Genomic DNA, 72,089 nt, shown 5'->3' with positions numbered 1-72,089 from the left:
AGAGTGAGAGAGAGAGAGCGAGAAAGAGAGAAAAGAGAGCGAAAGAGAGACAGAGTCAGTGAGAGAGAGAGAGAGAGAGAGAGAGAGAGAGAGAGAGAGAGAGAGAGAGAGAGAGAGACAGAGAGACAGAAAGAAAGGGAGAGAGAAAGTCAAAGACAGAGCGAGAGAGATAGAGTGGCTAGGCTGAGAAACTCTTTCTTGCGTTGACTCCCTCTCTCCTCACCCTCACGCTCTCCCTCTGCCCTATGGTTATTACTACAACACAGAGCTAGGTTGGGGTTTCCAGCTGCAGTCTTTGGCTGTGTAATTATCCCAGCCAGTCACTTAGTAGTCTCAAAACCCCGCCCTAGGCAACAGTGACTAGGGTCTACTTTCAATGACTCTTTTGGCAACTTTGATGAAGGAAAAAACATTTTTGGGCTTGGGCAACTCTCCCAACAAATCACGAGGCAAACATCGTAATTTGAAATCAACATTTTCTGGCAAAAACTTTTGCAGGGGTTTTAGTTGAGGTAGTTGATGCAAACTAGTCACTTATGTAATGCACTCATTAAAAAGAACCTCTCTGATCTCCTTCTTGCTAGCTACTATTTTGTATTTTATTTAAGCAGATAAGGTAGTGACGTACACTACCGTTCAAAAGTTTGAGGTCACTTAGAAATGTCCTTGTTTTTGAAAGAAAAGCACATTTTCTGTAGATTAAAATAACATCAAATTTATCAAAAATACAGTGTAGACATTTTTAACGTTCTAAATTACTATTATAGCTGGAAACGGATGATTTTTAATGGAATATCTACATAGGCGTACAGAGGCCCATTATCAGCAACCATCACTCCTGTGTTCCAATGACACGTTGTGTTAGCTAATCCAAGATCAACAGTGAAGAGGCGACTCCGGGATGCTGGCCTTCTAGGCAGAGTTCCTCTGTCCAGTGTCTGTGTTCTTTTGCCCATCTTAATCTTTTGTTTTTATTGGCCAGTCTGAGAAATTGCTTTTTCTTTGCAACTCTGCCTAGAAGGCCAGCATCCCGGAGTCGCCTCTTCACTGTTGACGTTGAGACTGGTGTTTAGCGGGTACTATTTAATGAAACTGCCAGTTGAGGACTTGTGAGGAGTCTGTTTCTCAAACTAGACACTTTAATGTACTTGTCCTCTTGCTAGGTTGTGCACCGGGGCCTCCCACTCCTCTTTCTATTCTGGTTGGAGCCAGTTTGCGCTGTTCTGTGAAGGGAGTAGTACACAGTCGTTGTACGGAATCTTCAGTTTCTTGGCAAATTCTCGCATGGAATAGCCTTCATTTCTCAGAACAAGAATAGACTGACGAGTTTCAGAAGAAAGTATTTTGCTGTTGGCCATTTTGAGCCTGTAATCGAACCCACAAATTCTGATGTTCCAGATACTCATCTACTCTAAAGAAGGCCAGTTTTATTGCTTCTTTAATCAGGACAACAGTTTTCAGCTGTGCTAACATAATTGCAAAATGATTTTCTAATGATCAATTAGCCTTTTAAAACGATGAACTTGGATTAGCTAAAACAACGGGCCATTGGAACACAGGAGTGATGGTTGCTGATAATGGGCGTCTACGCCTATGTAGATATTCCATTAAAGAAAATCAGCCGTTTCCAGCTACAATAGTCATTTACAACATTAACAATATCTACACTCTATTTCTGATCAATTTTATGTTATTTTAATGGACAAGAAATGTGCTTTTCTTTCAAAAACAAGGACATTTCTAAGTGACCCCAAACTTTTGAACGGTAGCGTAGGTAGTGACATAGTTCCTCTACGCTTAAAGAGTTCGTCATTGTAACATTAGGTTACCCCTAAAAATTGTCAAAGACTTCAGCCACCCCAGTCATAGACTCTTCTCTCTGCTACCGCACGGCAAGCGGTACCGGAGCGCCATGTCTAGGTCCAAGAGGCTTCTAAACAGCTTCTACCCCCAAGCCATATGACTCCTGAACAGCTAATCAAATGGCTACCCAGACTATTTGCATTGCCCCCCTCTTCTAAGCTACTTCTACTCTCTGTTATTATTTATGCATAGCCACTTTAATAACTCTACCTACATGTACATATTACCTCAATTACCTCGACACCGGTGCGTCCGCACATTGACTCTGTACCGGTACCCCCTGTATATAGCCCCGCTATTGTTATTTACTGCTGCTCTTTAATTATTTGTTATTCTTATCTCTTACTTTTTTTAGGTATTTTCTTAAAACTGCATTGTTGGTTAAGGACTTGTAAGGAAGCATTTCACTGTAAGGTTGTATTCGGTGCATGTGACAAACACAATTTGGTTTGATTTGAGGTTAGATTATATGAGTTTATTAGTCACATGCACAGGGTCGCAGATGTAATCGCAGGGTACACTGAAATTCGAATGCTCCGAGCTCCAACAGTGCAGGTCAAAAAAAGAAAAGTGAATGAGACAATAATAAGAAGAAGAATATACACATTTACAACTCTAGCAATGATAAATATTCATTGAGGGGTGGGGGCAGGGTAAGTGTCCGTTGTGGGTGTAGATAGTCCGGGGGGCAGACGGGGAACAGGAGAGCAGGAGAACAGGTAGCTAGCTGTCTAGTCGTGGATATACAGGGAGTACAGGAGGGGACTGAGGACGCACCTTTGTGGGACCCTCGTGTTGAGGATCAGTGTGGAGGAGGAAATGTTGCCTACCTTCACCACCTAGGGGCGTCCAGTCAGGAAGTCCATGACCCAGTTGCATAGGGAGGAGTTCAGTCCCAGGGTCGTGAGCTTTGTGATGAGTTTAGAGGGCACTATGGTATTGAAGGCCGAGCTGTAGTCAAACAGCATCCTCACATACTGTACGCATTTATTTTGTCCAAGTGGGTGAGGGCAGAGTGCAGTGCAACTGTTGCCTAGGGTCGGGTTTTCGAGACTAGCCAATTAGTGAGTGAATCAGAGATGTGGCAATGTAACGTTTACTCCGTTCGCAGGCAGACAACAGCCACTCTCACTACCCTTGTCTCCTCTCTCCGTAGATCTGCATTCCAATTTAAATGAGCACCTTCCCTTTTTCCCTTCACTTGGAGTGAGTCCTCCAGTGAGTCCTCAGTGCTAGAGGCGTCACTACAGACACCCTTCTTCGAATCCAGGCTGTATAACAACCGGCCGTGATCAGGAGTCCCATAGGGCGGAGCACAATTGGCCCAGCGTTGTCCGGGTTTGGCCGGTGTAGGCCGTCGTTGTAAATAAGAATTTGTTCTTAACTGACTTGCCTACTTAAATAAAGGTGAAATAAAACAATTATAGTGACGCATCTATGACGTTTCCCAGAGGGAGCCTTTCCCAAGCGAGGGGAGGGGAGAGGAGGTAAGAGGTTGCAAGTACAGTAGATTGGGGCACGCCTTAGCTCCACTTCTATTTAAATCAAATCAAATTTATTTATAAAGCCCTTCTTACATCAGCTGATATCTCAGTGCTGTACAGAAACCCAGACTAAAACCCCAAACAGCAAGCAATGCAGGGGTAGAAGCACGGTGGCTAGGAAAAACTCCCTAGAAAGGCCAAAACCTAGGAAGAAACCTAGAGAGGAACCAGGCTATGAGGGGTGGCCAGTTCTCTTCTGACTGTGCCGGGTGGAGATTATAACAGAACGTGGCCAAGATGTTCAAATGTTCATAAATGACCAGCATGGTCAAATAATAATAATCACAGTAGTTGTCGAGGGTGCAACAAGTCAGCACCTCAGGAGTAAATGTCAGTTGGCTTTTCATAGCCGATCATTGAGAGTATCTCTACCGCTCCTGCTGTCTCTAGAGAGTTGAAAACAGCAGGTCTGGGACAGGTAGCACGTCCGGTGAACAGGTCAGGGTTCCATAGCCGCAGGCAGAACAGTTGAAACTGGAGCAGCAGCACGGCCAGGTGGACTGGTGACAGCAAGGAGTCATCATGCCGGGTAGTCCTGAGGCATGGTCCTAGGGCTCAGGTCCTCCGAGAGAGAGAAAGAAAGAAAGAGAGAAAGAGAGAATTAGAGAGAGCATACTTAAATTCACACAGGACACCGGATAAGACAGGAGAAGTACTCCAGATATAACAGACTGACCCTAGCCCCCCGACACATAAACTACTGCAGCATAAATACTGGAGGCTGAGACAGGAGGGGTCAGGAGACACTGTGGCCCCATCCGATGATACCCCCGGACAGGGCCAAACAGGCAGGATATAACCCCACCCACTTTGCCAAAGCACAGCGCCCACACCACTAAAGGGATACCTTCAACCACCAACTTACCATCCTGAGACAAGGCCGAGTATAGCCCACAAAGATCTCCGCCACGGCACAACCCCAAGGGGGGGCGCCAACTCAGACAGGAAGATCACGTCAGTGACTCAACCCACTCAAGTGACGCACCCCTCCTAGGGACGGCATGGAAGAGCACCAGTAAGCCAGTGACTCAGCCCCTGTAATAGGGTTAGAGGCAGAGAATCCCAGTGGAGAGAGGGGAACAGGCCAGGCAGAGACAGCAATGTATTATTGAGGTATTACTACCCTCTGCCTGTGCTCCTCAGTTCCTACAGAGGTGTGATGCAGGCCTCCGCTCTTGGCTCCGGGCATCCTACCAGGGACGTATAAGAAACTTATGAAAGGCATGGTGTTTAAGGGGGATTTTTACTACAAATGCCATTAGTGATACTGATTAATAAGGAGATTATGAAGAGTCTGAAACTTTGTCCCAAATGGCACCCTATTCCCTAGTATACTGTATATTGCACTACCTTTAACCAGAGCCCTATGGGGAATAGGCTGCCATTTGGGACACACTTGAGGATTTAAGACTTCCACTTGGAAAGAACATAGGAACTTTGGGCTCGATTCAATCCGTACACTCTTAGAAAAAAAGATGCTATCTAGAACTTAAGGGTTCTTCGGCTGTCCCTATAGGAGAACCCTTTGAAGAACCCCTTTTGGTACCAGGTAGAACCCTTTACACAGAGGGTTCTAAACTCAGCAAAAAAAGAAATGTCCCTTTTTAAGAACCCTGTCTTTCAAAGATAATTCGTAAAAATCCAAATAACTTCACAGATCTTCATTGTAAAGGGTTTAAACACTGTTTCCCATGCTTGTTCAAGGAACCATAAACAATTAATAAACATGCACCTGTGGAACGGTCGTTAAGACACTAACAGCTTACAGACGGTAGGCAATTAAGGTCACAGTTATGAAAACTTAGGACACTAAAGAGGCCTTTCTACTGACTCTGAAAAACACCAAAAGAAAGATGCCCAGGGTCCCTGCTCAACTGCGAAATTGAATAATGTGTCCCTGAACAAAGGGGGGGTCAAAATCAAAAGTAACAGTCAGTATCAGTATCGCAGTATCTCAACTGCGTTAGGCATGCTGCAAAGAGGCATGAGTACTGCAGATGTGGCCAGGGCAATAAATGGCAATGTCCGTACTGTGAGACACCTAAGACAGCGCTACAGGGAGACAGGATGGACAGCTGATCATCCTCGCAGTGGCAGACCACGTGTAACAACACCTGCACAGGAACGGTACATCCGAACATCACACCTGCGGGACAGGTACAGGATGGCAACAACAACTGCCCGAGTACACCAGGAACGCACAATCCCTCCATCAGTGCTCAGACTGTCCACAATAGGCGGAGTGAGGCTGGACTGAGGGCTTGTAGGCCTGTTGTAAGGCAGGTCCTCACCAGACATCACCAGCAACAACGTCGCCTATGGGCACAAACCGACCGTCGCTGTACCAGACAGGACTGGCAAAAAGTGCTCTTCACTGATGAGTCGCGGTTTTGTCTCACCAGGGGTGATGGTTGGATTCGAGTCTATCGTCGAAGGAATGAGCGTTACACCAAGGCCTGTACTCTGGAGCGGGATCGATTTGGAGGTGGAGGGTCCGTCATGGTCTGGGGCGGTGTGTCACAGCATCATCGGACTGAGCTTGTTGTAATTGCAGGCAATCTCAACACTGTGCGTTACAGGGAAGACATCCTCCTCCCTCATGTGGTACCCTTCCTGCAGGCTCATCCTGACATGACCCTCCAGCATGACAATGCCACCAGCCATACTGCTCGTTCTATGTGATTTCCTGCAAGACAGGAATGTCAGTGTTCTGCCATGGCCACCGAAGAGCCCGGATCTCAATTCCATTGAGCACGTCTGGGACCTGTTGGATCGGAGGGTGAGGGCTAGGGCCATTCCCCCCAGAAATGTCAGGGAACTTGCAGGTGCCTTGGTTGAAGAGTGGGGTAACATCTCACAGCAAGAACTGGCAATTCTGGTGCAGTTCATGAGGGGGAGATGCAGTGCAGTACTTAATGCAGCTGGTAGCCACACCAGATACTGACTGTTACTTTAGATTTTGACCCCCCCTTTGTTCAGGGACACATTATTCAATTTCTGTTAGTCACATGTCTGTGGACCTTGTTCAGTTTATGTCTCAGTTGTTGAATCGTATGTTCATACAAATATTAACACGTTAAGTTTGCTGATAATAAACGCAGTTGACAGTGAGAGGGCGTTTCTTTTTTTGCTGACTTTACATGGAACCCAAAAATGGTTCTCCTATGTGGACAGCCGAGGAACCTTTATGGAACCCTTTTTCTAAGAGCATAGCACTGAAGATCGATCTGCATTGTTGATAACATATACCTATAGGGATTCAGTTGTGGTTCAATGCTAAGTTTGGATGTATTAACTAGAGGTATTGTATATTTAACCGGCAGAAAGTGAATGGCGGCAGGTGTTAACGTTTATGCCTTTGCCTTAAACTTAATCTGACCCTTGTTCTTAAACCTAACCATAAACCCTATGCTTAAACTTCAGTTTTTATTCTGCCGGTCGAATACAGAATTTCTTAACTATAATCCTTCAGAAAATACATTTTAATTTACAGTGTTTGCATTTAACTCTTACATTCCATAAGGATGCATTAAGAATTGTGATAAAAACATTCAAGATTTATTGTGAAGAGAAAAAGTGATGACAGAAAAAGTGTCTGTAGGGTGTTTCCAGCTGCTAAGAGTCTGTTGCTGCCTTATATGACCTGCGGTCACCATGGAAACACGTGAAGAGAGAGAGAGAGAGAGAGAGAGAGAGAGAAAGCTGTCACCAGTGGTGTAAATTACTTAAGTAGTACATTCAACTATTTTTATATTTTATATTCATTTTTTGTACTTTACTTTTTTATATTTGACAAAATTTTACTTCACTACATTCCTAAAGGAAATGTCCTTATTAGTCCATACATTTTCCCTGACTCCCAAATGTACTCTACATTTTGAATGCTTAGCAGGACAGGAAAATGGTCTAATTCACACAAACTTATCAAGAGAACATCCCTGGTCATCGCTACTACCTCTGATCTGCTTGACTCACGAAACACATGCTTCATTTGTAAATTATGTCTGAGTGTTGGAGCGTGACCCTGGCTAGCCGTAATGATTTATTTCTGTATTTATTTTTTTAAGAAGAAAATGGTGCCGTCTGGTTTGCTTAAAATAAGGAATTTGAAATGATTTATACTTTTGATACTTAAGTATATTTTACTTTTACTCAAGTAGTATTTTACTGGGTGACTTTCACTTTTACTTGAGTAATTTCCTATTAAGGTATCTTTAATTTTACTCAAGTATGACAATTGAGCAATTTTCCCACCACCCTAATGCTAACCCTAACCGTATTTAAGCTTTTTGGTTTTAATTTAAGACAAAAGCAAAATGTTTGTTTTCATACATTTTTACAATATAGACAATTTTGACTTTGCAGCTGGCTCATCTAGCGCAAAATAGCTCAGCTCTGCCTCCTGGACCAGACTCATCCGAATAAACGCCAGCCTGCCCATTCACAGCTAAAATCTTCCATCTTGATTTCTATTGGGAAAGTACACAGCACAACACCGCCACCATGTGATCAAAATATGAATACCATTAAAATAGGTTACATTACTTGACTTCGGTCATGTTGTTTTATTATTACAATTCAGTTTTTCTCTTTTTTTTCCCAAGACAAGACTTAAGAGGTATATATATACATAGCCCGTGTATATTTCATTTGTTTGGGTTATCATGAGCAATAACTTCCACTTCATGTACACTGTTAGTCCACCTCCCAAATGGCACCCTATTCTCTATATAGTGCAATATTTTTGACCAGAACCCGATGGGGCCCTGGTCAACAGGCCCTGGTCAACGGGTCCTGGTCAAAAGGAGTGCACTAATAAGGGAATGGGGTGCCAGTTTGAGACAAAGCTATAGTAATTTGTCTTATCTTCAGAAATGAACATGTTCACTTGTTAGGCACGTTTGTATAATAATCCTCTCAAAGATGCTGGGTGTAGATACAGACATAAAGAGCACATGGTGGAATGTGTTGTCTCAGTTATAAATCATCATCATACAAACAAAACTATGAAGATGATGTGTAACTATGATAACAAAATCATCATGTTACACAAAATAAGAAAAATACTTCATTGGGTGCATTTCAGATTTGTGGGCAATGAAGTTCTAAACGTGTTCCCAAAATATAGCAGTCCTAGAGATATGTATTGTAACCATTCTGATATACTTCTCCATAACATATACAATAGTCTTCATCATAGAATTCATAATACTAATAATGCCTTTTTACTCTTACAGGTGGGTACGATATAACACTGGAGGAAATTCAACAACAGTCACTGACTGAAAGTAGCTGTTGACCTTCTGACATCAATTTATGGATTCTTGGTCAAAATACTTCACAACAGGATTGGGGTTGGAGGTGACAGATAGGAAGCTTTACCTTCTCCTGCTCACTTCAATAATTTCCCTCGCTGATAGGAACCTGTGTACATGTACCTTAGAGAACAAGGAAATGACTGGCAAACCATCAGGGGAAAGCAGAAGCACCCACAATCTCTGTCTGAGCACAACCAATAACCAATCAACTGTATACCTAATATATTGTTTATCGTTTCATTTCAGAGGCAGACAGGAAGACATGTGTAGCTGTGTCTTTCTGTCCCCATAGCCACGTTTTGGGGAATATAAATACTTTTAAAAGTTCACATTCAGGTACAACACATTTTGTGAGCTTTCTAATACTATACTCTTAAAAAGATCCATGGACAGCTAGTCACTATTCATGCATTATGCATACAAACAGGAATCTCCTTCAGTACATACTCAACTTGACACAGGTATTGAGTGCCTTTACATACAGCTCTAGGTAGGTCTAGACAAACTACTTCCTCATTCACATTAGGGAAAACAACTTGGCGTTGTTGTTCATTGGGGTTAAATATTAGTTTTAAAAGCCTAACCTGTAGGTATACAGGCTAATACCTTTAATTCAATACAGTATGTACATATAAAATATGAACATTTACACATTGTGACAACCTCACAGAAAATAATCATTATGTACAATAAAAATGTGCCCCTAATGGATTTGATCAGGTCAAATTGCTTTCTCTTAATTTATATTTTATAAACCCCGGGTTAGTGAAGTTTGACTCTTGAGGGGTGAAAACTATTTGAGCTAACGATGGTTTTGCGTTAAAATCAGAATAAAATCAAATTCAAAATAAGTAATTTTTAAAGCTGAGGTAGCTTGCAACACTGGGACATATTTAGTGAAAGAAAAAAAACTATGGGCTAACCCTAACCCTCCCCAAAAAAAAAAAAAAATATCCACTCCCATCATATATTCCAGGGTAAGGTTATACTTTAAAAAAAAGATTTAAAAAAATTATCCCAAAAATTACAAAAAGAAAACCAGTAAAAACGTGTTCCTCTAAGTTAAATACATTATTATTACTACCAGAGTAGCCTAGACATTCCTGTCAATATGTTGCAGAACGTTAGCAATATCATTTTTACAGTATGGATAATATAAATAAAATACATCATATATTTTAAGATAAAAACCCTTTTTAGTACAGTAGCAATCAAGATTTCACAGACTGAACAGAAACTGCAGAGCACTGCATAAAACCATGACAACCATAACCTAATGGCATCATCCACACCTCAGCACTGCCTCCTACTGACAGGAGGCCACATCCAGTGAATATCTTAAATAGTTCCATGTTCTCACTATACAGGAACACTTTTAGCAGTTACTCTAGGACCAGTGGTTCAAGTACCAAAACTCTGCACAATAAAGTGAGAAGTTGAGATCTTGGGAGTAAAAATTACACCAAGATCTAATCTTCCTATGTCAAATATCCTATCATCCTAATCTCCCATGTTTCCCCACCAGTTATAAGACAATGATATGATAACTGCTCTCTGAATGATATGAGTTGTTGTAAGGCTTGTGAACAGAAGCTCCCATGAAATATCGGACTTACAGTATATATCTCATCCATTTTATAATGTCGTAATCTTATGGCTGCTCGTAGTGAACAAGTCTTCTAAGTAAATATTTTAAGTGTTGTTGACTGACTACTGGCACATATCTCCTTGCATTTCACAGATTCGGTTCAAGCCTCCTTGTATTGAGGTACCATTAGGTGTGGACTACAGTAAATTCTGAGCTTGAAGATGCGTTAAAGCAATTAAATGCCGGGCACAGCAAGCTCTTTCCCTTCTACCTCTACTGAACAACTCAATCTCCCCAGCGGGCAAATCTGGTTGAAATGGCACCAGATACCAACCAGTAACCAGTTTTGCACGCTGGGTCCGCCATCTTCACTATCACTCCCTTCAGAATTAAAACTTAAGAGTCCTAGAGGTGAAAACCAAAAAAACATCCCCTGTAAGATCACAACATCATAAACATCAAATCCAATCCTCCTAAAAAAAAAATGTAAATACTAGTTCCTATGGGACAGGGGCGGGGACTGGTTGGTTGTGCAGTGCAGAGTTGCACACAATATTGAGGTTTGTTAGCTAGGCCTCTCTCCCTCTCCTCCGTTGGGGATACGTAGGCTACATGGGGGGCGTGGTACCCGTAGCTGGGTGTAATAATACCAAAGCCACCTGCTGCCCTCCATCCTCCCTCAGTCACACGATGCTGTTCTGCAGGAGCCACCTGCTGCCCTCCCTCAGTCACACAACACTGTCCTGCAGGAGGGGCTCAAAGTCCTCGTCGCTGGTCGGCGCTGGCGTGTCCTCGTCACTGCCCGGTAACGGGGTGTTGATGTGGACGCCGGCTAGCATGGAGGTATCCTTGGCGTCAGCGCAGGTCACCACAGGAGGTTCGGTGTTCTCAGGGAGAAACAAGGCTACCAGGAAGGCCACCACCACCGTGCATGAGCCCAGCAGGAAGGGAGGGCCGGGGATCAAGGATTTCTGTATGGAGAGAGACACGCTATTATAGATACAGAACTTCATTTGACATTCATACAACACAAAGAATATAACCCATCTCTGAATAAAGAAACAGAAAGATAAAGGAATATGGCAACGGGAAGATTGCAAGTGCCTACTTAGGAAGAAACATGTTTTAAAGCTAGATGAGACAGAAATGTATACAGCTATATAAAGTCTGCCTATACTAGAGCCACAATGAAGATGTTATTGGTGATCGTGATGAATTTACCTCAGTCGGGGGGTTAATAGGTAAAGGGTCGATGGGGTACTCTCCTTGGATGGGATCGATTGTGTTCAGCTCTACGTTAAACATGAAGAAGATAAGTCCGTACAGCGCCGGGCCCAGACCGTTACACAGGCCTCGGATACCAGTGATCATCCCCTGAACCAGACCTGAGGAGAGACAGGTTATACATTTATTTGTCAGGGACCATGAGTACCTGTGGTCCCTGGGCAGAACAACATGACATCACAGAGGATACATCCATGAGACTTTGTTTCTGATCAAGGCCTATAAATGATAACCACAGGATATTTTTATTTAACTAGGCAAGACAGTTAAGAACAAATTCTTATTTTACAATAACAGCATACCCCTCCCCTAAACCGGACAACGATGGGCCAAATGTGCACCGTCCTATTATGGGACTCCCGATCACAGCCCAGTTGTAATACAGCCCGGGATAGAACCAGGGTCTTTAGTGACGCCACTAGCACTGCGATGCAGTGCCTTAGACTGCTGCGCCACTCGGGTGCCTTAAATTTCTGCTATACGTCTGCTATGAAATAAATAGTCAAAGTTAAAAACATCCATGCCTTTATATACTGTGGTGTGTCTTAATAGAAAATGTCAGTAAACATATTTTTCATATTGATTCACTTTCAAAATGACAAAGGAGGGGGCAAAGGAAGAAAGGTGGTACCGAAGAGAGCAGGACAAACAGACAGGTTACATGAAGGGGAAAAGGGGAATATTTTAGAGCAGGACAAACGGACAGGTTACATGAAGGGAAAAAGGGGAATATTTTAGAGCAGGACAAACGGATGAAGTACATACAGAAAAGAGAAATAAAGGGAATGTCTTACCTTGCTTATCTGGGTCTGCACAGCGAGACACCAGGGCGCTCACTGCAGGAAAGGTGATACTAGACATGGCTGCTACTGCACCTGCAGCCCACATCATCCTACACAGAGAGGAGACAGTGGTTAGCTATAGACACATACAGTATGAGACATCACTTAGCTATAGGAACTAGTAACCACACCCTCAGGACCAGCCCTTCTGAGCACGCTCAGTGACCTCTGACAAAACTGATCACGATTCCCCTTCGCTTTTGCTTCTTTTTTTTGTGTGATCGTTTTTCATTTGAACAAGAGAGAGATAATTGCATTAAGGGTTTTTTTAACAATAAAGTGGACAGTCAAGGACTTGTAATATTCTGTATTTATAAAAAAAAAAAAAAAAAAGTGTGAGTTCTAACTGTTGTCTAACTGTACTTAACTGTCAACACAGGCCAGCCCTGTTGATACTACTCAGGTAACCACACTACAGGCCAGCCCTGTTGATATTACTCAGGTAGCCACAGTACAGGCCAGCCCTGTTGATACTACTCAGGTAGCCACAGTACAGGCCAGCCCTGTTGATAATACTCAGGTAACCACAGTACAGCAGACAGAGTTGAAGGTGACCCACCATGGTTCTGACCCGAAGCCGTACCAGGCCAGCTGTAGAATCTGGAAGCCCAGGCCCAGAAGGACCGTGTTCTTGTTTCCAATAGTTCTCATCAAGACTGTCAGAATAAGTGTCTGCAACAAGAGGCAAACAATTAATACATTAAAAAAAATATCAAATCTTTTTATAAAGCCCAATTTACATCAGAAGTCATCAAAGTTCTTTACAAAGTGCTAATTTATTTAATATTTATTGTAGGCACACTCAATAAATATTGTATTCATAGGAATTACACAATTTGCTACATTACATTATAATGCCTTTTTAGAGCGGGCATGCGTCGGACTAATAACCGAAAGGTTGCAAGATCGAATCCCCGAGCTGACAAGGTAAAAATATGTCGTTCTGCCCCTGAACAAGGCAGTTAACCCACTGTTCCTAGGCCGTCATTGAAAATAAGAATTTGTTCTTAACTGACTTGCCTAGTTAAATAATGAAAATAAAAAAATGTCAGCATTCTTTACATCTAAACGTGGAACTTGATTCAATTCCAAAGGACAATAACTCATTTGAACTGACACATGTTGTTAACCTAAGACTTGATTAGAACTGATTGTTCAGTAACACATTGCAGTCTCCCACAGACAGTTAAATGGAGGAGTATTGCGCCAGATACATACCTGGGCTATGATGGAGAGGATCCCAACCACCCCGATGAACACTGCGATTGTTGCCGATGAAAAGTTAATGACCTGAGAGAGAGAGATTGAGAAATAAAAATAAATGGAGAGCGAGACAGAGAGAGAAAGGGAGAAAGACAGAAAGAGAGAGAGCCATAGACAGAGGGAGAAAGCCATAAAACAGCATTAGTCTCCCTCTTTACTCCAAAGCAAATTAATGCCACTATGTTAAATGACAAGCACTTGACTGTGCTCAACGGAGAGTGAGCTGTTCAAGTAGAAGAGAAAGGAACGGCGAAAGAACGAAATCTCTATGATTACAGTCACCCAGCTATAAGGAACTGAACCTGTGGTAAACGACACCTTGTACAGAAATAACTCAACTGTTCTTCATCTCTTGTTGAGATGATTTGATGTGTTGAATTTTATGTGGATGTTTTCATTAGCAATCTGCACACAATATTGAGGTTAGTTTGCTAGATCTCACTCACACAGATAGTCTACATGGGGCTGGGTACTCGTAGCTGGGTATAATAATACCAAAATCTCATGATAAATGAAAGGGAAGTTTTTATCAGTCTCGGGTAAATGAAGAGCAGGTGTTTAATTGTCTAAGGTAGAGGAACAACTAGGCTTTGGCAGTATACCATATATACCAGGTCATTTGGAAATAGTATTGAAAAACCATCCTGTGGCTGTCAAAACTATTTACCACAATCTTTTTCTTTTTTTTTTGTAGCTACTTTAAGTAAATACCTGTAGTCAACTGGTGCAATTTGTTAGGAGATAAAGCAGATTCTGTTCTTCATTTCACCTGTCACATTATTTTACATTATGAAGTTTACCATGGTTCCCCAGCACAGTTGAGCCAGTCCCGTGTTTGTTTGTAAATGGCACAACGGGAGAAAGCACGAGCAGATGAGTCCAGCTGTGTATTGACAGGGATCACGTTTTATATTGAAAGTCAGTGTTTTTTTGCTTCAAGAGTGATCAGGGACGTGTAACTATTGTTTTCCTTCACCGAAAATACATTAGTGCAACATATTCGGCAGAAAATAGCTTCATTGTCATCAGATGACAACAGAAGTGCAATGCACCTACCTATATATGTATGCTCCTACCTGTATGTATAACTTTATGAGCTGGATTTCCTAATGTTTTGCAATTAGTTTATTTACATTTGCACTCGTTAGCATATTTAGCTAGCAGCCTCCATGGAAATCCTCTATTACTTGTGCTAATTTTGTTAGCATTCTGGTAATAGACGCACAATGGTTTTTTAACGGTTTTTTGGAGCCCCCTTTTGTACTAAGCCAGTAATACTGTAAATCCTGGTGTGAGAGAAGAACGGTATGAGGATTTGAAAATCTGGATACAGCCCGACCCTAGGAACAAGTTGGATATTTACCTGTCTAAGATATAGGAAGAAGCTGGAGTATTGACCAGCCTCAGGTAGGTAGGACAGGAACACGGTTATACAGATGAGAAGAACTGTGGGGTCCTTTCCCACTTTCCTCATTGACTGCAAACAAGAGAGACACCAAAGGCTTTAAACTAAAAGAGACACCAAAGGCTTTAAACTAACAGAGACACCAAAGGCTTTAAACTAACATAGACACCAAAGGCTTTTCAAAATGGCCACAGACACTGATGAAGCTAGGTAGCCTACTAACGTGTCTGTACGTATAGTATATCCCAGCCAGATCTCATTGACTCATAGCATGGTATAGCATACTGTAGCACTCACCTGGAAGGGGTCTGCCTGCTCCCAGGTGATAGGTGCTCCCCAGGTGTTGAGTCTCATCTTCTCTGGTAGGGACTCAGGCACGGCCAGCAGGATGAAGCAGATGTCTGCCAGAGCCACCAACGTAGCCACCAACACCACCAGGTTGTCACCGTAACACGCGGACAGGTACGCCCCGATGGCCGGACTTGTCACCAGGCTGGCTGCAAACGTAGCCGACACCTAGAGGAAAACACACAGAGGACAAGGTGTGTTTTAAACTAGTCTTTTTTTAGGTCCATTTATATTTAATCACGATAGTCCACTCAGCAACAATTGTCACAGTTTTCCATTAAGTCCTGTAGTGTATTTAACGTTATTATTTTTTAATGGTATTGGAGCCAATAGCTGTCAATGACCCAATGTATGCAGCTATTTTTCGCATTTCACAAGTGGTTAAGCTATACAAAGGAAACGTAATTCATGTTAATGAATGCTATTCTTCATTCAACGCCAGGGCTCAAAATACAAAGTGAAAAGGATGGGAGAATTCAATGGGATACGACACACTGCATGCTGTGACCTCAAGGGACTGCATGAGATCTGAAATCACTGTGTGAAGGATTGTAAAAACATGACACAACCAACATCTAATCAACACAACAGAACACATTGCATAACCCATATAGAAGTACATAACTTGATCTTCACCCACATAACTGTCAAATAGAATTGGAAAGATGACCAGATAGAATTATCCACTACCCTCTACCCCAATCAACTGAGGAAAACACTGTACATCAGGGATGGGCAACTGGCGGCCCAACTTACTGTTGAGAGTTAGAATAGTAGAATAGACCAGGTAGAATTTCACTATGTGGTTGTGCATCAGCAGTTTTTCTCTTGTTATGTCAGTCACTGACAGTCACTCAATTAGCCCATGTCAGCTAAATATTTTGTTGATTGGTAAGTTATTAAGAATTACCAGCCTGTGGGGCCCCATTGATTTTGTTAGTCACACACACAGATATCACATTCAAAACCGCAAACATTTCTATCCACACTATTGCAAAATGCGTAGAATTGCATGAAATGAGTTATAAAATTGCTCAATCTTCTCTCCGCCCCATAGCAAAATGTGTAGAATTGCAGCAAACTTGTTTTAAAACTAACATTTTATCTACGCCCCGCTTTCAAGAGGGGGAGCTGCTAAAATATTTTGCTCGCAAGGTGGGGGCCCACCAAAAAAAGAAAAACACGTTGCTTATGGCCCTCAAAAGGCTAGGGCCGGCTCTGACTGCATATGTAGGTATGGATGTGGGTACGCAGAACAATTAACCACTACGGCCCCTCATGATGAGTTCAGATGTTTTGTGGCCCCCACTCCCATCAGTTCCCATCCCTGCTGAAGTCATAATAAAAATGTAACTAGCTCTTTACCAGTCCGTATGCTGTGCTTCTTTCATGCTCCTCAGTGACATCAGAGACATAAGCAAAGATGACAGAGAAGGTGACAGAGAAAGCCCCTGACATGGAAATCGCTGCAAAGTACCACCTGAGGGAGGAAACATTATGTCAGTCACATCCAAGGCAGTGCATTCCACACCACATACTTGACAAGTAAGATCAACAAACACTCCTACAGACTCTAAAGCTAAAGATCTATTGACAGGCATCAAAATGTTTACCAATTTGAAAGGCTGACTAAAATTGTTAAAACAGACAGCTATATGGTGGTGTGTGCATAGGTGGGATAATATGGTATTTTCATCTAAACCAGCACTGTTACAACAGCACTACACAAGATTCCCTGTTTACATGTACTTATTGTTTAATTCAAATCAAAAGACACAATGAATACTGAACCAAATCACAGCAGTGTTTTTTCTTGGTCAGAAGAGAGGTGCAGGACTTACCAGGGACTGAGTCTCATGAGTGGGATGGGGGCGCAGGTGAAGAACACAGTGACCAATAGGAAGGACCGCCTGCCCCACACATCTGACAGGGCACCAATCAGAGGGGCGCTCATGAAGGACAGGAGACCCTGTGGCAGAGGAGGGTGAAGAGGGGGAGGAGCCTCTGTTAAGAACGTCATGTTACCGGGAACCCGTAATGAGAAGCCTCATTGATCTTTAGTGTAAATGAGAGTGAGCTGAATTATAATCAAGTAGCAGCAAGAAAATGGCTGCCCTTTGCTCTCCTGAAATGACATATGATAAACCTACATTAAACTTAAACATCCACTAGTTATGAAATAATAAGATACTAGAATTTCTTTTTTAATAGAGTACCAGAATACATTATAGAGTGATGCTTTTGTTCAATCGCTCAGGGATGCAACTCTACGGGGGTCCTCATAGCAGTGATCAATAAATTACATAATTGGTTAATTATTTGGGAGATATACTGTTCGTAGTCTGCCAAACAACATTTTTGTATTTAAGTTATTTCTATGCCTGATATCTTACCTTCACACCTTGAATAAGGCCATTCATCAGAAATGTGTGCTGTGGAAACGTTTCATGTAAAACCTGCAAAAATAAACCACAGAGAAACCACAAACATCTTTAAAAAGGGGCTCTTGCACAGATAGGGTGCCAACTGCCAAGAAACCATAGTCACACACACAGACAGCTGTGTGCTTAACAAGCGGTTTTACAAGCCAAGAAACCTACCCTACAGAGAGAAGACTAGAAGAGACAGATGGGGATGAAAATAAGAGACAGACTGGCAGTGAGAGAGAGAAAGAGAGCGAGAGAGAGTTGATAGCTGTGCTAGAGATATACTGAACAAAAATATAAAACGTAACAATTTCAAAGATTTTACTGAGGTACAGTTCATATAAGGAAATCAGTCAATTGAAATAAATGCATTTGGCACTAATCTATGGATTTCACATAACTGGGCAGGGGCGCAGCCATGGGTAGGCTTTGGAGGGCATAGGTCCACCCTCTAGGGAGCCAGACCCAGCCGAACATAATTAGTTTTCCCCCACAAAAGTGCTTTATTACAGATGGAAATATTCCTCAGCACCCCCCTTAGACAATCCCACTGGTGAAGAAGCCGTATGAGGAGGTCCTGAGCTGGCGTGGTTACACGTGGTCTGCCGTTGTGAGGCCGGTTGGAAGTACTGCCAAATTCTCTACAATAACGGAGCTGGCTTATGGTAAAGAAATTAACATTAAAATTCTCTGGCAACTGCTCTGTTGAACATTCCTGCAGTCAGCATGCCAATTGCACACTCCCTCAACTTGAGTCATAGGTGGTATTGTGTGACAAAACTGCACATTTTAGAGTGGCATTTTATTGTCCCCAGCAAAAGGTTCACCTATGTAATGATCATGCTGTTTAAACAGTTTCTTGATATGCCACACCTGTCAGGTGGATGGATTATCTTGGCAAAGGAGAAATGCTCACTAACAGGGACGTAAACACATTTGTGCACAACATTTGAGAGAAATAAGCTTTTTGTGCATATGGAACATTTCTGGGATCTTTTATTTCAGCTCATGACACTTGGGACCAACACTTTACATGTTGCATAGATAGATAAAATAGATAGATACAATAAAATAGGTAAGATAGATAAGATAGATAATCCTGCAGCAACAGAACATTTGAATTATGTGAATTATAATTAATGGTCATTTTGTAGAGGTTGATACATTTTTCATAAAGAGAAAGTCAAGTCTAATTTCTAAATGGAATTTACAAACTTCAGAAGCCATTTAAACCTCAAATACACTAAACGTTTTAAATGTCCTGCTTCAGGGTGATCAAATTAAGATCCTACATCTGTAAACAGACAGGCCAGCTGGAGATGGTACTCACTGTCAGCATGGGAGTGGTGAGGAGACCCCAGGCAAAGAACTCCAGGAAGATGACCACGACAGCATGGGAGACACTGGGTCTGCCAATGCCATGGCCCGGCTGCAACACAGAGGAAAGAAAGGTGGCCATTTTAGACTGTGTTCGATCCAATTTTAAAACATCCACCAAATTAACAGCTCTCACAGTGTGATCATTTTTTCAACAGCATTTCAAAAAGGCTACCATTTACTGAGTCTAATGTCTAATGATGCTGTCTGAATGGGATTATCAAGATTAAATCAGTCTGAATCTAAATCAATAAGAGAAAGAAATCCCACTGCTCCACTTCTCTTTCAAGGTGAATCAGTCACTTTCTTTGCTATTTGAAGACATCCACGTAGGGACCTCTGAAGGAGTCCGTCAGTGGTATTTGAGGAAGGCAGAGATAGGGGAGCACAGGCCCCTAGCTACTTCACAGCACAGTGATGCAGACTTTAGTCTTGGGAAGATTGGGACATGGCCGTTAAATGACAGTAGAGATTGAAGGTGGGCCTTCTATTACTATCCCTCGTGTTGACAGTGAGTGCACTGAGTTTGTCTGTGTATATGTAATATGTATGCATGAGTGAGAACTGGGGGAGAGTGGGATGTGGTTGTGATCTCAGCTCGCTGTCATGCAAGGTGGAAATCACGTCATGATCACCAAGCCTAATCTGTGGAATTAGACATACAGTAGCCAGGCCTAATGGCGATTCAATCACTGCTGGCTTTTCAATGTTGTGAAAAATAGAGTCAGGCCTAAGCATTTAGTTGTGTTAATTACAAATAAAACGACTAATATAAAATTAATGTCTCAATCCACTTTGATGCATAGCTCAGACTAATAACAGAAGCCTTGTTAAACCTCAAATACACTACACTTTTGCATTTCCTGCTATGCAGGGTAATTCACCAAAAATAGTTATTAAATTAAGATCCTACATTTGGATAGTACAAAATGTAATGTTTTCCTTTTTTTTATTATGCCATCTGTGATTGTGTTTTTGGTCCAGGTCATCCTTCCTTTCCAATGTAACACCTTCCATGGCCCTGACAGCTGGCTATTGGCTAGAGCACAGCCAGCATCATCAACAACAACAATTATCCAAATATTAATTTGAAAACAATACATTATCATGATAATGCATTCTGTCTATGAATACATGATTATGGAATTATCATGCAAACAGCTTGCGTTGGGGGGAAGCCGGGGGATGTTATGTAATGGCAGCGGCATAACAATATTATACAGGCTTCAATAAGCTCCTCCGCAGCTATAGGCCTTAAGGCGCTACCCCGAGATATTACCGGCCGCGTCCTTCCAATAGGCGTTCCAACGTAACCATCTATCATTATCGATAATCTAATAACACATTGATCCACATTTCAAAACGGATTGGTAATAGCTTTAGCGCAAGAATGTGTCGCACTTTAGGCTGACAGAGCCGTTTCATTTTCACAAGGTATGTCGAGTACACAATGTCCGCTTATGTCATACCCTGCCGCTACCGCAGGCGCGCTCACAGCTGATACTCCATCGTTTGCAGTTTATGTGAAATCGATTACATTGTTACATTACACAAATACTATAGGCTACATTCCCGGCTGCAATAGGCTACCGAAATAAAGACGATTAATTCACATACCGTGGGCCCATCTTTCATGATAATTTTCTTGACCAACACAATACGGTTGGTACCCTGTTGATCTTTCTCTCCCGGAGTCATCTCCTCATTACATTTTGCCGGAGTTACATAGAATCCATGCTGCGTAGGGATCTTCGGTTCACCCGCTTCTTCCAGGATGCCTTCTTATTTAGCCTTGGAAGGCTAACTGTAAAAAAAAATACGTGTTTATAACCCAGTAGTCCGACCGAATCGACAACACCTGCGAATAATGTACAAAATGGATATTGCACACGTCATCAACACGTCCTCTCGATTCCCTCTGTACAGAGGACAGCGCACTCCAGCGATGGAAGATTAGAGATGGTGCTAAAGGTACTGACTGCGGATCAGTGTGTAGTTTTATGGCACCGTTTTACGCATCAGCTTGATGTGATGGTAAAGGTTGAAAAAACTGGTCTGAGACCAGATTTAGGGATAAACACCGTTCCTTGCAGCCACGAAAGAAGGACGCGCAGTACCCGGAAACAACGAATCAATTGTGGTTAATTCTCTGATCCAAATAAAACATTTAGTTGTGGTTAACTGTATTGAATTGAAATAGCGAGCATAACTCAGCTTACTCTGAGAAACATGAGCTGTTTTCAAATATTCAAAATAATATATTTGGGAGGCCAAATGAGGAAACATATGCTGCATTGCATTCTAGGTGTTTTACTCAGAAATACCATGTCAAAAAAACGATTAACCCATTGATTTTATCACTGCTCCGATGCTTTTAGGATCACCCTCCATATAGTAGAAAATGATGCATTGCCTGTTTTTCTTGCAGGTGTAATTGAATGAAGCGCCCCCTACCAAGGTCCTTTTTTGTTCATGGTAAATTTCTATTGCATGCTCAAAGGTGTATACCAGGTGGGTAAGTCATGTGACACGTATTGCTTTACTGGTAGTTTGTGCTCCATGAGGTCTGTTTGTGGTCATCACTAGGCAACGAGAGTGTTCAGTTTACAGTACCTGCACGGCAAAGGTGTGTCTGTAAGAGGACACGGTGCTTAACCAGCAAACTATTCTAGGATCACCTGGGGCAGATTCCTTCTCCACCAAAATATTTATGGTACATTATTTAACACCAGGATTACTTCAGGTTGGCACTTTTGTCAGTAAAAATTATTGATCATCTTTAGAGCTTTTTATGCCTGTTTCTGTAGACAGAATGGCCTTAGCAAGTGGACACTGGGTTGCCAAGGAAACTAACGGTAAACCGCCAAGCCCCAGGTAAGTGTGTGTGTGTGTGTGTGTGCTTGTGTGTGTGTGTGTGTGTGTGTGTGTGTGTGTGTGTGTGTGTGTGTGTGTGTGCGTGTGCGTGTGCGTTCAGCTTTTCCCCGTCATCACCTCAGGTATGCCCCCAGTATTTTCTTAACTTGGCTGAACATGGCTTTCTAGAAGCAGATGGAAAAACAACATAGTTGTTTCCATGTTTAATTTCTCCATTTCCACATATCTCCACCTTCCCAGGCACGGCCATGCGCTAGCTGTGGCTGGGAATATAGCTTTCCTGTTTGGAGGGGTGTCCACCATATCCCATGAGGTAAATCTCACTACCTTATGCTACTAATTGGTAAGCCTATCTAAAACATTGCAATGAACCTAACAATGTATTTCCCCTTGTTCTGTAGGAGGAGCAGCCAGTATATTTGAATGACTTCTACATGCTCACAGGTACAGTATAATTATACTCAATGAGCTCAACCCAACACATGTAGGCTACAACTAAATACCCCTATTGACAGTCAAGATTAATCATAATACAAGCCTTCTTAAACATGCAATATAATGTCATTACTCACATATGATTACTCACTTCACTCTACAAACTTGTATTGTGTTTCTAGTTTCAGCCACTCACATCACATGGGAGGTGATGCCACAGAATGGGGTTGTACCCTCAGCAAGAGAAGGACACACACTTTGGTAATTGATATACTGTATACAGCATCTTAACAATTAGGATATCTCAATTACCATTTGAATCTCAGACCATACTAATACGGTATGCTATTTGTCTACAAATCAACCATGGAGACATTAATTGAGACATCTGTTAAGTCTACTGCTTTGACATAGGTAAGATTACAGGGCAGGAAGTCCCTTGGGGCGGCAGGTAGCCTAGTGGTTAGAGTGTTGGGCCAGAAAGGTTGCTAGATTGAATCCCGAGCTGACAATGTATAAATCTGTCGTTCTGCCCCTGAACAAGGCAGTTAATGTTATGCTGGTGAATGAGGACCCAAAAGCGACGTAATAGTAACAGAGTCTTTATTCCAGTAATAAACAAATAATGATTCTCTTGGTAAATCCAAAAACAGGAAACTGAAATCCTCTCGTCAATAGAGAGGAACGACTGGAGACGCGACCACAGACTGCAGGTCGCTTCAGGAAGGCACTGGCCGTAGCAGACCTAGACACCTGCTCACACGCAGCATCTGAAGAAGGCAAAAACACGACAGGGCGGAACAAGGACACAGGAACAGCAAACATCAAACAAGAATCCGACAAGGACAGAAGCGGAAAACAGAGGGAGAAATAGGGACTCTAATCAGAGGGCAAAATAGGGGACAGGTGTGAAAGAGTAAATGAGGTCGTTAGGAGAATGAGAAACAGCTGGGAGCAGGAACGGAACGATAGAGAGAGAGAGCGGGAGAGGGAGAGAGGGAGGAGGAGAGAGAGAGAGAGAAAGAGGGAAAGAACCTAATAAGACCAGCAGAGGGAAGCACAGGGACAAGACATGATGAAAGACAAAACATGACAGTACCCCCCCACTCACCGAGCGCCTCCTGGCGCACTCGAGGAGGAACCCTGGCGGCAACGAAGGAAATCATCAATCAACGAACGGTCCAGCACGTCCCGAGATGGAACCCAACTCCTCTCCTCAGGACCGTAACCCTCCCAATCCACTAAGTACTGGTGACCACGTCCCCGAGAACGCATGTCCATGATCTTCCGTACCTTGTAAATAGGAGCGCCCTCGACAAGGACGGGGGGGGGGGGGGGAAGACGAATGGGAGTGCGAAGAAAAGGCTTGACACAAGAGACATGGAAGACAGGGTGGACGCGACGAAGATGTCGCGGAAGAAGCAGTCGCACAGCGACAGGATTGACGACCTGAGAGACACGGAACGGACCAATGAACCGCGGAGTCAACTTGCGAGAAGCTGTCGTAAGGGGAAGGTTACGAGTGGAAAGCCACACTCTCTGACCGCGACAATACCTAGGACTCTTAATCCTACGTTTATTGGCGGCTCTCACAGTCTGCGCCCTGTAACGGCAAAGTGCAGACCTGACCCTCCTCCAGGTGCGCTCACAACGTTGGACAAAAGCCTGAGCGGAGGGAACGCTGGACTCGGCGAGCTGGGACGAGAACAGAGGAGGCTGGTACCCAAGACTACTCTGAAACGGAGATAGCCCGGTAGCAGACGAAGGAAGCGAGTTGTGAGCGTACTCAGCCCAGGGGAGCTGTTCTGCCCAAGACGCAGGGTTTCGAAACGAAAGGCTGCGTAATATGCGACCAATCGACTGATTGGCCCTTTCTGCTTGACCGTTAGACTGGGGATGAAACCCGGAAGAGAGACTGACGGAAGCACCAATCAAACGACAGAACTCCCTCCAAAACTGTGACGTGAATTGCGGACCTCTGTCTGAAACGGCGTCTAACGGGAGGCCATGAATTCTGAACACATTCTCAATGATGATTTGTGCCGTCTCCTTAGCGGAAGGAAGCTTAGCGAGAGGAATGAAATGTGCCGCCTTAGAGAACCTATCGATAACCGTAAGAATCACAGTCTTCCCCGCAGACGAAGGCAGACCGGTAATAAAGTCTAAGGCGATGTGAGACCATGGTCGAGAAGGAATGGGAAGCGGTCTGAGACGACCGGCAGGAGGAGAGTTACCTGACTTAGTCTGCGCGCAGTCCGAACAAGCAGCCACGAAACGACGCGTGTCCCGCTCCTGAGTAGGCCACCAAAACCGCTGGCGAATAGAAGCAAGCGTACCCCGAACGCCGGGGTGGCCAGCTAACTTGGCAGAGTGAGCCCACTGAAGAACAGCCAGACGAGTAGAGACAGGAACGAACAGAAGGTTACTAGGACAAGCGCGCGGCGACGCAGTGTGAGTGAGTGCTTGCTTCACCTGTCTCTCAATTCCCCAGACAGTCAACCCGACAACACGCCCTTCAGGGAGAATCCCCTCGGGGTCGGTAGAAGCCACAGAAGAACTAAAGAGACGGGATAAGGCATCAGGCTTGGTGTTCTTATTTCCCGGGCGATAGGAAATCACGAACTCGAAACGAGCGAAAAACAACGCCCAACGAGCTTGACGTGCATTAAGTCGTTTGGCAGAACGGATGTACTCAAGGTTCTTATGGTCAGTCCAAACGACAAAAGGGACGGTCGCCCCCTCCAACCACTGTCGCCATTCGCCTATGGCTAAGCGGATGGCGAGCAGTTCGCGGTTACCCACATCATAGTTGCGCTCCGATGGCGACAGGCGATGAGAAAAGTAAGCGCAAGGATGAACCTTATCGTCAGAATGGAAGCGCTGAGACAGAATGGCTCCCACGCCCACCTCTGACGCGTCAACCTCGACAATGAATTGTTTAGTGACGTCAGGAGTAACAAGGATAGGGGCGGATGTAAAACGCTTCTTGAGGAGATCAAAAGCTCCCTGGGCGGAACCGGACCACTTAAAGCAAGTCTTGACAGAAGTCAGAGCTGTGAGAGGGGCAGCCACTTGACCGAAATTACGAATGAAACGCCGATAGAAATTAGCGAAACCGAGAAAGCGCTGCAACTCGACACGTGACTTAGGGACGGGCCAATCGCTGACAGCCTGGACCTTAGCGGGATCCATCTGAATGCCTTCAGCGGAAATAACAGAACCGAGAAATGTGACAGAGGAGACATGAAAGGCGCACTTCTCAGCCTTCACGTAGAGACAATTCTCTAAAAGACGCTGGAGTACACGTCGAACGTGCTGAACATGAATCTCGAGTGACGGTGAAAAAATCAGGATATCGTCAAGGTAAACGAAAACAAAAATGTTCAGCATGTCTCTCAGTACATCATTAACTAATGCCTGAAAGACAGCTGGAGCATTAGCGAGACCGAACGGCAGAACCCGGTATTCAAAATGCCCTAACGGAGTGTTAAACGCCGTTTTCCACTCGTCCCCCTCTCTGATGCGTACGAGATGGTAAGCGTTACGAAGGTCCAACTTAGTAAAGCACCTGGCTCCCTGCAAAATCTCGAAGGCTGACGACATAAGGGGAAGCGGATAACGATTCTTAACCGTTATGTCATTCAGCCCTCGATAATCCACGCAGGGGCGCAGAGTACCGTCCTTCTTCTTAACAAAGAAAAATCCCGCTCCGGCGGGAGAGGAAGAAGGCACCACGGTACCGGCGTCGAGAGAAACAGACAGATAATCCTCGAGAGCCTTACGTTCGGGAGCCGACAGAGAGTATAGTCTACCCCGAGGGGGAGTGGTCCCCGGAAGGAGATCAATACAACAATCATACGACCGGTGAGGAGGAAGGGAGCTGGCTCTGGACCGACTGAAGACCGTGCGCAGATCATGATATTCCTCCGGCACTCCTGTCAAATCACCAGGTTCCTCCTGAGTAGAGGGGACAGAAGACACAGGAGGGATAGCAGACATTAAACACTTCACATGACAAGAAACGTTCCAGGATAGGATAGAATTACTAGACCAATTAATAGAAGGATTATGACATACTAGCCAGGGATGACCCAAAACAACAGGTGTAAAAGGTGAACGAAAAATCAAAAAGGAAATGGTCTCACTGTGGTTACCAGATACTGTGAGGGTTAAAGGTAGTGTCTCACATCTGATACTGGGGAGAAGACTACCATCTAAGGCGAACATGGGCGTGGGCTTCCCTAACTGTCTGAGAGGAATGTCATGTTTCCGAGCCCATGCTTCGTCCATAAAACAACCCTCAGCCCCAGAGTCTATCAAGGCACTGCAGGAAGCAGCCGAACCGGTCCAGCGTAGATGGACCGACAAGGTAGTACAGGATCTTGATGGAGAGACCTGAGTAGTAGCGCTCACCAGTAGCCCTCCGCTTACTGATGAGCTCTGGCCTTTTACTGGACATGACATGACAAAATGTCCAGCAGAACCGCAATAGAGGCAAAGGCGGTTGGTGATTCTCCGTTCCCTCTCCTTAGTCGAGATGCGAATACCTCCCAGCTGCATGGGCTCAGTCTCTGAGCCGGTGGGAGGAGATGGTTGAGATGCGGAGAGGGGAAACACCGTTAACGCGAGCTCTCTTCCACGAGCTCGGTGACGAAGATCTACCCGTCGTTCTATGCGGATGGCGAGTGCAATCAAAGAGTCCACGCTGGAAGGAACCTCCCGGGAGAGAATCTCATCCTTAACCTCAGCGTGGAGTCCCTCCAGAAAACGAGCGAGCAACGCCGGCTCGTTCCAGTCACTGGATGCAGCAAGAGTGCGAAACTCTATAGAGTAATCCGTTATGGATCGATCACCTTGACATAGGGAAGCCAGGGCCCTGGAAGCCTCCTTCCCAAAAACTGAACGATCAAAAACCCGTATCATCTCCTCTTTAAAGTTCTGATAATCGTTAGAACACTCAGCCCTTGCCTCCCAGATAGCTGTGCCCCACTCCCGAGCCCGACCAGTAAGGAGTGATATGACGTAAGCGATCCGAGCTCTCTCACTAGAGTACGTGTTGGGCTGGAGAGAGAACACAATATCACACTGGGTGAGAAAAGAGCGACACTCAGTGGGCTGCCCAGAGTAACATGGTGGGTTATTAACCCTAGGTTCCGGAGACTCGGAAGACCAGGAAGTAGCAGGTGGCACGAGACGAAGACTCTGAAACTGTCCAGAGAGATCGGAGACCTGAGCGGCCAGGGTCTCAACGGCATGACGAGCAGCAAACAATTCCTGCTCGTGTCTGCCGAGCATTGCTCCCTGGAACTCGACGGCAGTGTTGAGAGAATCCATAGTCGCTGGGTCCATCTTGGTCGGATTCTTCTGTTATGCTGGTGAATGAGGACCCAAAAGCGACGTAATAGTAACAGAGTCTTTATTCCAGTAATAAACAAATAATGATTCTCTTGGTAAATCCAAAAACAGGAAACTGAAATCCTCTCGTCAATAGAGAGGAACGACTGGAGACGCGACCACAGACTGCAGGTCGCTTCAGGAAGGCACTGGCCGTAGCAGACCTAGACACCTGCTCACACGCAGCATCTGAAGAAGGCAAAAACACGACAGGGCGGAACAAGGACACAGGAACAGCAAACATCAAACAAGAATCCGACAAGGACAGAAGCGGAAAACAGAGGGAGAAATAGGGACTCTAATCAGAGGGCAAAATAGGGGACAGGTGTGAAAGAGTAAATGAGGTCGTTAGGAGAATGAGAAACAGCTGGGAGCAGGAACGGAACGATAGAGAGAGAGAGCGGGAGAGGGAGAGAGGGAGGAGGAGAGAGAGAGAGAGAAAGAGGGAAAGAACCTAATAAGACCAGCAGAGGGAAGCACAGGGACAAGACATGATGAAAGACAAAACATGACAGTTAACCCACTGCTCCTAGGCTGTCATTGATAATGAGAATTTGTTCTTAACTGTCTTACCGAGTTAAACAAAGGTTAAATAACATTTTTTTTTTAAATTACATATATACTGTAGATATATTCTCCCTGCCTCCGCAGTGTGGTTAAAGGCAAGCTCTACCTGTTTGGAGGAGTGGCCAGTCCGCAGGCTGGAGAATGTCTTCCTGGAGTCTACTGCTTTGACATAGGTAGGATTACAGGGCAGGGGGTCCCTGGGTTATTACAGAGAAGCAGTGTAGATGATAAGAAGGAACCCAGCCCCGACTCAAAGATGAAGGCTAACATAATTGGTTAAAACTCCAGATTCTTTGCCACTTCCAGTGTCAATGGATGAGATGAAAGAGCTTAACTCCCCCAAACTAACATTGCCATAACAACAACAACTTTGAAAGAGTAGTAGCTGTAGCGTTTATTATTTTCACGACCCATGCCATGCTTAGGGTGAGATTATTCATTACTGAGTTTGCTGTACAGTTTATTGTAACTAGAACTACACAGTTTAACACTGAGTAAAGCATGCCCTCTGGTCTCATTGGCTATAGTGTCATTGACGTGGGAGCGGCTTGCCACAGGGGGTGTGTCTCTTAGAACCATCAGACACAGTTCCGTCTCCGTGGGAGACAATATTTATGTCTACGGTGGGCTCCTAGACGGTGTCCCCACTGATGACCTCATGATGTTCAACACAGGTCAGTGTGGGCCAGGGTGGAGCCATGGTCACCACAGGTCAGTATGGGCCAGGTTGGAGCCATGGTCACCACAGGTCAGTATGGGCCAGGGTGGAGCCATGGTCACCACAGGTCAGTATGGGCCAGGGTTGAATAATGCTGCCGTGGAGGTTAACTTTGGTCAGAGGAAATATTTATGCATGTAGAGTAATGCATCTCTTCAGTCTCTTTGGTTCAGAGTGTGACTACTTGTATTTCAGTCTCTCTGAACTGGACCCCAGTCAAGACCACTGGCACTCTGCCATCTGCAAGGTAATTTACACCAACGTAAACATAAGAAGCCTAACTAGTGGTCTCAAATGACAGAAATTAGCTAAAGATTCTCCTGTTGAAAGGATGCATCATTACATTTGCTGGGTTTAGCTAATATTGTACGCCAGAAGACTTGTTTGTTAGCTGTGCTGCATTCCATCACAGAGTGTGCGTGAAAGGTTGCCATGGCACAGTATGTTGACAACGGCAACCAATAGAGTAACGGACGACCTCATGTGAAACTATATCTGAATGCCATCTGTCTTCCATTGAAGCCCCCCAGTACTTGGCACGCTTCAGTCATGACCGTTCCAAGGACGCCCAACAGTCTAGTACGGGCACTCTCATCCTCATCCCAATCCAAATTCACACAGCCCTTGCCTTGCAACAACAGACTATAGACAACAAGTTTGGCTTCATTTCAGTTCAGTTCAGTCCAGTTCAGTCCAGTTTTTTGTCAGTACGAACACTTATTTTAGTTTTGACAGATAACACTGTAGCCTAATATATCCCTTGTTGACATGCTCTGATCCTGCAGATGCAGTCTGCTACAGTATTTGCCTGTGTCTGTGATGTTTTGTCTTTGTAGATACAACCACACGTTTGCTGTAGTCAGTGAGCAGGTGTTCATGTTTGGGGGATGTGCTGAGGATGGCTGCTACTACAAAGACGTTCATGTTCTCAACACGGGTAAAGAAATGCTAGTGCTCCTACAGACTTTGCATGGGCTGATATACTTTACATTTGACTTTGCTTTACACATTTTAGTAAACCCATTGTGACATCATTAGAATAGGGGAATGTTCTAATCAAACCAAAACCTCAGTAAACAACTGTGATGCAAGTTTGTAATTCTGAATCATAAATTACATCAAACCGCTGTTATTCTAAACTCATTGTGACATCAATAATACATTATTGATGTCACATTGGAATTGTCAGAATAGATGCGGTAAAGAGGTCAATCGAACTCTACCAAAACAATGGAATTTCCATGAAAACGAGTGGGGGAAAGATGCTGTGGGGGAAAGATCCCGATTCTCCTCATTGCACCCATCAAAATTAGCCTACATTAGGCTATTGTTTATATGTGTATTTTACACTATGTTGAGGGAAAAATCTGAGTATAATCCTTGTATGGAGGTCAACCCCAATACATGTTCATGTCATTGTCACCAATCAACTGCATTACAGTTCAAAACTACTTTGACTACCACTGACGATTTCTGTGTGCTAGCTATGCTACCAGCTTATACAAACAGTAGTTAGCATTTAGCAGTCACTTCTTCTAAACCTGAAAAGGGACTACTTCTAAATGTTATGCAGCGAAAACAGAGAAATATATCCAAATAGGACTTCAGTAACCACATTGTGGGCCTGTTTCAATACATCAATCATGACGGATTTGACAAATATCCACTTTGTTAGATCAGATTTGTTGTATGTGCGCCAATCCGGCATCCATCTTCTTTCCCTCATGGTCTGCGTTCCATTGACCTCTTTGCTGCATCTATGATGCTGAACTTAAGTGACCTCATCCTCAAACAGCCTACATAGGGTTACAAAAGGGTTCTGTGGCTGTCCCCATAGAATAACCCTTTTTGGATCCAGGTAGAACCCTTTTTGGTTCCAGGTAGAATTATTTTGGGTTCCATGTAGAACCCTCTGGGGAAAGGGTTCTACATGGAACCCAAAAGGGTTCTATCTGGAACCAAAAGGGTTCTACCTGGAACCAATAGGGGTTCTTCAAAGGGTTCTCCTATGGGGACAGCCAAAGAACCCTTTTTGGTTCTAGTTAGAACCTTTTTTTCTAAGAGTGTAGTGTGACTTCATTAATGACATCACTACCAGCAAACCACTATGATGTAATGTTGTAATTCTACATTTATTGTGACATAAGTAGTGCATTATTGATGTCACAGTGCAATTATCCGAATGGGGCTCAACTTGTCTGACCTCATCCTCAGACAGCCTATTCCGACATTATGAATAAATCACCAGCAGCAAACCACTATGATGTAATGTTGTTATTCTAAACTCATTGTGACATCAATAGTGCATTATTATGTCACAGTGGAATGGGGCTGAAGTGAACTAAAGTGACCTGTCATTCTCAGAAAGCCTGGTGTGGCAGAGGTATGGTGTGAAGGGGGAGTCTCCCCTGGCCTGTGCAGGTCAGACCCTCACAGCACATCATGACAAGGTATAAACATCACACCAAATGTCCCCTCACCACCTACCAAAAATTATTCATGTACTCATGCTCTTATTATTTGAATATCATTCAATTCAGGATATTTACTTGTTTGGTGGAAAATGCACCAGTCAGGATGGAACAGTCACATCAACAAATGAAATTCATAAACTAAGCATTGGTAAGTCAAACAGCATCATCATGGTTTCCACTATATTAGCATGGGCATTTGAATGTTTGCTGCCCTCGTGTGGAAAAAGTCCATGCACAAAATTCAATCCCTCGTTCCTTCAAGCAATTATTATTTGTTTTCAGCAGTTTGAATAAAGATCCCAGGTGTACAGATAAAGGCCTAGTAGCTGACATTTCCCCTCTTCCCTGTCTCCCTCCCTCCCTCCCTCTACTTGTTTCCCTCCCTGGTCCCTCTCCCTCCCTCCCTCCCTCCCTCCCTCCCTCCCTCCCTCCCTCCCTCCCTCCCTCCCTCCCTCCCTCCCTCCATCTCCCCCACTCCAGCTAAGATGAAATGGAAGGTGCCTCTCTATGTGGGGATTCCTCCGGCCCGCCGTCATGACCACACAGCCTTCATCCTTCACAGCCATGTGTGTGTGTGTGTGTGTGTGTGTGTGTGTGTGTGTGTGTGTGTGTGTGTGTGTGTGTGTGTGTGTGTGTGTGTGTGTGTGTGTGTGTGTGTGTGTGTGTGTGTGTGTGTGTGTGTGTGTGTGTGTGCGTGCGTGCTTGGATACGTGTGCACGCACGTGTGTGTCATCTGTCTATCTCTTCCTCTATTTCTCTCTCTTAATGACCTGGTGTTTGTATTATGCAGATATATGTATTTGGTGGCAAAAATGAAGAACAAGAATTCAATGACCTGAAGGTGATGAAATTGATTAACCCATCCGAAAGACAGCCAGGTAACACAGCCTATATTAATTTCAAAGATATCCAATACTTGGGTAGTTTTTTGCCATTCCGTTATACTTTTACATCTTTCTTCAACCTTTATTCGTGTGTCTCTGGGAGTTTGATGTAATTTGATAAGCCGGTTCTGCAGTTCCTTTCTGTTCTTCTAATAGTGATGAAGGAGATTCTATCTGAGTTTGGGCTTCAGGGAGTCAGCCATGGGTTAGTATTTTGTTATGTCAGCTATCCTATTCAAACTACAATTAACATTTTGCTCTCTTTTGCAGACTTATTTTTCTGGTTTGGTTGTGTTATTTTATGTTTACCTACAGATGTAGAACCTGAACCAGTCTCCTACAGCAGAAAAATAGTCCTGCATCAAAACAGGAAATGTCTATTATTGTGTGGATTTTAATGTTTTTTTTTTTTTTTGTAGTGGTTGATATATTTTTCATAAGGGAAAATCAAGTCTGAAATTTTTGTGGAAATTATAAAATTTAGAAGCCTTTTTAAACCCCAATTACACTACAAGTTTTACATTTCCTGCTTTTGAGGAAAGTTATTTTTCAACAGGATGATCAAGTTAAGATCCTACACCTACACAGTTACAGTTATTCAAATTAGGTTTCAGGTTTCACAAAGCTTTTTCGCTCTCATTTGATCAGCTTCGCGCCGACAAAGGTCCCCAATGTCAAGTATGAGCTGAGTGAGTCTCCATCTCTGTTTTCTGTGAGGACGGATGCAGCTGCCTCTGCACAGGTGGGTCACATGAAAAGCAGTGAACTTTTCATCAAACTGCATAGAGGCATTGTTACTGTATGATGTAGTAACTTAGTAAAACATTTTAAAGCAGTCAATCAATCAATCAAATACCCAGCCTAAAACCTTAAAGAGCAAGCAATGCACATGCAGATGCAGAAGTACAATGGTTAAGAAAAACTCCCTAGAAAGGCAGGAACCTTGGTAGAAACCTAGAGAGGAATCAGGATCCAAGGGGTGGCCAGTCCTTTTCTAGCTGTGCCGGATGAAGATTATAAGAGTACATGGCTCAGTCGTTCTTCAAGACGTTAAACCTTTTGTAGATGACCAGCTGGGTCAAATAAACACCACAGTTGTTATAGAGGGTGCAGCAGTTCAACACCTCAGGAGTAAATGTCAGTTGTCTTTTCATAGCTGAGCATTGAGAGGTCGAAACAGAAGGTCCGGAAAATAATTAGAGAGAGAAAGGGTTGAAACAGCAGTTCCGGCACAAAGTAGCATGTACGGAGAAACAGGTCAGAGTTCCATAGCCTCAGGCATGAACAGCAGAACTGGATCGGTAGCATGGCTGGGTGGAGTGGGAACAGGCAGGAGTCCTTAGGCCAGGTAGTCCTGAGGCATGGTCTGAGAGAGAGAGAGAGAGAGAGAGAGAGAGAGAGAGAGAGAGAGAGAGAGAGAGAGAGAGAGAGAGAGAGAGAGAGAGAGAGAGAGAGAGAGAGAGAGAGAGAGAGAGAGAGAGAGAGAGAGAGAGAGAGAGAGAGAGAGAGAGAGAGAGAGAGAGAGAGAGAGAGAGAGAGAGAGAGAGAGAGAGAGAGAGAGAGAGAGAGAGAGAGAGAGAGAGAAGTCAAACTTTCCTTAAGAAAAGCCCACCTTGTAAGACATGCTATTATATCCAGGTAGTAGCAACTTGCTCACATACTGTTTCTATAACAACTTGTAGTCTGAATGTTTATCATGCTGATGTTACATCATTAGGTTACAGCCCAAAGAGACTTCAGTACCGTCCGAGATGAGGCGATGGATATGATCCATAAAGCTTTCTCCATGCTTGATGGAGAGTTCCAGAAGCTTGACAGGTATAATATTTTCAATCTAGGTCCAAAGTTTGACAAACAGATCACCTTTGACAAACAGGTTTGACAAACAGGTCAAACATTTTCCTGACCAATAAACTCTTCATTAATTGACTGAGTGACTGACAAACCGATTCATTCATGCATGCATTCATTCATCCATTCAATAAGTTATTCATTACTGTAGAGAAAGGTCAGAGCTTGCTCAGTCTGCAGCTGCTCTTCAGTACAAGAGAGAAGCTCACCAAGCCCACCATCAGCAACAGGAGGAGGTAAAGGCTCACTCATAGTTCAAGATTATCATTCACTCACTCATTCACTAAATATGTAGCTTTCCAATAGTTCCCCTTTTTGTTTGGGTGAATAATTTCTATTCTATGAAATAATGGTTTTCCAGGAAGAATGATGGAAGCTTTGTTTGTGGTTTTGGTGTTGCAGGAACTACAGGAAATGCTTGAGCGACACAGAGCCCAGAATGAGACCTGGCTACTTGCACGGGCAGAGGAGAATGACAAGGAAAGGAAGGGGCTGTGTAAACTCAGGGTTTGTAGTGGTTACTAACCACACACACACACACGCACACACACACACACACAAACAGTAGCACAAACATAAACATGCATGCAGTTCCAGGTGTAGAATTAGAAGTGTATTCCTGAAGTGTAGGAGATTACATGTGAAGTTGTATTCAATTCAATTTTATTTCTAGTGGATGATCACATGACATTATGGGTTTTTGGGGAGTGTTTGAGAGTTGTACCTTTCAGCACTAGGCTACCAGAAAACCCCTCATCTGTTCAGAAAAGGTAGCCATCCACCTATGAATACGCCAATGTGCTTTCGCTGAAGTGTACGCTCAATGTCCTGCTGAAAGCCAGGTATAGGGCATCTTTTTTCCATAGAATTAGGAATTAGAATACTAGAACTGAGATGAACCTTCTTATGATGGTCCAAGGGTCAGCCATGTTTGTCAGGGAGTTGGTCAACCATGGTTAGCCAGTGCTCTGATAAGATATTGTGTAAAACAGTAAATGTGAAGAATTGATCTGCACTGTGCCTTCAGAATGTATTCACACCCTTTGACTTTTTCCACATTTTGTTGTGTTACAGACTGAATTTAAAATTGATTAAATTGAGATATTGTGTCACTGACACAATACCCCATAATGTCAAAGTAGAATTACGTTTTAAGATTTTTTTAAGCAAATTCATTTAAAAGGAATAGCTGAAATGTATTGAGTCAATAAGTATTCAACCCCTTTGTTATGGCAAGCCTAAATAGGTTCAGGAGTAAAAAGTTGTATAATACGTTGCATGGACTCACTCTGCATATTAGTGTTTAACATGCTTTTTGAATGACTACCTCATCTTTGTACGCCACATATCATTATCTGTAAGGTTCCTTTAGTCGAGCAGTGAATTTCAAACACAGATTCAACCACAAAGACCAGGGATGTTTTCCAATGCCTCGCAAAGAAGGGCACCTATTGGTAGATGGGTAAAGCAAAACAAAAAAGACATTGAATAGCATGGTGAAGTTATTAATTACATTTTGTCTGGTGTATCAATACACCCAGAAACTACAAAGATAAAGGCGTCCTTCCTAACTCAGTTGCCGTAAAGGGATTTCACAGTGAGGCCAATGGTGACTTTCAAATAGTTACAGAGTTTAATGGCTGTGATAGGAGAAAACTGAGGATGGATCAACAACATTGTAGTTACTCCACAATACTAACCTAAATGACAGACTGAAAAGAAAGAAGCCTGTACAGAATAAAAATATTCCAAAACATGCATTCTGTTTGCAATAAGGCACTAAAGTAAAATTGCTAAATATTGGCAAAGAAATTAACTTTATGTCCTGAATACAAAGCGTTATGTTTGGAGCAAATCCAATACAACACATCACTGAGTACCACTCTTCATATTTTCAAGCATGGTGGTGGCTGCATCATGTTATGGGCATTCTTGTCATCGGCAAGGACTGGGGAGTTTTGGGGGAGATAAATAAAAATGGAATAGAGCTAAGCACAGGCAAAATCCTAGAGGAAAACCTGGTTCAGTTTTCTTTCCAACAGACACTGAGAGACAAATTCACCTTTCAGCAGGACAATAACTGTCAAAACTTCTGCTCTTCTCCTTGTTCGGGCGGTGTTCGGCGGTCGACGTTACCGGTCTTCTAGCCATCGCCAATCCATTTTTCATTTTCCATTTGTTTTGTCTTGTTTTCCCACACACCTGGTTTTAATTTCCTCATTACATGTTGTGTATTTAACCCTCTGTTCCCCCCATGTCTTTGTGTGGTATTGTTTGTTTGTAAGTGCTTGTGCACATGTTGACTGGTGCGCGTCGGGTTTTGTACCCAAGTTGTTATTTTCTTGATGCCGTTGGTTTTGGAATTAAACTGCTCTGGCTATTACCTAGTTCTGCTCTTCTGCGTCTGACTTCCCTGCCACCAGTTACGCACCCCTTACAATAACCTAAAATACAAGGCCAAATATACACTGGAGTTGCTTACCAACACGACATTGAATGTTCCAGAGTGGCCTAGTTACAGTTTTGACTTAAATCGGCTTGAAAATCTATAGCAAGACTTGAAAATGTCTGTCTAGCAATGATCACCAACCAACTTGACAGAGCTTGAAGAAATTGAAAAATAATCATGTGCAAATATTGTACAATCCAGGTGTGCAAAGCCCATAGAGATTTACCCTGAAGACTCACAGCTGTAATCGCTGCCAAATGTGATTAGAACATGTATTGACTCAGTGGGTTGAATACTTATGTAATCAAGATATATGTTTTCTTTTTCATAAATTTTTACAAAATTTTTAATTTTTCTTCCACTTTGACGTTACAGAGTATTTTGTGTAGATGGTTGACAAAAACACGACAAATCAATTTTAATTCCACCTTGTAACACCAACAAAATGTGGGGGAAAAACAATGTCTATGGATGTGGAAATCAAGACCGTTCCGAGCGGCACCAAAAATGATATGTCCAAAGGGCATCCGCGTCGGCTCGTGCTTACTGGGGTGTAGCCTACCATGTCGGCCTGCATTGGAATTTTATGGATGCCCATCCATGTGGTAGGCCCACTGTTTGTAAAACAGACAGTTGCTTTGGCTTTATTTGTCCTGATGTCTTTGACTAATCAATTTGGCTACCCAACTTTATCAGAAGTTATCGTGAGCCTATTTGAAATGTGTTTACACAGTGGGAAATGCAGAAATATAATTTTTTTATAGCTAGGATCAGCTTGTAAAAAAAATTATGGATACAAACTTGAAACCACTGATCATAATAATGGGATGAAACTCCTGGAAAATAGTTGTGATTGTCCATTCCATATTGTCCATGTTACTTTGACCTGTACCGTTTTTAGGATATGTTGTTTATTAACATGACAGCACATTTTTTATTTGATTGATCGCCATTTGGGTTAGGCTATTTGCAGTGGTGTAAAGTACTTAAGTAAAAATACTTTAAAGTACTACTTAAGTAGTTTTTTGGGGTATCTGTACTTTACTTATATTTTTACTTCACTACATTCCTAAAGAACATAATGTACTTTTTACTCCCTACATTTTCCCTGACACCCAAAAGTAGTTGTTACATTTTGACAGGAAAATGGTCCAATTCACACACTTATCAAGAGAACATCCCTGTTCATCCCTACTGCCTCTAATCTGGCGGACTCACTAAACACAAATGCTTCATTTGTAAATTTTCTTGAGTGTTGGAGTGTACCACTGGCTATCCGCCAATAAATATAAAAAATAAAATTGTGCCATCTGTTTGCTTAATATAAGCAATTCGAAATGGTTTATACTTTTACTTGTGATACTTAAGTACATTTTAGCAATTCCATTTACTTTTGATACTTAAGTATATTTAAAACCAAATACTTTTAGACTTTTACTCAAGTAGTATTTTACTGGGCGACTTTCACTTTTACTTGAGTCATTTTCTATTAAGAAGGTATCTTTACTTTTACTCAAGTATGACATTGAGTACCTTTTCCACCACTGGCTATTTGATTGGAGAAACCTGCATCATGATGTAAAAAGTGTCCATCTCATTACATTGTCATATATTTTATCTGCATGATTTATGTTAGATACATTTTTTTGACGGAACGTTGGTGGATCGCTGCGTGCTGGGAATGGTCAAGCAAAATATTTTGCTGTCCCTGCCTTTGACAAAGTGGGCACTGCTTATTACAGGGTGGCATCAGCGCTCACCTAAAAAGCTAATATGCAGCTAATACGCCACTGGTTGAGAAAATTGCTAATTATTTCTGGGCAGAATTATTTTAGGTTTCATGTGTTATTGGATGTGCGTCTTGGACAGTTTAGCCCCGAAAATGCCGTCCTCGTCAATCTGCCGCCATAGGCGGCCGATCCTTCCTAATGTGAGGGTCTAGTAATTTAATAGGATCTTTTTGCCTTTTTCATACATTTTCCCTCTCTCTTCCAAGGAGGAGATTGTGCACGAGCAGGGGAGACTGAAAGAGGAGCAGGAAAACATCCAGAAACGCAGCGAACACCTCCTATCCATCATGCAACAGTTTAAAGGCATGTAAAGACACGTAACCATGGCAACCAACTTGGACGTGCCGAGTTTGTGGGTGTGGCTTACTTTCCCAAGGATGACCAACTCAAAAGCGTCTGTAAAAAGGAAATGTGACATTCATTTGTGTTTTTCCACTCGTGGGTGTGTTTGATTGGTTAGCATTTTGTTTATAGCTAAGATTAATTGTTGTTGTCTTTTGCCAGATAGTCATAATATCTTTAGCGAGACAGGGGGATAATTTTGACACTGTCAAAAGAACAAATACCACTCAAGGCATTTGTTTAAACCTCAGGAATGGTTGCTAAAAATTCCTAGGCCATATCAAAATTGGTCATGAAAGGTCTAAGCAAAATGTTGTAAAGCAGAATAATTAACTGAGTTGTAGATTGATGTAGCCTAATCATATTCATAAAAATGTTGGATTATTTGGCATATCTTGTCATATCTGCATAAAACAACTTTCTGTTCCCTCATCTTTCAAATAATCCTACACTGAAGGCTTACACTTTTATGAACATACTTTAAAATAACTGACGGAATGTTATATTCTAAATGTGGGCAAACCAGATGTTTTCTTAGGCAAACCCTGTATGGGAATAGATAACTCACAAATTAAACCAAAAAAATTATAGAAAAAAATGCTTTGCATAAGAACTGGTTGTCAATTAAATAATGTACTCAAAGAGCTCTCCTCTTGTCCTCAAATTGTTACCAGCCCTGTCGTAGCATAGAGATCCTATTAAATGAATAAAGTATTCTAATTCTTAATTCTGTGTCGCAGTCAAACAAATGCGCAGGCGCAGAGCTGTCGGTTCGGGAAAAGCAAAATGACTCACTATTTTGCAGGAAGACAGAATTTATTGCACCAATTATGTATCGTGCTGTAACACTTTTTGGCAGAGGAAGGGGAGGGGATGGTTTTTGGCAGTAATCAGGGTTGCAATCAAACGGATACTGACTGAGGCACAGGGGAGAAAGCGGGATAGGAAAATATCTTGCTATAATTTCACAATAAAGCGGGTAAGATATTCCGAAACACAAACAGCTATTCTCACACACAGGAAGCCAGCCACAAACAATAATTCAAAAGGTCTCTATGCGCGCGCGTAACATGACTCTTCAAAACTGGGGTGGAAAGGAGACTGGTTTGGGGCATTTGTCTTCATTTGAAAATGTGTTTCTTGTCAACCAGAGTATGGTCCCTGTTGGTTCGACTGCACCGTTTCTCTGCGGGGATAGTAAATATGGCTGACACTGACCACTAGTGTAGCTAATGTACGGTGCTGGTTGCAGACGGCATTTATCTTACATTGCAAGACATTGTGTTGTGATGTCTTCAATCGATGAAGCAATCACTTGATACAGAAGAACTGGTTACGAAGTTAACTAGTTAGGTAGCTATCTAGTTTGTTTGGTTTGTTTGTTAGCCAGCTAGCTAATGTAAAGGAAAATCTGTTTCACCAACAGATTTGGCTAGACTGCTTCAGAGACTAACGTTAGATTGCCCAGCCAAAGACAAGTTGAAAACAGTGTTGTAACTAAATGTGCAATACAACAAAAAATTGTCTTTACATAGCTAACTAAACTGATACTTACTAGTTTATAAACTGTGGTAACTTTTTGTACTTCAATGTAACTAGCTAGCTACCAAGGATTTCCGTTTGTTGTAACATAATCTGTCCAACCTAACAACTGTTAAATGATCTTGCGGCATTGTGCCGAGTTCCTCAGTCTGTGGACACAGTCCCAAGCTTCCTATCTAGCAACCAAAGCAAAGGTCACATTGACTGCACAATGTCATGAATCACGATCAACTCATCTGCCCGACAGACTATTAATTCAGTGTCAAGTGTGGTGGAGGCGGGGACTCTGACAGCTATTTATAATATGTGTTCATTTGTATCCTATATTTGATGCCAGTCTGTTGAGCATTTACAAAGGAGAAAGTAGACCAGAGGTATTCAACGGGGGGTGCACGGCATGGCCCCCTAGAGGTCGGCGGAAAAATAATAATAATAATGATAAATAAATATATATATATATATATTTGAATATCACTAGCAACAACAGAATAAACTAATTTTGAATTGCATACCTACAGTAGAGAAGAGGGGCATACGCATGTTTTTATGATGTCAACTTTATTTCTCAACTCCTAATATTGAGCAAATTACACTCATTGGAGTCAATTACATAGACTTTGAAAAAGCACCCGCGAGTATCAGCCGCGGAAAGTAAGATTTTTTGACCTAAACATGGCTAACCTTTTGTTTAACCAGCTGTACAGCTGCTATTAGTGTAAATGTGTTTGGATTTACTTTCTATCTTATGGCCTATGTTAGAGTTTACACTTCTTCCAATAATAATGTGGGGAGGTCAACATAATTTTTTAAAACTATCTAACATCTATTCATTTTAAAATGTTGATTACTACTCCTTGCCATTCACCCGATGATAAGACAAGATGTACAAACATTTTTTTGCTAACATAATGGGGTTCGCTGGTTTGCCTGGGTGGAGGTCCCTGGGTAAGAAAAGATTGAAGACCCCTGAAGTAGACGCATTACAAGTTGATTAGGCTAATATTCCATTCCGTGTTTGGAAAATATCTGCACAAATGGATGACAGTTGGCATGAGTCCATTCATTCTGCCTTAGTCTAATCAAATATGAATTATGACAATGTGGTTTTACGTGATTGAAACTTAAATTCACTGTTGCCTTGGGTCAGGTTTTCGAAACTACTCAGGGTTGAAGGTCTGAAAGTCAGTTGCTGTCGGGCAAGTCGGGAGTCTTTTTTTGGTTGCCCGGAGATTACATGCAGAAATGCCATATACAGTGCCTTCAGAAAGTCTTCACACCCCTTAACTTTTTCAAAATGTTGTTACAGCCGGAATTTAAAATGGTTTAAATTTCTTTTTCGTCACTGGCCTACACACAATACCCCATAATGTCAAAGTGGAATTAAGTTTTTATAATTTTTTACTAATTAATAATAAAAAAAATGAAAAGCTGGTCTTGAGTCAATAAGTATTCAACCCCTTTGTTATGGCAAGCCTAAATAAGTTCAGGAGTAAAAGTCACATAATAATTTGCAATAATAGTGTTTAACATGAATTTTGAATGACTACCTCATCTCTACCCCACACATACAATTATCTGGTACCTCAGTCGAGCAGTGAACTTCAATCACAGATTCAACCACAAAGACCAGGAAGGTTTTCCAATGCCTCACAAAGAAGGTCACCTATTGGTAGATGGGTTAAAAAAGAAACAGACATTGAATATCCCTTTGAGCATAGTGATGTTATTAATTACACTTTGGATGGTGTTTCAATACACCCAGTCACTCCAAAGTTACAGGCATCCTTCCTAACTAAGTTGCTGGAGAGGAAGAAAACTGCTCAGGGATTTCACCATGAGGCCAATGTGGACTTTAAAACAGTTGGAGTTAAATGGCTGTGATCAAGAGAACTGAGGATGGATCAACAACATTGTAGTTACGCCACAATACTAACCTAATTGACTGAGGGGAACCTGAAGGAAGACTGTATTTTTATATATATATATACATATATACATACACTACTGGCCAAAAGTTTTAGAACACCTACTCATTCAAGGTTTATTTTTAATTTTGAATGTTTTCTACATTATAGAATAATAGTGAAGACATCAAATCAATGAAATAACACATGGAATCATGTAGTAACCAAAAAAGTGTTAACCTCTCTTGGGTACGTGAGACGTTAGCGTCCCACCTCTTCAACAGCCAGTGAAACTGCTGGGCGCCAAATTCAAATACAGAAATACTCATTATAAAAATTCAGAAAACAAAACATATTTTACATAGGTTTAAAGATTAACTTCTTGTGAATCCAACCACGGTGTCAGATTTTTAAAATGCTTTACGGCGAAAGCATACCTTACGTTTATTTGAGAACATAGCCCTGCAGACAAATCATTACAAACAGTAACCAGCCAAGTAGAACAGTTACACAAGTCAGAAATAGAGATACAATTAATCCCTTACCTTTGATGATCTTCATATGGTTGCACTCAGCAGACATTTATTTACTCAATAAATGTTCCTTTTGTTCGATAAAGTCTCATTATATCCAAAAACCTCAGTTTTGTTCGCGCGTTTTCTTCAGTAATCCACAGGCTCAAACGCAGTCAAAACAGGCAGACAAAAAATCCAAATTGTATCCGTAAAGTTCATAGAAAAATGTCAAACGATGTTTATATTCAATCCTCAGGTTGTTTTTAGCCTAAATAATCGATAATATTTCAACCGGACAATAACGTCGTCAATATAAAAGGTAAACAAGAAAGGCACTCTCTCGGTCGCGCGCATGAAAAAGCTCTGTGACACTTTAGGGTCCACTCATTCAGACTGCTCTTACTTCCTCATTTTTCAGAATACAAGCCTGAAACAATTTCTAAAGACTGTTGACATCTAGTGGAAGGCATAGGAACTGGAAGGCATAGAACAATGGAAGTGGAAGGCATAGAACAATTTTAGTCCAAAGTCAATGGATTGAATGGCATTGAATAGAAAACTAAAAAAACAACAAAAAAACTACTTCCCGAAAGGATTTTTCTCAGGTTTTTGCCTGCCAAATCAGTTCTGTTATACTCACAGACACTATTTTAACAGTTTTCTAAAACTTTAGAGTGTTTTCTATCCAAATCTACCAGTTATATGCATATCATATATTCTGGGCCCGAGAAGCAGGCAGTTTAATTTGGTCATGCTTTTCATCCAAAATTCCGAATGCTGCCCCCTACCCTAGAGAAGTTAAGACATGAAGGTCAGTCAATACGAAAAATGTCAAGAACTTTCAAAGTTTCTTCAAGTGCAGTCGCAAAAACCATCAAGCACTAAATGATGAAACCGTCACAGGAATAAGGACTGCCACAGGAATGGAAGACCCAGAGTTACCTATGCTGCAGAGGATAAGTTGATTGGAGTTACCAGCCTCAGAAATTGCAGTCCAAATAAATGCTTCACAGAGTTCAAGTAAGACACATCTCAACATCAACTGTTCAGAGGAGACTGTGTGAATCAAGCCTTCATGGTCGAATTGCTGGAAAGAAACCACTACTAAAGTACATCAATAATAAGAAGAGACTTGCTTGGGCCAAGAAACACGAGCAATGGACATTAGACCAGTGGAAATTTGTCCTTTGGTCTGGATTCCAAATTGGAGATTTTTGGTTCCAACCGCCGTGTCTTATCAGACGTGGTGTGGGTGAACGGATGATCTCTGCATGTGTATTTCCCAGCATGGAGGAGGAGGTGTGATGGTGTGGGGGTGCTTTGCTGGTTATGCAGTTTGTGATTTTATTTAGAATTCAAGGCACACTTAACCAGCATGGCTACCACAGCATTCTGCAACGGTACGCCTGGTTTGGGATTAGTGGGACTATCATTTGTTTTTCAACAGGACAATGACCGAACACACCTCTAGGCTGTGTAGGAGCTATTTTACCAAGCAGAGTGATGGAGTGCTGCATCAGATGACCTGGCCTCCACAATCCCCCGACCTCAACCAAATTGAGATGGTTTGGGATGAGTCAGACCGCAGAGTGAAGGAAAAGCAGCCTACAAGTGTTCAGCATATGTGGGAACTCCTTCAAGACTGTTGGAAAAGCATTCCAGGTGAAGCTAGTTGAGAGAATGCCAAGAGTGTGCAAAGCTGTCATCAAGGCAGAGTGAAGAATCTCAAATATAAAATATATTTAGATTTTGTTTAACACTTTTTTGGTTACTACATGATTCCATATGTGTTATTTCGTAGTTTTAATGTCTTCACTATTATTCTACAATGTAGAAAATAGTAAAAATAAGTAGGTGTTCTAAAACTTTTGACCGGTAGTGTGTGTATGACCGGTAGTGTGTGTGTGTGTGTGTGTGTGTGTGTGTGTATATATATATATATATATATATATATATACACTGCTCAAAAAAATAAAGGGAACACTTAAACAACACAATGTAACTCCAAGTCAATCACACTTCTGTGAAATCAAACTGTCCACTTAGGAAGCAACACTGATTGACAATAAATTTCACATGCTGTTGTGCAAATGGAATAGACAAAAGGTGGAAATTATAGGCAATTAGCAAGACACCCCCAATAAAGGAGTGATTCTGCAGGTGGTGACCACAGACCACTTCTCAGTTCCTATGCTTCCTGGCTGATGTTTTGGTCACTTTTGAATGCTGACGGTGCTCTCACTCTAGTGGTAGCATGAGACGGAGTCTACAACCCACACAAGTGGCTCAGGTAGTGCAGCTCATCCAGGATGGCACATCAATGCGAGCTGTGGCAAGAAGGTTTGCTGTGTCTGTCAGCGTAGTGTCCAGAGCATGGAGGCGCTACCAGGAGACAGGCCAGTACATCAGGAGACGTGGAGGAGGCCGTAGGAGGGCAACAACCCAGCAGTAGGACCGCTACCTCTGCCTTTGTGCAAGGAGTAGCACTGCCAGAGCCCTGCGAAATGACCTCATGCTACCACTAGAGTGAGAGCACCGCCAGCATTCAAAAGTGACCAAAACATCAGCCAGGAAGCATAGGAACTGAGAAGTGGTCTGTGGTCACCACCTGCAGAATCACTCCTTTATTGGGGGTGTCTTGCTAATTGCCTATAATTTCCACCTTTTGTCTATTCCATTTGCACAACAGCATGTGAAATTTATTGTCAATCAGTGTTGCTTCCTAAGTGGACAGTTTGATTTCACAGAAGTGTGATTGACTTGGAGTTACATTGTGTTGTTTAAGTGTTTCCTTTATTTTTTTGAGCAGTGTATATATATATATATATACATATGTACATATATATATATTTAAACCTTTATTTTACTGGGCAACTCAATTTAGAACAAATTCTTATTTACAATGATCCCCTACCAAAAGGCAAAAAGCCTCCTGCAGGGTTGGGGACTGAGATAATAAAAAATAGGACAAAGCCCACATCACAACGAGAGACACTACAACACTACATAAAGAGAGTCCTAACATGACAACACAACATGGTAGCAACACAACATGACAATAACATGGTAGCAACACATGACAATAACACGGTAGCAACACATGGAAGCAGCACAAACATGGTAAAAACATTGTTAGGCAAAGACAACAGCATACTGCTTGCAACAAGTCACTAAAGTAATACTGCAAAAAAATGTAGCAATGCAATTAACTTGATGTCCTGAATACAAAGTGTTATGATTGGGGGAAATCCAAATACAACACATTACTGAGTACCACTCTCCATATTTTCAAGCATAGTGGTGGCTGCATCATGTTATGGGTATGCATGTAGTCATTAAGTACTGGGGAGTATTTCAGGATAAAAAATACATGGATTGGAGCTTAGCACAGGCAAAATCCTAGAGGAAAATCTGGTTCAGTCTGCTTTCCACCAGACCCCTGAAGAGGAATTCACCTTTCAGCACGAAAATAACCTAAAACACAAGGCCAAATTAACACTGGAGTTGCTTACCAATAAGACAGTGAATGTTCCTGAGTGTCAGAGTTACAGTTTTGACTTAAATCTACTTGACAATCTATGTCAAGACCTGATAATGGTTGTCTAGCAATGATCAACATCCAATTTGGCAGAGCTTGAAGAATTTAGATTTGAGTAATGGGCAAATGTTGCACAATCCAGGTGTGGAAAGCTCTTAGAGACTTACCCAGACAGACTAACAGCTGTAATCGTTGCCAAAGGTGATTCTACAAACTATTGACTCTTTGGAGTGAGATATTTCTCTGTTTCATTTTTCAATGCATACAATTTCTAAAAACATGTTTTCACTTTGTCATTATGAGGTATTGTGTGTAGATGGGTGAGAAAAAATATATTTAAACCATTTAGAATTCAGGCTGTAACACAACACAATGTGGAATAAGTTAAGGGGTATGAATATGTTCTGAAGGCACTGTACAGTATTGCCTGCATTTCACCCAGCATAGGAGAGGAACCAGAAAGATCAGTACTTGAGTTCTTTGTATTTAGGTTATTGTCAGTAAAAACATTTGCAGAGTAGGCTCAACATGCCCAACTGCCTTAAATGCCACACATTTTCTGTCTTTCACTTAAAAAATGTGGAGGATCGAGAAAGATCAGCTTGGCTACAGGGTCGTTCCACCTCAAAAAGCAGAAGAAAGAGGACTTCGACACCCACCATCTTAGATTGTTCCCAAATTGTTTCTGCAAATTGTTTCCTCCCCAACAACGAGTATATAGTATCAGTTCTCTGTCTGACTAGTAGTATGGAGCTGCGGCTCAGAGGATTGTTTCTTCATCCTATGTAATGTATGCTCAGTGAATTTGGTAATGTTTTTTTTCCCCTGTTCAGAGAGATTAATAATTGAAGCTGTTAGGTTTATGTCCCATCCTACATCCTGATATTACCAGGTTCTGACCTCTAGATGGGGCTGTTCATGCTACAGATTAAACCTAATGTAGACCTATTCCATTGCTTAGACAAATAAATAACGCTTTTAGATGGAGATCCTCCATTGAGCGTGCTTTTTAGTCCAGGAGTAAGTATAACAGCCCTCAGTGTCCACTATAAACAGATGGCAGATGTGGCATTATTGATCTGGTGGTTTGTGAAAAGGCTTGTGTTGTGAGCGGTTTTACAGGAATGAGTCCGGATAGTCACGCTGCTGATTTGATTCTCATGTTGGCCTAAAACAAGACTGCAACATATGAATGGGTTGTTGTATATAGGCCTAGTCTGCATAGCATAGAATTATAATTATTCATGAATCAATTCTATTCATGATTTAATGTTTCATGACTGATTCATGAATCATTCTAATTCTATGAGTAGAACTGACAGGACAGGACTAGTTTAATCCTGACATTCACACACAAGTGGGATGGAAGGGGTTCCTTTATCATTTTTTCCATCTTGATGTTTTAGCCCAAATGTTTGGGGAGCCTGCTTTGGTGTGAAATAGGCTAGGTAAACAAACACAAAGCTTTCCCATTTTTTTCTTAGATTAAGCGCAAAATTCGACATTAAAGTGACTGAATATCTTCACATGTATATCAGCATTTCTTTTGGTTTGCAGGTCTACCCAGAGTCCTGATGTGATCATCATCCCTGAACAGAAACATTGGCCTGCCCCGAAGTCAGTCCTCAACCAACTGTGGACAATCTGGATTGGATATCAAAGATAATCCGTCCTTATCCCCGTTATCTGCCTGCACTGGTAGACACTTTCTTTTTTCCCTCCCCGCCTGTTTCCATTTTCTGAATTGGTTGCCATATATAGATTTTCACTTTCTGACTTGTTACCTTCCTCTGACTGGACTCTTCTATTCAGATGTATTCCCTGGCTATCGTCCATCTCACTGGGCTATAACATATATCATTAATGTTTTCATTACGTTGGCATTTTTACACCCCAGACCTGGTACCATAGATATTTTCACCCTAGTCTGGCAGCTAGACTGCTCCACTATACCCTGATGAATGAAGACCCCATTCGGGAAGAGTGCGCCCGGCCAGAGATCCAGAGCCGATGCAGGTTAGTTTGGCTTTAAAGGGATAGTACACCTACATTTGAAAATTACATATTGGTTTCCGTACCCTGTAAGCAGTCTATGGACGATGTATGACAGCAATCCATGCTTTGGTTTAGTTTCCCTGGCACTGTTTCCAGATGCTGACATTTGAGCATTTGTGGTACAAATCCCATTTGCGTTCTTTATAGATGTGTTGTCGGCATCCCAAATGGCACCCTTTTTCCTTTATTACTCACTTGCTTACTTAATTAGTCCCATCACTCCTTTGGGCTCATAGGCCATCGACGATCCTCTCCAGCTCGTTCAACCCCGTGCCGATTCTCTTGGTGAGGGCATCCTCTTTTCCTTTTGGCTTGCTGGTTCCAGGATAGAGCTTGCCTGGTGATGTTGGAAACACCTGGAGGGCACCTATTCCCTTTATAGTGCACAACTTTTGTTTCCTTTTATAGTGCACTTCTTTGGACCAGGGCCTTTAGAGGCTCTGGTCAAACGTAGTGCTCTAATTGGCCTATAAGGAATAGGCTGCCATTTGGGGAACACAGCCTTTGTTGTTTGCTCTTGTTATCTTCAGGTGACGCATATAATCCGGTACATTTGGCCTACTGATAAGAGTAGAGTAGCTACTGAATACATTCACTACAGTCATTTGCACTAGAAGACCGTTTGTGATGTTTTTTTTGTGATGTTTTTTATCTAAGGACACACAGGTGTTTCTTCAAACATGAAGAAAAAGGACTCCCACAAGTAAGCCAGGAATCCTTATGCACTGTACTTACCTTAGCTTTGTGATTGTGCCAATGTAGGCATTCAACTGTTCTAAATGTATACATGTTGTGTAGTAGTATTACTTTAAAGCTGGTTTCAGGCTAGGCTAAAACCATCTGCTGTCTGCTTAGTTTTTCCCAGGTAGAGAACATCAGTTGTGCTTGCTAAGATAAGTAAATGATTAAGTCTAGTAGTGCCATGCTGAATACCTGATATCAGATACTGGTCTTAAGTGACCTGCTGAAGTTAGTACAGGGTTAGTAGCAGCTGTGTAGGGACACTACCATGGTCAGGGTTAGTATCAACTGTCTAGGGACACTACCATGGTCAGGGCTATATTCACACTTGAAAGAACACAATCTTTAAAGGACTCCTGTAGACAGGTCAAGGGAAGGAAAGAAAGCAGATCTTGCCTGTAATACATTGCTATGGCCTACATACACCACATGACCAAAAGTATGTGGACACATGCTTGTTGAACATCTCATTCCAAAGTCATGGGCATTAATATGGAGTTGGTACCCCCTTTGCTGCTATAACAGCCTCCACTCTTCTGGGAAGGCTTTCTACTAGATGTTGGAACATTGCTGCGGCGACTTGCTTCCATTCAGCCACAAGCATTAGTGAGGTTGGGCACTGATGTTGGGCGATTAGGCCTGGCTTGCAGTCGGCATTCCAATTCATCCCAAAGGTGTTCGATGGGGTTTAGGTCAGGGCCCTGTGCAGGCCAGTCAAGTTCTTCCACATCGATCTCGACAAACCATTTCTGTATGGACCTCACTTTGTGCACAGGGGTATTGTCATGCTGAAACAGGAAAGGGCCTTCCCCAAACTGTTGCCACTAAGTTGGAAGCACAGAATTGTCTAGAATGTCATTGTATGCTGTAGCGTTAAGATTTTACTTCACTAGAACTCTAAGGGGCCTAGAACTCTAAGGGGCCTAGACCAAGACCAATATTCCTCCTCCACCAAACTTTACAGTTGGCACTATGCATTCAGGCAGGTAGCGTTCTCCTGGCATTCGCCAAACCCAGATTCGTCCGTCAGACTACCAGATGGTGAAGCGTGATTCATCACTCCAGAGAACAAGTTTCCACTGCTCCAGAGTCCAATTCCGGCAAGCTTTATACCACTCCAGCTGACGCTTGACATTGCGCATGGCGATCTTAGGCTTGTGTGTGGCTGCTTGGCCATGGAAACCCATTTCATGACGCTCCAGACGAACAGTTCTTGTGCTGACGTTGCTTCCAGAGGCAGTTTGGAACTCGGTAGTGAGTGTTGCAACCGAGGACAGATCTTTTTTATGCGCTACGTGCTTTAACATTCGGTGGTCCTGTTCTGTGAGCTTGTGTGGCCTACCACTTCGCGGCTGAGCCGTTGTTGCTCCTAGACGTTTCTACTTCACAATAACAGCACTTACAGTTGACCAGGGCAGCTCTAGCGGGGAAGAAATTTGTTGAACTGACTTGTTGGAAAGGTGATATCCTATGACAGTGCCACGTTGAAAGTCACTGAGCTCTTCAGTTAGGCCATTCTACTGCCAATGTTTTCCTATGGAGATTGCATGTCTGTGTGCTCGATTTTATACAGCAACGGGTGTGGCTGAAATAGTCAAATCCACTAATTTGAAGGAGTGTCCACATACTTTTGTTTATATAGTGTATTTAATTATTTAAATATTGTATTCCATTTGATATACTGTAATACCAGACTTATCTAGAAGCTACTGTACTGTGAAGGACTGACAGCCAGTTATCAAAGGTTTTCCCCCTTCTTTTCATTGGCTATGTGGATATTTGTTTCCCCAATCCCTCTCTTCTCATTGGCTGAAATCTGAAACGTACAGGAAACACAAGAACAGCATGGGCCCCAACAAGGTGGTGTCGTCGTCTGCGCCGCGCAGGAACATGGTGGGCTGTCGTATCCAGCACATCTGGAAGGAGGGGAGCACTGCGTCTCAGTCGCTGTGGAAAGGCATGGTGCTGGACCAGGTGCCCGTCAACCCCTCGCTTTACCTCATCAAGTACGACGGCTTTGACTGTGTCTACGGCCTGGAGCTATATAAAGATGAGAGGGTGCAGGGACTTGAGGTGCTCCCTGACCGTCAAGGTATGGCCTTGGTCTATTGTCCATTCGGACAGTATTCAGACCCTTTGACTTTTTCCACATTTTGTATAATTACAGCCTTTTTCTAAAATTGATTTTTTTTTAATTCTCTCATCAATCTACACACAATACCCCATAATGACAAAGCAAAAACAGGTTTTTAGACATTTTTGCAAATTTGTAAAAAAACAAACATTTGAAATATCACATTTACATAAGTATTCAGACCCTTTACTTAGTACTTTGTTGAAGCTCCTTTGGCAGCGATTGCAGCCTCGAGCCTCAAGCATTTCGCTACACTCGCATTAACATCTGCTAACCATGTGTATGTGACCAATAAAATTTGATTTGATTTGAGTCTTCTTGGGTATGATGCTACAAGCTAGGCACACCTGTATTTTGGGAGTTTCACCCATTCTTCTCTACAGAACCTATGAAGCTCTGTCAGGTTGGATGGGGAGCGTCGCTGCACAGCTATTTTCAGGTCTCTCTCGACTCTGTCTGGGCCACTCAAGGACATTCAGAGACTTGTCCCGAAGCCATTCCTGCGTTGTCTTGGCTGTATGCTTAGGGTCGTTGTCCTGTTGGAAGGTGAACCTTCGCCCCAGTCTTAGGTCCTGAGTGCTCTGGGGCAGGTTTTCATCAAGGGTCTCTCTGTACTTTGCTACGTTCATCTTTCCCTCGATCCTAACTAGTCTCCCAGTCCCTGGCGCTGAAAAACATCTACACAGCATGATGCTGCCACCACCATGCTTCACCATAGGGATTGTGCCAGGTTTCCTCCAGATGTGACGCTTGGCATTCAGGCCAAATGAAACCAATATTGGTTTCATCAGACCAGAGAATCTTGTCTGAGAGTCCTTTAAGTGCCTTTTGGCAAACTCCAAGCGGACTGGCATGTGCATTTTACTGTGGAGTGGCTTTCGTCTGGCCACTCTACCATAAAGGCCTGATTGGTGTAGTGCTGCAGAGATGGTTGTCCTTCTGGAAGGTTATCCCATCTCCACAGAGGAACTCTGTAGCTCTGTCAGAGTGACAATTGGGTTCTTGGTCACCTCCCTGACCAAGGCCCTTCTCCCCTGATTGCAAAGTTTGGCCAGGTGGCCAGCTCTAGGAAGAATCTTGGTGGTTACAAACTTCTTCCATTTCAGAATGATTGAGGTCACTGTGTTCTTGGGGACTTTCAACTCTGCAGAAATGTTTTGGTACCCTTCCCCAGATCTGTACCTCGACACAGTTCTGTCTCGGAGCTCTACGGACAATTCCTTCGACCTCATAGCTTGGTTTTTGCTCTGACGTGCACTGTCAACTGTGGTACCTTTATATAGAAAGGTGTGTGCCTTTCCAAATTATGTCCAATCAATTGAATTTACTACAGGTGTACTCCAATCCAGTTGTAGAAACATCTCAGGGATGATCAATGGAAACAGGATGCACCTGAGCTCAATTTCGGGTCTCATAGCAAAGGTTCTCATTTTGGGTTATTGTGTGTAGATTGATGGGGAAAAAATGTTTTATCAATTTTAGAATAAGGCTGTAACTTAAAATGTGGAAAAAGTCGAGGGATCTGAATACTTTCCAAATGCACTGTATGTATATACAGCGTCAACATTGTTCTCTCGACATATTGATTTACTGACTAGTGATCACACAATGCGGATAAACCACTATCATAGACTAGCTTCTTTTTGTGCTGTAATGGTCTTCTATGTTCATAGGTGAATGTCTCTAAGATTTGTCCAAGCTAGAAATATGATTTGTAATTGAAGGGATTGTTGCCATCACTTACCAACCATATACTCTCCCTGTCCCATATTTTTGTTGACCTGTTACAGCCTCCACGCGCGCCAGCGACGTCAACCTGGCCGACACGATAATAGGGAAGGCTGTAGAGCATATGTTTGAGACGGAGGACGGGACTAAAGACGAGTGGAGGGGCATGGTTCTGGCCCGAGCCCCCATCATGAACACCTGGTTCTTCATCACCTACGAGAAAGACCCCGTTCTGTACATGTACCAGCTCCTAGACGACTACAAGGAGGGAGACCTGAGGATCATGCCTGACTCCAGTGAGTACGGTAAAACTTTGGTTAAAGCCGACAGCATGTATGAGACTCTCTGTCTTATTACAAAGCTTATAATATGTAATGCAGGTATGGTAATACTAAAATCTGAGAGGTAAGGGTTCTTATAACAAAATATTAAACAGTGTAGACCAAATCCCAATGTGAAATTGTATAAAATACTAAACAGTGTAGCCAAATCCCAATGTGAAAATGTATAAAATACTAAGCAGTGTAGACCAAATCCCAATGTGAAAATGTATAAAATACTAAGCAGTGTAGACCAAATCCCAATGTGAAAATGTATAAAATACTAAGCAGTGTAGACCAAATCCCAATTTGAAAATGTATAAAATACTAAGCAGTGTAGACCAAATCCTAATGTGAAATTGTATAAAATAATAAGCAGTGTAGACCAAATCCCAATGTGAAATTGTATAAAATACTAAGCAGTGTAGACCAAATCCCAATGTGAAAATGTATAAAATACTAAGCAGTATAGACCAAATCCCAATGTGAAAATGTTTAAAATACTAAGCAGTGTAGACCAAATCCCAATGTGAAAATGTTTAAAATACTTAACAGTTGGACCCCAGGACGAGTAGCTGCTGCTTTTGCAACAGCTAATGGGGATCCTAATAAAATACCAAATACCTAATCCCAATGTGAAAATCATCTGGAAATGCAGATTAGAGACTCCATTTTATAGCCTCCATCTTTCCGTAGCCTATTCAAAATAGATTTTTAATTTGAAGCTTGCTGCTGGTCAAACCTTTGAGTCTAAGTACATTTTTATCAAATCAGTTAAATAGGCAAAATGTTGATGTTGCACAGTGCAGTGCACACAGTAAAATAATACTGAATTATGTGCTGCTCTCAGATTGACAGGCTAACATCACATTCAAATATTCTCCTTCAACGGAAATAAAGAAAACATTTCAGAGAACCTCATAACATTCTCCATCTACCAATAATGATGCCATTATGAAAATACTAAGCTGTAGACCAGACAAATCCATTATTTTAGATACAACAGAAAACTCACGTGTGAAACTTCACTGCCAGACAAGTCAAAACAATTTTCTTATCTTTCGGATCCATTTGGGTCTGATACAGACCCAATTGTACTTGGACCCGGCCCTCTCTCATCTCTGACATGTTTCGGGTCGGATTTGGTACACCTCGAATCCAAATCGGGTATGGAATTGACTTTCAAAGAAATTAACGGGTCTCGTTAGGGACAGGTGGGAAGTTTGCAGGTCCAATTCTCTCCGGATGGTGAGGCTTCTCTTAATAATGACAATAGCCTACTCTTTGATGTTCTCCCTTAATGATTAAAGCTATCATCATTGTTATGGTAAACTTACTTTACGTAGTCCTCTTTATTCCTATGGGGAACAAACTATAAAGGTCCACCAGTTCTTCTGCTAGTCTAGGGATTAATTTAACCTGACATTGACAGGCCACAATAAACCTGTTTCTGTGTTGTCTCTGCCTGTTGATTTGATTTCAATTGGACTAACCTGGTTAAATAAAGGTAAATGAATTAATTGGTAAACTAATGTGTTTTCTTCTCTCCCAGATGACACTCCGCCTGCAGAGCGGGAGCCAGGGGAGGTAGTGGACAGTCTGGTGGGGAAACAGGTGGAGTACGCTAAAGAGGACGGTTCCAAACGAACTGGCATGGTTATCCACCAGGTGGAGGCCAAGCCCTCAGTCTACTTCATCAAGTTCGACGACGACTTCCACATCTACGTCTACGACCTTGTCAAGACCTCCTAAGGCGACCTTTTACCCTTTGACCTTTTCACACTACTGAGCCGAATCGAGCTGTACTGGGCTGGCCTGGTTACACGTACATCCACCATAGCTGAAAAGACTATGCAAAAATATTTTAGAGGTGGTACAGTTTGGTTCAGGTCGGCACGGTAGTGTGAAAAGGGCACTGGTTTGCTGGGCCTAGAGGACAGGAGGTCTGTCTGGGGAGTTAATGATGGATGCAGGAAAGACAATGGTCACCACATGGAACCTTACCTTATCCACCAACTTTTCTTAAATATATCTCGAACGTTTCGTGCAACAGCTTCTTTGAGATGCGACAGACGGACAGCTGGATTGGATATTTCACTGAAGCCTTTGGATTGCTACTAAAGCATCTAGTGTTCTAGAATCTAGTCAGAAGAGAGGGGGGGGGGTCACTGTGCAACTGAGTTATTGGCCACTTGTTGGCTGAGAAGACTATTTGTTTCTGCAACTGGCTATCCCCTATCAGAGTAAAGATCTTAAGGATTTGTTACATAGATCCCTTTGTAAGGGGAGGGACGGGAAAAAGATATCAGCGTTATTTGAACACTGCAAATTAAGTGCGACCTTTAAAGTTAATTACTATCTGGGTTTGTGTCCATCTCAGAGAATATTTCAATCCTTGACTATGATTATATTTGTTTGTTTCTAATGTTAAAAGATACACGACAACATATGCAGTGAGCAAAGGCATTTGTTGAGGGACATGACCATTGTTTTAATTGAAATGTTTCTTTGTTTTTTTTCCAATAACTTGTTCATGTATATTCATATATAATGATAGTTAAATACTGATGCCGATATTTGCAGTTTTATCGTAAGCACTAATTTCAAAGAATCTACTCAGAAAACATTTACGCAGTTGTCTTTATAAGTTTTGCCTTTAATAATAATTATATGTTGATCATCTCAACAAACACTATTCAGAATGGTTGACCAGTGAGAACGTTAATCTGTAGTCCTGAGACTGAGTTTGTTCATTAGGCCTTGCCAAAGCCCTCGACCCTTATCATTCATTATCCAATCATAATAACAGCAATAATTATTATAATTATTCAGATAATACTTATTTTTGTTATTATCGTTCCTGTAGTTATATGTTTACCTTTTTTGGGGGGGGATCAAGCATAGTTTCTATTTTTCATTGTTATACGTTATTTAGAGACATCTTCTTCTTCACCTCTGTCTTTGTGTTAAACAGACTTTCTGTTTAATTGGCATAGTAACCTTTTAGTAAACTGTTTTATCAAGCCTTTAAAAAAAATAAAGACAGTATGGTGAAAGCACTGCAAAGTAAGTAAAGTATTTGGAAACTAAAACTCCACACCAGCTCCTCAAATGTGTTCTAAATTCAGCAGTACCACTACAACAATACTAAAGTGTTTCTAAAATCTTCACACAACTGTTAATTCACAACAAGTATTCAAAACTTTAAATGCAACACCCACTTTATAGAGTGCATGTTATATTGTACTCAAGGAAAGGTTACTAGACTCAATTAGATTTTTATTTGCCTTATTTTGTTGAAATGAGCTGTTTCCCGCCATTATTTAAAGCCTATAATAATGTAGTTGAAATGTGAAAGCCGTTTCTGGCTATCTCTGTGTGTGGGCGGGTGTGTGACAAAACAACATTCACCAGATGCCCCTAGTAGGCCCCTTTGGAATGTTACAATGGTTGTCAGAGAAACAGTGGGCTACTGAGCACTCTAGAACCTCTGACATACAGATGTTGTTAATTACTGTAGTAACGTTTAGTGTTCATGTGACTGTAACCCCCCCTCTACACTCCTCTGCCTTACTACTCTTTCTCCATGCCCTTCTTGACCTTTAGCAGTGTTTATGCCCAGTCTCTGAAGAGGTAGTATAGTACTGATATTTTCATTAGCCTGTGTAGTAACAGAACAGATGTGCCGTTGTGACTGATTTGCGATTAGATAAACCACTGCATCTTCAGCTGAAGTGCCTGCAGAGACATATAAAGCCCATTAGTTCTTTTTTTTTTTTAAACATTTTATAACTGTTTTTCTTTCTTTGATGACTGTATGGCTGAATGGTAGCTTTAGAAATAAAACCTGAGAGATTATGTGTATCGGTTATAATGAGGCTCATAATTCGAAGACCCCATAAGGTACCGTATAAACCTCTCTGTATCTAAGAAGATAAACACAAGTATCTTATGTATCCTGTTGTATTCCAAACCGCAAACTGACTTGTGTTTTATGCAAGATGTCACCTTCAGGAAAATAATTGAAAGTGTTTGATGGATTGGCATCTCACACTGTGTTTGATGTTGGTTCATTTTGGGATAAAATAAAAATAAAAGAGAATATGAAAATAGTCCATTATTTTTGCATGAGTAGCGGAGACAGTAGAACTGTAAGTGGAAGTTAGTGTGAGATACACACAAGCATCTGTCATTTTTAACTTTTTCTATGAGGTTATCTTCATTGTGTTACCTGTTGTGACGCTCCCTTTTTTATTTTCCTGTTTTGCATTTCTAAAGAAAAGAAAAGTAATTTTTTGTATTACATTTTTTATTCTGCTCTGCTATAGGATGAAACTCACTGGGGCTGTATGAAGGGCCAATAGAAAGGCCACATGATGCCAGTGTTACACAGCATTTGAGGGATCATATCTTTCACATACAATACAGATGTTGTCCGTAAATATTTTTTATATGTATCTCTTTTGAGTGGCACAAGGAAAACATGAACTCAAAGAAAAAGGCCTTATAAAATTGGTAGGGGGATGTTTATACAGCATATATATATATATATATATATATATAGAGAGAGAGAGAGAGAAAGAGAGATATGTGTGTGTGTGTATATATATATGTATGTGTGTGTATATATACATATGTATGTGTGTGTGTGTGTGTGTATAAATATATATATATATATGTGTGTATGTATGGGGTGTAAGTATATGCATGTGTGTGGGTGTGTAAGGTAGGTAGCACATCTTAGTTACATATCAGAAGAATAAACAATGTACATAGACACTTTAAAGAGAAAACATCATTAGGGTTTTCATTACTCAAAGTTACTCTTAAATCAGTTTAAAATAAGATTGAAAACGATGACTTACTGTATTAAGGTCCCTTTTAGATGCTGTTGCTCTTTCCTAACTTGTAAAATACAGTGTATAGTTGATTCTTCATGTTTGTTGGCGTCTACTTCAATGGCTTCTATTTGAACTGGTAATTTGTTATTACTCTGAACAATGTAGAGAGTTAATTTGATTTGCTTTAGGGGTATAAGCATTTAAAAACATGTTACTTAAATCTGTAATTTTTATAATTGTTACGTAAGTATCCTTATAACATTTGAAAAAATAAAAACGTGATGTGAGGTTGTGTGGTGGTTTCTTTCCTTACGGTTTTTCTGCTTTTAAAGATGCCAGACTTGGGTATTTCTCGTACAGAAGATCACTCCCCTCAAACAAATGTATTCGTCACATACACAGTGTTCAGCAGGTATAAAGACATGAGGCTATATATGCATTGTCTAAATATTACTGATTGTACCTTTAAATAGTTACGTAGAGGACTTAGGACACTGATTGGCCACGTGAGATGTCAATCAAACTGGCAGTTTGTTTTAGCCAACCAACAGTAACCAGCTCTACAGCCGACACATTTCGTTATGACCAAGTTATGACCGTTTGTAAGGTGTTAGTTACTATCTCTATATAGTGATTGAAGAATGAAAATGATGGCCGTTTTGCACTTCTACGAGTGATTTCACGTCTTGGTTAGTAACGGTTCACCGCGAGCAACTGCTACAACTGTAACCGTCCTAAACTGGTTTTGACAACAGTTGCCTAGGTCGTTAGTGCTGCGCGTCGCTGTCCCAAATACAAATATATATAACTATAATGGTTCGATTCGACCATGGTGGAGGTTTTTGTGTGGAAAACTCTGCTCAATAAAGAAGGGGATCTTATTGATCCAGAAGAAACTCTCAGGAATAAAGTAGTAGGACTATATTTTTCTGCCGGCTGGTGCCCGCCTTGTCGAGATTTCACCCCTATTCTATGCGATTTTTACACGGAACTTGTCGAGGAGAGCGAGCCACCTGCACAGTTCGAAATAGTTTTCATATCTTCTGACAAGTCAAGTGATGATATGGTGGAATATTATCATGACATGCACGGGGACTGGCTGGCCCTGCCATGGACGGATCAATACAAACAGTAAATTCTTAGGATTTAGGATCTTTTTTGTAGCCTATTCCCATTTGAGTTATTGTAAATAGCCTAGTGACACAAACATTTCTACATACATTATGGCTGAACTGATCGTATATGCTTTTCCCCACGGTTTGTATCCTATCCCATAGCACAGCAGGCTAACTGTAGGCTACGGGCTTTTTAAAAGGTTTATGGGTCACCCTTTGAGGGATTAGGTTTAAAAATAGGGCAAGGTCTCTACGAGCCTGATTAGACAAAGTGATTGGAACTCTGCAAGGCTAGTCTACTGTATGCTCTGACACATTGGGACCTGTATTTTATGTTGTAGCACAGTGGTTCCCAACCTTTTTCGGTTACTGTACGACCAACTGAATTTTGCTCTGCCCGGAAGTACCCCCTCGTGTGCATTTTACCAGTAGGCCTATGGTCTCATGAGTCTTCTCAAGTACCCCATGTGGATAGGCCAAGTACCCCCAGGTCCTAGAACCCCTGGTTGGGAACCACTGTTGTAGAACATGTGTTTTGAAATTGTTATTCTCACCCATTTGATTGATAATTGGCCTATCAATTATGAGAAACGTGTGTAGCTATCCTGCAACATCCCTCTCATAATTGGTTTCTGTGACTGACACAATCCTTTGTGGCTTCATAAAAAGTGAATGTGTTATTTTTGCCTGGTATGAGCCATGTGGTGATAAAGACCTGATTGTGCTCTGTGCTGTTCCACTTTCCCTTCCCAGTGATCTCAAGAACAGGTACAAAATCACAGCAGTCCCCAAGCTGGTTATTGTGAAGGAGAATGGAGACGTGATCACAGACAAAGGCAGGAAACAGATCCGGGACCAGGGCCTGGCCTGCTTCAGGAGCTGGCTCGAGGTGGCCGAAGTCTTCCAGAACTTTAAAGCTTCCTAGACATTCTAAAATACATCATTCTACATTCTAGAGCATCTTCCTGCTCCTAACCCATAAAGACTGTTCTTATTTAGCTGTCTATTCTAAACTTCTGCACTATAACGCAATACTATCTATATTCTAAACTTCTGCACTACAACGCAACACTTGTCTATATTCTAAACTTCTGCACTACAACGCAACACTGTCTATATTCTAAACTTCTGCACTACAACGCAACACTGTCTATATTCTAAACTTCTACACTACAACGTAACACTGTCTATATTCTAAACTTCTGCACTACAACGCAACACTGTCTATATTCTAAACTTCTGCACTACAACGCAACACTGTCTGTATTCTAAACTTCTGCACTACAACGCAACACTGTCTATATTCTAAACTTCTACACTACAACGCAACACTGTCTATATTCTAAACTTCTGCACTACAACGCAACACTGTCTGTATTCTAAACTTCTGCACTACAACGCAATACTGTCTATATTCTAAACTTCTACACTACAACGCAACACTGTCTATATTCTAAACTTCTGCACTACAACGCAACACTGTCTATATTCTAAACTTCTACACTACAACGCAATACTGTCTGTATTCTAAACTTCTGCACTACAACGCAACACTGTCTATATTCTAAACTTCTACACTACAACGCAATACTGTCTATATTCTAAACTTCTACACTACAACGCAACACTGTCTATATTCTAAACTTCTACACTACAACGCAATACTGTCTGTATTCTAAACTTCTGCACTACAACGCAACACTGTCTATATTCTAAACTTCTACACTACAACGCAATACTGTCTATATTCTAAACTTCTACACTACAACGCAACACTGTCTATATTCTAAACTTCTACACTACAACGCAATACTGTCTATATTCTAAACTTCTGCACTACAACGCAACACTGTCTATATTCTAAACTTCTACACTACAACGCAATACTGTCTATATTCTAAACTTCTACACTACAACGCAATACTGTCTATATTCTAAACTTCTACACTACAACGCAACACTGTCTATATTCTAAACTTCTACACCACAATGACAATGTCTTTTTTTCTAATGAATAGACATGAGTGGCTTATATTTTCAGAATACATATTTTGAGGCGTTTGGCTATTTTTTATATTTTGTTTTATATGACTTAAAATGCACAATAATGATGAAATCCTTTGCTGTCTGTTAACAGTCTGATAGTTATTGTGAAGTGTAATGATGTTATGGAACAATCAAGTCAGTGCCATTCCTCAGTGTGCCATTAGAATGCTAAAAGAAAAGCCCACAGGATAGATAGTATTTTCACCATAGCTAAATTGAATCACAATCATTTTGTTTTCCTTGTAAATTGGCAAGCTCTTTGACTTAGATTATGATAGTCAACAGTCAGCGCTCATCCAAGCCTGTCTCTATAGATTATTATCTATATGTTATTATATGTTATTATAACAAATCATGCTGATGTCAAATAATTGAATAATGTCCACTTGATGGCTGTAAAAACTAACAAGGTAACGCTAATGCCTTTGCACTTTATTCCAGTGATATCCTTTTTACCACAGGATGTCGCCATAGACTCACTTATAAGGCTACATCCTCAGCTATAGATTGTATGCTACAGCACTTCTCCCTCCCCCATAGAGTTTCTGTTTTTCCACCTATTATCTTTTGTGAGAAAGCATTTCATGTAAACAATATATTTGTAAGAATATTTTGAGAGAGTTGCTATTGCAGTATGTCAAACAGGGAAACTAGTTTGAGGGGGATTTGACCAAATGCTAAACTGAACTTGATCCTTTGAATTAAAAGAGGCTTGACAAAGTAGAGGAATTTTGTGTTAAAGAAACCTCTGAAATGCCATAGGCATAGCGCTTGCTCAGTCAGCTCCTTCCCTCCCATTACGTTATGGTCTCTGACTGAAATACTGCCTACACAGTGCTGACTGGGCCGTTCAGTCCTCTGGTTAATTCACTTATGCAATTATGGTGAATTATTTAGAATCTGTTGAAGAAACTTGCTGTCCTTACTCAGCTGAAGTGCCATTAGGTCAGCGTCTTGACCATAAAAATGTATATTTGGGTTTTTATGAACACAGTTATTGTCAAGGTGACAAGTGATCAGAGAAACCTTTAAGACACCTTGTTCACTGGTCCAACAGCTGTCCTATGGAAAGAGCTGCCACCAGTTTAGCAATTGAGAGGTCTTGAACCAGCGACCCTACAACTACAGGACAAGTGCACACCTGTGGCATAGGTCAAGTGTGCCATAATGGTCTAGACCTCTTGACGGTGGCCATAGTTTGCTCATATAGGCTACAGCGAGGCTACAGCAAGGATATAGGCTACACCGAGGCTATCGGCTATCATGAGGTAGGTAGGCTTGTGAGGCAAAGCCACTCCAATGAACGGGTTGACCAAACTCACAATAATTGTTTCCAGCTCTTCTTGGTGATGCAACCATTATATAACACTTTGCCGAGTGCAAACTAGTCCCGAGAGCAAAAAAAAACTTAGGCTATTTGAACGGTTTGACTTTTAACTTGGCTTGAATGCATGGCACACAATCACACAACATTTGTGAGGTTCTCAGGACCTGCTTGAGCCAGACTTCCCAAGTACCCAAATGAACTGTCTGACCTCAGACACTGCTCTGAGACCTGTTCTCAGTGTTCCTTTGAGACACAGCTGGAGGGAATGTGTGTAATGAGTGGACATGATGAATAAACCACTGTACGGTAGACTGGCGGGTGGCTGTGGTTTTCATACCACTGTGCAGCTCTGCTTCTAAATCGCAGAACAGAGTTGCAACAAGAGGACCTCAGTTGCCTAAACCCCAACTCAAAATACCACTGATGGTAGGCGAAAACAGGGTTCCCTTTTCACAACTGATTTCAACTAAATATTATTGGTTCCACAGCCTTTTTATAGATTTGTCAACTTTTTGTAATTGAAAAAAAAAAAATGTTTGCTCAAACATGAAAAAACTTCAGCAAAAGTTCAGTCAACTTAAAATGATGTGTTTGCTCAATTTGTCTCATTATTTTGGCATCGTACCTACAAAAAAAAAGCTTGTGGAACTAGTTACACACACAGTACTTTTAACAGACAATGTTTTCAGCTGACATACTTGACACACATGATTACATTGTGCATGTTCATTTATACAGGAGTTAGTGTTCAACATGTCCTCACATGGGATTTGAACTCACAAACTCTTGGTTCACAGCATTCCAATCTTCCTGCTAACAGGTCCCGAGAAATAAATCTCAGCTCTGTCAAAAGTACAGTTAAGAAAATCTATTTAATTTAAAGTGTAACATTAAAATAGAGTAATATGCAACACCAACATTCGAAAATTATACAGAAAACCCCAAAATTGCTTAAATAAGTAATTCAAATCAATAATGAGAGAATAACTGCATTTTTAACAGAGCTGAGATTTATTTTGAAGTGCAAAGAGTAGCAAAACAGGTGAAATCAGTCATTGACACAGACCTGGTTGCATCGGGGAATATTGGAAGGCCATGAACCAAGAGGTTGTGCATTCAAATCCCAGGTGAGGACAAGCTGAATAATAATTAGTGTATAAATGAACATGCACAATATAATCATGTATGTCATTCCTTGTGTGTCAAATATGTCAGTTGAAAACATTGTATTTTAAAATCACTGTGTGTGTAACTAGTTCCACAGCCTTTTTTAAGGTAAGATTCCCTAAATAATAATTTCTAGTTAAATGAACATATGAGACAAATTGAGCAAACACGTCATTTTAAGTTGATTACATTTAGTCTGTTTTCTCATGTTGTAGTTAGGTCTGGGATAACTAACATGTTTCAGTTCAAGTTAAACTTTGAGGGAAAATGTTGTAAACAAAAAAAAAGACTGTGGAACCAGTTACTTAAAAATAAATAGTTGAAACAACTAGATTTGTGTTTTTTTGTTTGTTCTTTTACAGTGTAGACGCACCTTTTCAGAATAACGGTCATGCAGTTCAAATTGAAATATGATATCAATCGGGGTCTAACATTTATTTCCCTCTTCATATTAGCCAATAATGGTACATTTGATATTTCAACACCAAAGTTGTTTGCCTACATGTTCATACTAGACCAAAAGACAGAACCGTGCTGCGCTTTTTACGCATGCTGTGCGTTAGGGGAGTTTCTCAACTCTCATCTCCCCGATGTTTTCATATGGACTGCCAGTCTATCTCAGAACCAGACACGACCAAATAATATAAGCTACAGCAACTAAAATTGGATATAGACGAATCCAGATCCACATGTCTCACTTGAGATTCAGTCGAATAAGACTAAGCTACTTTCTTGCTGGCATAGGACTGTATGACTGTATGAAAGCCAGTAGTGTTTATTGTGCTATAAGGGCATGCTGAATCAGGTAACAACACATCCTTTATGTGAGTGTTGAGGAGAGGCGGAGAAACCACTGGGGCGGGCTGGGCTCGCAGGATCCTCTTCCTGTGTGAGTACACACACGCTCTTTATTCACCGCACTTTTTACACTCGTGCTTACGGTCCAGAGCTTGAAGACCGGGGTATCGCACCGAGAATCATCCACTGGAATAAGGAGAAATGGTTGAATGAAAGGTATGGAGAAAGCATGATGGTTGTTATCGTCTCTCTGTGTGTCTAATGTTTGAGAGTGTCATGCTGTGGGTAAGTAGGATAAGCTTTGCCTGTGTTCAATATTGTTTGATTTGGCGGTTGATGCGGGCACATGTTGCCATGTAAACACCAAATGAACTGTCTGTTCACATCAGGGAAGTTTAGTCTCTTTCCTAGATGGTGAGATGAGATTTGGTGATGGACATTGTTTCAGCATCAAGAAGATAACGCTGAATGTATAGGCTAAGCCTTATGAAATATAACACACACACATATATATATATATTTATCAAGAGTTAATATCATGAGTTAATATCAAGAGTTAATATCATGCCATCTCCAATCAGTTCAGGCATTTCAATTCAATTTGTACAATAATTCAGATTGTGAAATGATTATGACCATACAGAGTACATGTGTCTGTGTGTGTGTGTGTGTGTGTGTGTGTGTGTGTGTGTGTGTGTGTGTGTGTGTGTGTGTGTGTGTGTGTGTGTGTGTGTGTGTGTGTGTGTGTGTGTGTACTTTCTTACACATTTTTTTCTTCAAACTGCATTGTTGGTTAAGGGCTTGACAGTAGGCATTTCATTGTAAGGTCTACTACACCTGTTGTATTCGGCGCATGTGACAAATAACATTTAATTTCCAATGAGATAGAGAGAGAGAGAACAGAGAGAGAGAGAGAGAGAGAGAGAGAGAGAGAGAGAGAGAGGACTGTTTAAATACGGGTGTCTTTTATTCATTGTGACAGTATTGTGCTCATCACTGGGATGTTTGTTTTTAGATGGGCTAATGCTGTGAAGAAAATAGAGATAGGATGGGAGGGAGAGATATTGTCAAGAGAACGGAGTTAGGCTGTGGTGGGAATGGGACTGTGTCTATGAGATGAAAGAGGGTAGTGTTGGAATGAGATGACAGACAGTAGCCTAGTCTCACTCCCCCAGCAATAGCCTACAGGGATAGGATGGAAAGAGTTTGGTGAAGAGAGGAGGTGTGCCCAGTTCTCTCATGTTGACAGAGATGATGATGACACATTCTATTCTGTGGGAGAGACGGACTGGCACACCGAGTGACTAAAAGGAGACGCATGATGTTGTGAGGCTCCTGCCTTTCCTCGTGTGAACAGAGAACCACTCTGCTAAGACAGGTTCTCTTTCTGCTTCTCTCTTTCTGCTTCTCTCGCTTTTTTGCTCTCACTCACACACACACACACACACACACACACACACACACACACACACACACACACACACACACACACACACACACACACACACACACACACACACACACACACACACACACACACACACACACACATCCAGCCAGTCCTTCCGTATGACGTCATGCAAAATTCAGATTAACAATTGGGTAGATTAGCAGTAAGCGGTTAATTGGGAACATTGCGAGAGCGTAGAGTAAAGGGGTTGGTTGTTTGCGTTGGGGCAAATAACCCCAGACATTACAACATCCAAACACCTAGCCGCAGCTCTGCTCTCGCACAAAACTCACAGCTAATGTCCTCTTGATTGTACTGCATGCTAATTCAGGGCCTTGGTTTTAATCAGGAAATTACTCTCTAAGCCTGCTTTATGCAATCGTGAAAAAGTTGGCCTAAAGTGCCTCACTGTTAAAATATTTGGCCATAATAGATCCAGTTGTTTTCTAAATCAGAAATTAATAAACTGGGATTGCTTGAAATGTGTTTTGTATGAATTATTTAGACAGATATTGTAAGTATATTTTAAGCCAGTCAAAAATCTGTCAGATACTATTTTCCTTAAAAAAAGCCAAGTCAAACCCCACTCTGTAACAGTGAAGTGACTATTCACTAGCCAAACATGTGTGTCACTTGGTGCCAAGTATCCTTTCTGTTTAGGGGGATATGGTTTCCCTTAGTGAGATGTTCACTACAACAATACATTATGTATCTGTGTCTGAGTCTAATGTCCATCTGTTAGATGTCCTCCTGTTTCCATGTGTGGAATATTCACTAGTTAATCCTCTGCTGGTCCGCTGGTGGCTGCTGGTGCTGACGTGACATTTATCTCATGTACACAGATCAGGTGTCAGTCATCCTCTCTCTGTCTGAAGTACAGTCCATCCAGAGACATAGAGGTATGACTCTGAGTCCATCTAGCCAGGGTCATTTTATCGCATGATGTTCATGATGATGATAAATGGCATATATTCATATACACTGCTCAAAAAAATAAAGGGAACACTTAAACAACACAATGTAACTCCAAGTCAATCACACTTCTGTGAAATCAAACTGTCCACTTAGGAAGCAACACTGATTGACAATAAATTTCACATGCTATTGTGCAAATGGAATAGACAAAAGGTGGAAATTATAGGCAATTAGCAAGACACCCCCAAAAAAGGAGTGATTCTGCAGGTGGTGATCACAGACCACTTCTCAGTTCCTATGCTTCCTGGCTGATGTTTTGGTCACTTTTGAATGCTGGCGGTGCTCTCACTCTAGTGGTAGCATGAGACGGAGTCTACAACCCACACAAGTGGCTCAGGTAGTGCAGTTCATCCAGGATGGCACATCAATGCGAGCTGTGGCAAAAAGGTTTGCTGTGTCTGTCAGCGTAGTGTCCAGAGCATGGAGGCGCTACCAGGAGACAGGCCAGTACATCAGGAGACGTGGAGGAGGCCGTAGGAGGGCAACAACCCAGCAGCAGGACCGCTACCTCCGCCTTTGTGCAAGGAGGTGCACTGCCAGAGCCCTGCAAAATGACCTCCAGCAGGCCACAAATGTGCATGTGTCAGCATATGGTCTCACAAGGGGTCTGAGGATCTCATCTCGGTACCTATTGGCAGTCAGGCTACCTCTGGCGAGCACATGGAGGGCTGTGCGGCCCCACAAAGAAATGCCACCCCACACCATGACTGACCCATCGCCAAACCGGTCATGCTGGAGGATGTTGCAGGCAGCAGAACGTTCTCCACGGCGTCTCCAGACTCTGTCACGTCTGTCACATGTGCTCATGTGCTCAGTGTGAACCTGCTTTCATCTGTGAAGAGCACAGGGCGCCAGTGGCGAATTTGCCAATCTTGGTGTTCTCTGGCAAATGCCAAACGTCCTGCACGGTGTTGGGCTGTAAGCACAACCCCCACCTGTGGACGTCGGGCCCTCATACCACCCTCATGGAGTCTGTTTCTGACTGTTTGAGCAGACACATGCACATTTGTGGCCTGCTGGAGGTCATTTTGCAGGGCGCTGGCAGTGCACCTCCTTGCACAAAGGCGGAGGTAGCGGTCCTGCTGCTGGGTTGTTGCCCTCCTACGGCCTCCTCCACGTCTCCTGATGTACTGGCCTGTCTCCTGGTAGCGCCTCCATGCTCTGGACACTACGCTGACAGACACAGCAAACCTTTTTGCCACAGCTCGCATTGATGTGCCATCCTGGATGAACTGCACTACCTGAGCCACTTGTGTGGGTTGTAGACTCCGTCTCATGCTACCACTAGAGTGAGAGCACTGCCAGCATTCAAAAGTGACCAAAACATCAGCCAGGAAGCATAGGAACTGAGAAGTGGTCTGTGGTCACCACCTGCAGAATCACTCCTTTTTTGGGGGTGTCTTGCTAATTGCCTATAATTTCCACCTTTTGTCTATTCCATTTGCACAACAGCATGTGAAATTTATTGTCAATCAGTGTTGCTTCCTAAGTGGACAGTTTGATTTCACAGAAGTGTGATTGACTTGGAGTTACATTGTGTTGTTTAAGTGTTCCCTTTATTTTTTTGAGCAGTGTATATAAATATTATTAGTAATGTGATCTCCACAGAGATATCTCTCCTTAATGACCAGACATCAGAGGAGGAGTCATCCTTATCGATCGCAGCTCGACACACACGCACACACAGACACACACAGACACACGCACGCACGCACACACACACACACACACAGAAGTCCTGGCCATATAAACCAACCCTACCTGTATTACGAAGCCAGCAGTCCTGGCTACCAGTCATGTCCACATGCATACACACTGGCTCCATTCACTGGTCCCATTCCAAAATCAGTACCCCTTCTAGTCTCCAGTGTGAGCCCACTGGTCTGTTGGATAGAGGGCTCCATTCTGTTGGACATCACACAGGAGGACAGAGGGCTCCATTCTGTTGGACATCACACAGGAGGACAGAGGGCTCCAGTCTGTTGGACATCACACAGGAGGACAGAGGGCTCCATTCTGTTGGACATCACACAGGAGGACAGAGGGCTCCATTCTGTTGGACATCACACAGGAGAACAGAGGACTCCATTCTGTTGGACATCACACAGGAGGACAGAGGGCTCCATTCTGTTGGACATCACACAGGAGGACAGAGGGCTCCATTCTGTTGGACATCACACAGGAGGACAGAGGGCTCCAGTCTGTTGGACATCACACAGGAGGACAGAGGGCTCCAGTCTGTTGGACATCACTCAGGAGGACAGAGGGCTCCATTCTGTTGGACATCACACAGGAGGACAGAGGGCTCCAGTCTGTTGGACATCACACAGGAGGACAGAGGGCTCCAGTCTGTTGGACATCACTCAGGAGGACAGAGGGCTCCATTCTGTTGGACATCACACAGGAGGACAGAGGGCTCCATTCTGTTGTACATCACACAGGAGGACAGAGGACTCCATTCTGTTGGACATCACACAGGAGGACAGAGGACTCCATTCTGTTGGACATCACACAGGAGGACAGAGGACTCCCGTCTGTTGGACATCACACAGGAGGACAGAGGACTCCAGTCTTTTGGACATCACACAGGAGGACAGAGGACTCCAGTCTGTTGGACATCACACAGGAGGACAGAGGACTCCAGTCTGTTGGACATCACACAGGAGGACAGAGGACTCCAGTCTGTTGGACATCACACAGGAGGACAGAGGACTCCATTCTGTTGGACATCACACAGGAGGACAGAGGACTCCAGTGTGTGGATCTAATAGGAGGCTGGTGCTGCTGGCCAAAGTCTTACACCATTTGTTGGACAAGGTCGCTGGATTCTGCACTCTAAATCACCAGAAATCCGGTACATCATGTTTCTCACGGGAAGCCAGAAAACAGGGAAAGAAGTGTGTGTGCATGCCTATGTGTGTGTGTGTGGGGGTGTGTATGCTAGTATGTGTGTGTGTGTATGCCAGTGTGTGTGTGTGTGTGTGTGTGTGTGTGTGTTTGTGTGTGTGCGTGCATGCATGCATGCCAGTGTGTGTGTGTGTGTGTTTGTGTGTGTGCGTGCATGCATGCCAGTGTGTGTGTGTGTGTGTTTGTGTGTGTGCGTGCATGCCAGTGTGTGTGCGTGCAACCTTGCAGGCATGTCTGTGTGTGTGTGTGTGTGTATGCAACCTTTGCGTGCGTGTGTGTGTGTGTGTCACACAGCCATGCCGCCCATTCAGATGAGATGTAACCTGAGGCTAGAAGGTCATGCTGGATGAGTTCATGTGTTATCTGGCAGTCTTCAGACCTGGTGATGATGCCGGGGCATTGAGGGCAGAACACACACTCTGTATATAAGCTCCTTTATCAGCAAGTGAAGCTCAAATGAGGGCACACTCAGTACTGATGTACTAATGGTACATTAGCCTGCAGGAGTGGGAGTGACAATATTATTGTATAATATCTAATCTATGTAGAGGGAATCCATAATCGAGATTATCCTGCTACACTAAGAACCCAGTCATAGACTGTGTAAAATATACACTGAGAGTACAAAACATTAAGAACACCTTCCTAATATGGATTGTATTGAAAGCATTGTGGCTTGTTATGAATTGTTTTAGGAAGAACACTTTCATTGTTTGGGGCAGCAGGTAGCCTAGTGGTTAGAGTGTTGGTCTAGTAACCAAAAGGTTGCAAGATCAAATCCCTGAGCTGACAAGGTAAAAATATGTCATTCTGCCCCTGAACAAGGCAGTTAACCCACTGTTCCTAGGCTGTCATTGAAAATAAGAATTTGTTCTTAACTGACTTGCCTAGTTAAATAAAGATAAAATTATAGTTCTGTAAGTTGTGCTTACTATAGGGTATAGGTTTAGGTAAGTATGTCAATGTGACACTATGTGCTTTTGTGTATAGATAGAGAGATGGAGTGCGTAACTGAGATTAAGTGTTTAGTGTGTAGCAGAACAGAGAGTGTTTTTAGGAGCAGAGCGGGCCAGATGGCGGCTAGGGTAGTATAGGATCAGGCTGGGGCCTGGCACCGAGGAAAGTAGCTCCCAGGAACCCTAATTACGGGGAGGGAGAATCACCTGAGGGCCAGAGGGACATCAAAGAGCCCTTTCTCTAACCCTCTCTCTGCCCCCTCTCTCTCACTCTCTCCGTCTCTCCCCCATCTCTCCTTTTCCCTCTCTCTCTCTAAAGGACTGCTCTACAGTAACACCTTTGACTGGTTTTGTGTTCTCTCCCCTTCTCTCTCCCCTTCTCCTCCTCTCCTACTCTCCTCCTCACCCCCCTCTCCTCCTCTCCTCCTCTCCCCCCTCTCTCCCCCCTCCTCTCCCCCCCTCTCCTCCTCTGCCCCCTCTCCCCCTCTCCCCCCTCTCCTCCTCTCCCCCTCTCCTCCTCTCTTCCACTCCCCCCTCTCCTCCTCTCTTCCACTCCCCCCTCTCCTCCTCTCCTCCCCTCCCCCCTCTCCCCCTCTCCCCCCTCTCCTCCTCTCCCCCTCTCCTCCTCTCCTCCTCTCCCCCTCTCAATCTCTTCTCCTCCCTCTCAGCGATGGACCTGATGGTGGGGTTAGGGTGAGGCAGTGAAACCAGGGGGTCGACCTCAGCTGGAGCTTTTATGTCACAGTAAAACTTCCCCTTTTTCTACACGGCCAGTTCAGACAGATTCACATTAAAAGCCACTGTACATTCCCGAAGGGAAGCCCAGGTAGAGAATGACACGTCAGTGACCAGGACGAAACTGTAGGAATAACTGATATATAGAGATCACTGAGTTTGTTATAGGGTTAGTAGGGTTCATGATCTTGTTCTCAGTCATTACAGACCGACCACTGCTTAGCGTTCATGTATGTAACCACTGCACCTTGCTCAGTGC

At 42.4% G+C, this 72,089-nt stretch overlaps 3 protein-coding genes across 7 annotated transcripts; 2 read left to right on the top strand and 1 right to left on the bottom strand.

Annotated features, from left to right (window-relative positions):
* Positions 1-7,951: 7,951 nt before the first annotated feature.
* Positions 7,952-21,125, bottom strand: LOC120044931 (hippocampus abundant transcript 1 protein-like). The gene is made up of 12 exons (XM_038989677.1): positions 20,876-21,125; positions 19,212-19,310; positions 17,849-17,911; positions 17,297-17,424; positions 16,821-16,935; positions 15,405-15,623; positions 15,066-15,179; positions 13,658-13,729; positions 12,999-13,111; positions 12,392-12,489; positions 11,535-11,698; positions 7,952-11,284 (listed from the first exon to the last, which is right to left on the bottom strand). Exons 1-12 carry the CDS (start codon positions 20,954-20,956, stop codon positions 11,042-11,044), a joined length of 1,509 nt encoding a protein of 502 aa, XP_038845605.1. The 5' UTR covers positions 20,957-21,125; the 3' UTR covers positions 7,952-11,041.
* Positions 21,126-39,914: 18,789 nt separating this feature from the next.
* On the top strand, positions 39,915-57,288 carry LOC120044930 (spindlin-Z-like). Of its 5 annotated transcripts, none has more exons than XM_038989674.1 (7): positions 39,915-40,015; positions 48,093-48,233; positions 48,462-48,551; positions 49,248-49,293; positions 51,161-51,423; positions 53,256-53,489; positions 55,066-57,288. In XM_038989674.1, exons 3-7 carry the CDS (start codon positions 48,497-48,499, stop codon positions 55,263-55,265), a joined length of 798 nt encoding a protein of 265 aa, XP_038845602.1. In that variant the 5' UTR covers positions 39,915-40,015; positions 48,093-48,233; positions 48,462-48,496; the 3' UTR covers positions 55,266-57,288. The 5 variants fall into 5 exon arrangements, with proteins under 5 accessions (XP_038845602.1, XP_038845601.1, XP_038845604.1 ...); XM_038989673.1 differs by having other exon boundaries at positions 48,433-48,551; XM_038989676.1 differs by lacking the exon at positions 49,248-49,293.
* Positions 57,289-58,916: 1,628 nt separating this feature from the next.
* On the top strand, positions 58,917-62,238 carry LOC120044929 (nucleoredoxin-like protein 2). Its single transcript, XM_038989671.1, has 2 exons — positions 58,917-59,485; positions 60,223-62,238. Exons 1-2 carry the CDS (start codon positions 59,184-59,186, stop codon positions 60,392-60,394), a joined length of 474 nt encoding a protein of 157 aa, XP_038845599.1. The 5' UTR covers positions 58,917-59,183; the 3' UTR covers positions 60,395-62,238.
* Positions 62,239-72,089: the final 9,851 nt, after the last annotated feature.

The sequence above is a fragment of the Salvelinus namaycush genome, chromosome 3 (assembly GCF_016432855.1).
Source record: "Salvelinus namaycush isolate Seneca chromosome 3, SaNama_1.0, whole genome shotgun sequence".
NCBI lineage: Eukaryota > Metazoa > Chordata > Actinopteri > Salmoniformes > Salmonidae > Salvelinus > Salvelinus namaycush.
Note: the sequence above shows the minus strand (reverse complement) of the source record. Positions and strands in the feature narration are given on the sequence as shown.

What these genes read in the sequence shown, in the direction of transcription:
- LOC120044931 (XM_038989677.1), bottom strand. Translation starts at nt 20,956, where the DNA reads ATGACTCCGGGAGAGAAAGATCAACAGGGTACCAACCGTATTGTGTTG. An exon ending in AGCAGGCAGACCCCTTCCAG is followed by an intron (nt 15,180 to 15,404) that starts GTGAGTGCTACA and finishes TCTTGTTTGCAG; the next exon opens with TCAATGAGGAAAGTGGGAAA. An exon ending in GGCTTCGGGTCAGAACCATG is followed by an intron (nt 12,490 to 12,998) that starts GTGGGTCACCTT and finishes CTCTCTGTGTAG; the next exon opens with GATGATGTGGGCTGCAGGTG.
- LOC120044930 (XM_038989674.1), top strand. Translation starts at nt 48,497, where the DNA reads ATGAAGACCCCATTCGGGAAGAGTGCGCCCGGCCAGAGATCCAGAGCC. An exon ending in GAGATCCAGAGCCGATGCAG is followed by an intron (nt 48,552 to 49,247) that starts GTTAGTTTGGCT and finishes TTTTTATCTAAG; the next exon opens with GACACACAGGTGTTTCTTCA. An exon ending in AAGAAAAAGGACTCCCACAA is followed by an intron (nt 49,294 to 51,160) that starts GTAAGCCAGGAA and finishes TGAAACGTACAG; the next exon opens with GAAACACAAGAACAGCATGG.
- LOC120044929 (XM_038989671.1), top strand. Translation starts at nt 59,184, where the DNA reads ATGGTGGAGGTTTTTGTGTGGAAAACTCTGCTCAATAAAGAAGGGGAT. An exon ending in TGGACGGATCAATACAAACA is followed by an intron (nt 59,486 to 60,222) that starts GTAAATTCTTAG and finishes TTCCCTTCCCAG; the next exon opens with TGATCTCAAGAACAGGTACA.